Source organism: Suricata suricatta, chromosome 2 (genome assembly GCF_006229205.1).
Source record: "Suricata suricatta isolate VVHF042 chromosome 2, meerkat_22Aug2017_6uvM2_HiC, whole genome shotgun sequence".
NCBI classification, from domain to species: domain Eukaryota; kingdom Metazoa; phylum Chordata; class Mammalia; order Carnivora; family Herpestidae; genus Suricata; species Suricata suricatta.
In genome coordinates, this window is record NC_043701.1 from 140332549 (window position 1) to 140402513 (window position 69965).

Genomic DNA, 69965 nt, shown 5'->3' on the forward strand with positions numbered 1-69965 from the left:
GTTTGTGCCTTATTACACAGAATTCTAGGAAAATATATTTCTTTTTTTTTTAATTTCATGTCACAGAGTAATGTATTTTTTAATTTTTTTCATGTTTTTATTTATTTTTGAGAGAGAGAAAAAGACAGCATGAGCAGGGGAGAGTCAGAGAGACAGGGAGACACAGAATCTGAAGACAGACCCCAGGCTCCGAGCTAGCTGTCAGCACAGAGCCCAACGCAGGGCTCAAACCCACGAACCACGAGATCATGACCTGAGCCAAAGTGGGATGCTTAACCGACTGAGCCACCCAGGCACCCCTAAAATGTATTTCTTGAAACTACTTTAAAAAAAGATATATTTATATATGTTTGTACGTTATAATTTTCTGTTATCTTATTTAGTATATTCCCTATAAAAGACAGCCTCCATTAAAAAATTTTTAATGATTTATTTAGTTTTTGAGACAGAGAGAGAGTGAGAGAAAGAGAGAGAGCAGAAGCAGAGGAGGGGCAGAGAGAGACGGGGACAAAGGATCCATAGCGGGTTCTGCACTGACAGACTTACAGCAACAAGCTCGATGTGGGGCTCGAACTCACAAACCATGAGATCATGACCTGAGCTGAAATCAGACACTCAACTGACTGAGCCACCCAGGTGCTCCAGAGAGAGCTTCCATTTTAAATGGGTGTGGATGAGAACAGACTTACATGCTTAAAACTTCATACAAACAGTGGTTGGAAGAGTTTTCCATAGACTGACTAGTTTCTGGTTTCAAAGATGTCAAATCTTGTTTCTCCTTCACTGCCTGCATATTTTTGAAAACTGGTGTTACAGGACATGTTCATTGTTGAGCCATCTCTGGTTCGACTGGCTAAATCAGAGCCACAGTCCTAGAAACCATTTCTACATGGGAAGATTAGCAATAATGTTAAGTACACAGAGAAGTGATTGCACACAGCATAAACATTTCCTACTAAACTAAGTGTTTAGTAGGAAACTACTTCCTAACTAAGTACTAAGGGCTAAGTGTTTAGTAGGTACACTTTCTAACTAAGTGTACCTCCAGCTCATTTTTTTTAAAGCTAAATCCCAAATATGTCTATAGCCCCTCCAATGTGAGAGGTTTTTGGAGATTTCAGGGTAGAAAGAGCCAGAGGTCTCAACCGTTTGTACTTAAAAGAGCTTACTTTTGCAAACTCTACAAAAACAATGGACCACAGGAAAGTTTTCTAAGCCTCTCCCATGAGGCCCATAGAAGTGAGGGACACTACTGGGGTACTCACCAGAGATACAGAACCCAAGAAGAAAACCAGGTTGAGGGTGAAGATGGTTAGTTCATTTCTTGGCATTATAAACTTGAGCTTTTTGAGGGATATTCTGGTAAGGGTGTCTAGTAAGGAGTTATTTATTCATACTTTTTAGTTCTAGTATCACCTCCTTGTTTAAATGAAGAAAATTCAAACAATCCAAAGAGAAGTAGGAAAAGAAAAAAAAGGAAACAAGGAGAAAGTGTATTTCACACGTTATTCAAAATATTAAGCCATCTGCATGGCCCATTTGCGGACCAATTAGAGAGTTGCAAAGGGTGCTGGGGGCCCCTCTGATAAGCATCACCCCTTTTGTTGCTAGATCAGGGGAATGTCACGGTGGGGAGCACCGCAGGTTTCAAGACGACAGGTATTTACCAAGCAAGATGCAAGAATTTCCTTTTTTTATAATATACAGCATTTTAGTAATGTCTTTTAGGTGAATATCAGCCCTGAGTGTGTGTGACCAAAAAAGGGGCAGAAATAAGTCCAAATCTTTCTGTAATCATTATTAATATAAACTAAACTCATCAATTAAAACCAGGAACTCGGAGGGTGCCTGGTGGCTCAGTGGGTTAAGCAATCCCACTCTTGATTTCAGCTCAGGTCATGGTCTCGCCATTAGTGGGTTGAGCCCTGGGTTAGGCTCTGTGCTGACAGGGTGGGGCCTGTCTCCCTCTCTCCCTCTCTCTCTCACAAATAAATAAATAAACGTAAAAACCAAAAGCAGATACTTAGATGGATTTTTAAAGATTTGTATAAAACTTGTATGCCATTTCCAGGAGACGAACTTAAAGAAGAGTAAAGCCTGAAAACAAGAGAGGAAAAACACACTAGACAAATACTATCTTAGATAGTAATGCTAATATTGGGCATAATAATTTTTTTAAGGAGAAAAGTAATAAAAGAAGATAAGTCACCAAAAGATAAAACAGTTATGAACTTGCATGAACCTAATAGTTTGTTCTTAAAATTAGAAGGCAAAATGAGACCAAATTATAGAGAACAATAAAAGTGGAAAACATTAAATCGACTCTCTTGGAAATCAACGGATTGAACAGAAAAATGTCTGGGGTATAAAGAATCTAATTAACTAGATCAGCAAACTGGATGGAGAAATACATAGAATCTTGTGCATTTACAAAAACTGGGCCATTAAAAAAAAAGTCTGTCTAGCAGGTCACAAGGAAGTCTCGACAAATTCTAAAAAGAGCACATTTTCTCATCTCTTAAGCATTAGAATTAGAAATCTATGACAAAATGGTGTCTTAAAAAGCCGTGACTGTAAAACAAAAATGGAAACACACTACTAAATAATCCATGAATTAAGGATAAAATCCTAATGGAAAGAAAACCACAAAATATTTGTAACTGAGAGATAACAAAAGCATGGCATATTGAAAACTTTTGATATGTAGTTAAAGAAGGATGTACAGGGAAATTTATAGTCTTATTTACATTTGCTACAAAGCAGCCGCAAAAAGACTTGGAAAATAGATGGCCCTAAAGTTCAACTCTAGAAACCAGAGAAAATATCAGGGCAAATCCAAAGAAAGATGGAACAGAACCACAAAGATAAAAGCAGAAATTAAAGCAATAGATACTCAAAATAAATAAATAAATAAACATGATTTTAAAAATTAAAAGTCGATTGTAAAGTCTGGCCAGACTGATCAGAAAAAGTCTTTCTGGATCTCCTCCTCTCCACTGGCCCCTCATCCACCCAGAACGATCCTTTTTACAAACCTGTATTTTGTCAGGTATTTATGATTTGTTTCCCCACATGAGAAGAGCTGGGAGTTTAGAGCAGGGAAGTTTCCTTTTGTGCTCTCTCTCTGTGGCACCCAGCAGAGGGCCAGTCACGTTGGCCACACTCAAACATTGTTTGTCAAATGACTTGATGTAAGAAAGATTATAATGGTCCTGTACTGCTCAGGGCTGTGAGCACCTGACTTCTTACAAGGCACTTACTCTCCCTTACGCCATTTGACGTTTGTATCAGCCCCTTCCAGCTATGAAGCAGCGATTACTTTCCAGATTTTCACAGGTCATTTTGAAGATTTTCTAGGTCAGAAAACTGAGACTCAAAGACCATGTGACTTCCAAGTGACAAAACCTAGGTGTTTGCACACCAAACCTAGAGTCATTTCCCCTACCCTAGTCAGAGCTCCACACACGTTTGTTGAAAATAAGTGGTTGAGGGGCGCCTGGGTGGCCCACTCGGCTGAGCGTCAGATTTTGGCTCAGGTCATGATCCCGCGGTTTGTGAGTTCGAGCCTGGTGTCGGACTTTGCACTGACAGCTCAAAGCGTGGAGCCTGCTTCGGATTCTGTGTGTGTCTCTCTCTGCCCCTTCCCTGTTCATGCTCTGTCTCTCTCTGTCTCTCAAAAATAAATAAATGTTTAAAAAATTAAAATAAATAAAAAGAAAAGAAATGGTTGAGTCATAGTGAGGTGAGCACAGTGGTAACTATTCACGATCCTGGCCTTGAAGAGCTCAGTTCCAATGCGGGCAAGTGTGTGCTACATCCAGAAGAAATTCCACTCTAAGTGCTTTACTATTATTTTTTTAGGGGGTATTTAAGGAGGCAGTTGCTCATCTACGAAAAAAGTGAGCCATTCGAAGAAGCTTGCCTTTGAGGTCGCCTGGACGCGCGGCGCCGGGGTAGGGTGTCCAGACAGAGGCCTGGGTGGGCGCCAGGTGACCTTCCCAGACGAAGCCCTGGCCCAGAGCGCGCCCGGCGGCGATAGAAGTTCCCTCGCAAGGAACGCTGCGAGCTCGGCGGGATCTTCACCCGGACGCCCGCTCCTGTGTCGCCCCCGGTGTCCCACCGCAGTAAAACCCAACCTTGGCAGCTCCAGGTGCCACTGACCCTCGGCTCCTCTTCTGCTGGGGGTGGGGGCGGGGCATTTCCTCCGAATCGCCCTGGAGCCTTGGGCCAGGGTTTCACGCTCCCCCGCCCACTCATCTCTAAAAAATGCAGTCCAGTTCCGAAAAAGGGCCGCGCCTCGCGGAGAGGGGGGTGTTGCACAGGCCGCGGGAAATGACTAGGTCCCCGGGGTTCCGAGTCGGGCAGCAGTAGGCTGCTCAAGGGCGCGGCTTCCGCATGGCACCGGCACCCCTGCCCCCCGCAGAGCCGAGGCCGGAGTCTCGCCTCTGGCCTACTGCGCCCAGTCCTTCCCGCTCCGTGCGCTCTAAAAATGGAAAACAGGACCAGCAGCGCTGTTTTGCAATATCCCCAAACCTGCAGCAACCTCAATGTCTTTCCCTAAGGCGTTAGGATGGAGTGTACCATGCAATCCTTAGGAAGAACCAAGTAGATCAAGGTGCGCTTGCATGGAAAGACCTTCCAAAATGGAATGAGCAAAATAGGTCGCAAAAAAAAAAAAAAAAAGTTACTGCAATACCGTTTAAAACAGTACATCTAGATGAGTATATACACATAGAGTGTTGCAGAGAGAAGGATCTGGAAGGGCACGCCTAAAAGTGGGCTTGGGAAGGTAAAGAATTTCAGTTTCTAAAAAAATGCTTTTAAATTACTATTTGTTCATTTATTACCTGTTTCACTTTTTTTTTTTCAAGAATAAACTTTAAAAAAATTTTTTAAGAATTTTAATTATTCTTTTTAAGAATAGTTTTATATTGGGGCATCTGGGTGGCCTAGTTGCTTAAGTGTCTGAGGTGGGCTCAGGTCTTGATGTCACAGTTGGTGAGTTTGAGGAACCCCCCCCTTCCCCTTGGGTTGTGTTGACAGTTCAGAGCCTGAAGCCTGCTTTAGATTCTGAGTCTCTCTCTTTCTCTCTGCCTGTCTCCTGCTCGTTCTCTTTCTCAAAAATAAACATAAAAAAAGAATAGTTTATATTTACAGGAAAAAATGAGAAGTTAACACTCGGTTTCTTTTTTTAATTTTTATTTTTTTAGAGTTTATTTATTTTTGAGCGAGAGAGAAACGGAGGATGAGCAGGGGAGGGGCAGAGAGAGAGGGAGACACAGAATCTGAGGCAGGCTCCAGGCTCTGAGCTGTCAGCACAAAGCCTGACTTGAGGCTTAAACTCGGGAATGGTAAGATCATGAACCGAGCCAAAGTCGGACGCTTAACCAACAGAGACACCCAGGCGCCCCGACACTCGGTTTCTTCTATTATTAGCATCTTCTATTAGCATGGTGCTTTTGCTACAATGAATGAGCCAATAGTGATGCCTTATTTACTGACGTCCATACATTATCCAGATTTCTAGTTCTTACCTAATGTCCTTTAACCAGGATCCCATCCAACATGCCACACTCCATTAATTTCATATCTCCGTAGGCTTTTCTTGGCTGTAACAACGTGTTTGCAGACTTTCCTTGGTTTTGATGACCTTGACAATTTTGAGGAGTATTGGCCAAGTAGTTTGTAGAATATCCCTCAACCACGGGTTGGCTCGTGTTTTTCTCATAGACTGGGAATATGTATTCTTCAGAGGAAGACCACTATCGGTACATACTATCACTGCTGATTTCTCTCTCTTGATGTTGACTTTGATCACCTGGCTGAGGTAGTTCGTTGGGTTTCTTCACTGTAAAGCTACTCGCCCTACCACCACTATTTCCATACGGTTGCGTGGCTTTTTTAATGTGGAAAGTGTTCTTTGCCTTAAAGAGAGGGGCTAGAGGAGGCTTGGGGAACGCCCTCCCCAAGATCGCGGCGCAGGGCGCGACCCCTCGCAGGACGAGACCGTCGGAGGCTGCGGGCGGAGTGGCGTCTCGCCGCCTACCTCCTAGCGTCCGCAGGATCCCCTGTCTGTTAAAGGGAGCCGGCAGGCCTACGTCTTTCTTCCCCGCCCCTGGAGGCAGCTCTCAGCTCAACAGCCCTCTGGGCTAGGACCTAGGGGCGGGGCCGAGGCGGGGCTCCGCCCCTCACCCGCCCCACCCCCAGCGCGAGCGGTTCCGCCCAGGGGCGAGCTGGGACCCGGCGGAGTTTTCCGCCGGGTGGGCTCCTCCTCCCGCCCCGCCCTGAGTGTTGCGGCGCCCAAGTGCCCGGAGTGCCCGGAGTGCCCAGAAAGCAGGAGTGGGACAGAGCTCCCGGCCGACCAAGGCGCCGCGCCCGGGACGCCAGTGGAGAGAGCCGCCGCTGCCTGCAACCCCCTTATTCCCTTTCGGCCCCCACCCCCGTGATCGGTGGCCAGGTAAGCGAGGGCTGCCCGACCCGCCCGGGACACGCGGCGGGGCGGCGGCTTGAGACGGGGTGGCGGCCGAGCGCGGTGGCCCTGCCGGTGACTGCCCCGCGCCGGCTCTCGCCCCCGCCCTGCGGCTTCCTGGTTGCAAGGCGTGGTGGCGGGGGGGGGGGGGGGGGGGGGGGGGGGGGGGGGGGGGGGGGGGGGGAGGGGGAAGATGATGGTGTCGGGCTGTCGGTTCCGGACGGGCTACGTCGGCCTGGCTGTCAGTAGATGGCTGCCCTCCCAGTGGGGTGGGAGGTGCACAGGCCGGGCCCAGGTCGCCAGGGCCACGTGATTGTGCTGCTCGGCGGGGGTCAGGGTCTCAGCAGATCCTGGGTTGTTGTGGGACGACCGGGGAACTTGCGACCGTGTGAACCTGCGACTAGAAGGCGACGGGCTGGTGTGGGGGAAGGCCGATGGCCCGGGCCCCTCTGACCTAGCTGAGTTCTCAAGACTGTGTGTGCCGTTCCCGGAAAGTCTTGTGCTAAGGAGAGCTAGTAGGGAAGGCTGGATTCAGGAACTTTCCTTCTGAACCTGGGGGGACGCAAATCCTGGGAACTGCTGCTGTTGGCGAGTGTTTGCTAGGCGCTTGGAGAGAATGCGGAACCGTCCTGGGGGCTGTGTTCACCAGTGTGTTTACCTTCTCTGCCTTTCCCCTCCAGCACCGTTTCAGGGAGGCGTTCTTGAACTTTTCTCCCCTGGGCCCTGCCCAGCCCTTTGAAGGCTTACACTGGCAGAAACCAAGTCTCTCGGGCTTAAAGGACAGTTGCGGAGTTCCACTTCTGAGGAGAGGAGTTAAGCTAGCCAATTCTAGCCCAAGCTGGTTACAGTTAGCCCTGGGAACATTTATGTCCCCCTCCCCTCCCCATCAGTGATCTTGCTATGGAGATTGCGTGTTTTAAGACACTCTGGGTATCCTAGGTAGCCAAACACTCTGCTCTTTCCCCTGAACCCCTGCTTTGCTCCTAGCTGCCCTGATCTGGGCATGGAGTGGTGCTGTGAGGGGTGAGCCTCTTCCCTGCTCACACAACAAGGAACAAAAGTTGCAGGGGAGGGCAGGGCTGAGTCCAGGAGCTGGACAGGCAGGGTGTGTTCTCTTGCTCACTCCTAAATGGTTCTTATTATGTTCCTTCATTCCTTCCTTGCTAAAGTCCATTGTTGGAGATTCCAGAAGGATTAACAGTGCTCCTTCCCTCAAAGGCACTCTTTGTGCTTCTAGGTGGTCTCCAACGAGACCAGCCAGGTGAGGTGCCAGGGAAATTTGTGGCCCTGGCATCGGGTGCTCCGTCCCTCGGGGTCCTGCATCCCTCTCTAATCTTATCTCTTACTAGTCTCTGTGCCTTGGTTTCCTCATCTTTTAAATGAAGGTAATAATACCTACCTTACAGGGTGGCTGAGAATTTAATGAGCTAATATGTACAACCCAGGCATTGACCTGAACTGGTGAGTGGTACACCATACCCACGTGCTCCAGGTGGATAGCACCGCCGTAGATAAAGATTACGGCAGGGCCTGGTTTATAAGTCATAACCTGTGAGTGTCATCAATAATAATAATACAATACAAATAGCTGTTGTTTCTTTTGTGCTGAAGATCCAGGCAAATTGAACTGCCCTTCTGCCATGTTGTTTTAGTTCATGTTGTTCTGGCCTCCTGGAATGCCCTCCTTCCCCATTTTTGCCCATTATTCACCACCCTCCCGGGAGCCATCCGGGTGCCTCCTAGCAGAAAGGGATGAGGTATCCCCAGAGCCCACCAAGCCTTCCTTTCCCACTCCTTTGGCACCGCTTCTCAATCCTCACCTCGATTAGTATTTGTATGACCACGTGACCGCTCTCTGCCCTGTCCTTGTCTGTGGAGGGGAGGGGCTGTTTCTTACCCATCTCCTAATCTCAGAATACCCAGTATGGGCCTTGCCTGATGTATGTGCTCAGCAGATGTTAGTGGAGTGAAAGAGGCAGACCAGGGAAGCAAGGTTTTCCTTGATATTAGACCTTGAGGGCTGGGTTTAGAGCAGCAAAAAAAAAAAAAAAAAGAAGAAGAAGAAGAATGAGATGGAAATAAGTCCAGACTGAGAGGTGGGTGTAGGAAATGGCTGAGAGTCCTCTTTGATTCCTTAATGTAGCCAGGGCCAGGGCTACAGATAGGCCCATCCTGGATTGCTGTACCTCGAAGGCCAAGATCGATTAGTGATGCCTTGGTTTTGTGATTCAGGGGAGGATGGGTAGTTCCCGGTGACAGCAGTAAGAATCCAGCCAGAATAGGTTAGTGTGGGCTCTTGGCAATTCACAGAACAGAGAGAGAGAGAGAGAGAGAGAGAGAGAGAGAGAGAGAGAGAAGGAGAAGCCAATGTAGGCAGGAGGTAAATGTAGAAACGAAACAAAATCTGTGCTGAGTGCTGGATGTTCAGAGGACCCAGAGCCTTTCCGGAACCCCGCTCCTTCCTCTTGGATTCACCTCCTTCTCTCTCTCCTTAGCATCTGTCTTTCCCCCTTAAGCCTGAGCAGCTCCTGGCACTTGGTCCCATGAGGAGCACTCAGGGAGGAGTTTGTGTGGGAGTGTGCTACTCAGTCACAGCCAAACAAGCTGACAGACTTCCCCGATTTTTCACTACAGCACCTTCTTGATGCCATTGTCTCCCGGAGCACTGGGAGTTTGAAAGATCCTGGATAGGAAAGCTTCTTAGGCGAAATGAAGAAACTGAAGTTTCTTTGCTGGAACATTGCATTTTTAAAAGGAGTTGTTGAAATTAAGTGGAACTTTCTAATAACTACTGAAACCATAGGCCTCCTGACCCTGACCCCTTTACCCCATGAAATAACGGTCTGATATCATGTGGTGGTTTGTTTTTGGGAGGATCCTAACAGCACAGTGCAAACAGCGACTCAGATACACTGATGGGAGAAAGTAATGGGTGAGGGTCAAAGAGGAGTCTGTGGACAGAGTTCTCTTCCCTTATGGGTCACCTGGGGCAAGCCATGCAGCCACACAGGGTCCCAGTGTTCTGGATGGTAAAAATGCCTACCTCCGATGGCTGTTTGCAGAAACTGGTGAGAAGAGGTTTGCTAAGGGAGGTTAAGATCAGTTAGGATGTGGTGATGACAATGTTGATAGCTTGTGTGTGTCACTGCAAGGAACCTTGGAATGGGATGGAGTGTACAGGTGGCTGATCCCTGGTTCTGTGATCCCTTAGTGTCTTCGAGGGGCTTGTGCTCCTGAAAGTGCCTTAGCAGAAAAGAAGGGAAGAATTTCTCCAGAAATTGAGAGGGAAGTCCTGTGGCCACGGCCTGTGACACCTACAGCTTGGGGAGAGGCTGGCCGGAAGGACAGTGAGATGAGAGGAACCTGAGTGAAGGTGGAGAGGAGAAGCCCAGAGGAGGTTAGCAAGGTGGAGGGAGCATGTGGCAGATGAAGCCTGTGAGTGGCATCTCTGGGGGGACAGGGTGTTTTTGCGGGGTTGGGGGGGGAGCTGGTGATAGCAGATGTGAGTAAGCGGTGTTCACCTAAAAGGTCACAGCTATTTTTAGGAAGCGGGTGACAAGGCATGTTTCTGTTGAACATGAGTGAGTGCCCACTGTTTGCCTAGCCTTGTGCTGTGTGCATCAAAGCAAAGGCCACCTCACCCACCCTCGTTTCCCCCGAGACATAGAACACTGGGTGAGAACCAGGGCTGGAAAGTGGGTGTGATCATGAATTCAGTTTTGGACACAGCATTTGAGGTGCCTCTGAGGTACCAAGTAGGCAGGTGTGGGACTTAGGAGGGGTCTGGGCTAGAGAGCCTTTTTTTTGGTCTGGATTGTATCTGATTTAAGGCATGGTGAGATAGAAGAACTCACCTTGAAAGCTGAGTAAAGGAAGATGAGCCTATAAAGGAGCTGGAGTGGGGGTTGGGGGGGAGTGGGGGACAGTGACAAGGGGAAGTGACAAGGAGGTTATTCAGCGCTTTAGCCGGGGTAGTTTTGGTGGGCTATTGGAGCAGAAGCCAGACTGGAATGAATGGGCCAAGGAGTTGCAGGTCAGGATCTGGGGATACTGAGTGTAGACAGGCTTTGAAAATGTTGGCTCTGAAAGGAAGGAGAGGGATTGGGAGGTGCTGCAGGAGACCTGCACTGAGGGGGTATTTGTTTCTGTTTCTTAATTCATTCTTTTATTCCCATTCCACCCAGGAAGTTAGCCCTGTGGGTGGCCTGCAGCTCAGGGTCCCTCCCTGTGTCCCTCCATGTCATAGACAAAGACACCTGTAAATGTTTGCTTCTTTCACAGAATGGATTCACGCTGCACACCTTACTCTGTAGTTTGTGTTTTTGATTAGTTTGTCACAAGCACTAACCCTGGGTTCGCCATCCTGCCGGTCAGTAGCAGCTGTGGGATGTTCTGTAGTGCAGGTGGACCAGAATGTATGTGACCTTTCCCTTATTGATGGGTACCAAGACTGTTGACTGTGTTTGTAGTTTGAAATAGTGTTGGAATAAACAACCCATAGGGCCCTGATTGGAATGTCATCGAACGTATTTATAAGAAGAGCTGATGTTTTTATGACCTTAGGTTTTCCAAATCAGGGACAGATTACAGGCCTTGTAATACATCTTCACTAGATATTATGAATGGGAATCCAACTGGATATGCGAACTGGATTATAATTTTTGTGTGACCTTTCCACCCTTTTTCTGTTTGTTGGTCATTAATTTCAACCTTTGTCATTATTCATTCCTTCTTTTGGTTATTTTATTTATCTACTTTTAATATCTACATTGGCTCATTTATTTTTAGTCTTTTAACTAATTAATTTTTTAAACTTTTTTTTAATGTTTTATTATTTATCTTTGAGAGGGAGAGACAGAGCGTGAGTGAGGGAAGGGCAGAGAAAGAGAAGGAAACACAGAATCCAAAGTAGGCTGCAGGCTCTAAGCTGTCAGCACAGAGCTCAATGTGGGGCTTGAACCCATGAATTGTGAGATCATGACCTGAGCCTGTCAGACACTCAACTGACTAAGTCACCCAGGTGCCCTTAAAAAGCATGTAAAGCTCAACATTTTTGTGTGTGTACAGCTCTAGCTGGTGAGCCTGTGAAATGCTCACCTTTCCATTGCTTTCTGGTTACCATGTAGTTTATTTATTTATTTTTAGTAGGCTGAAGCAGGCTCTAGATTCTGTCTCCCTCTCTCTCTATCCCTGCCTTCCTAGCATGTGCGCATGCACTCTCAAAAATAAACATTAAAAAAATTTTTTTTAATTATTAATTTTAGGGGCGCCTGGGTGGCTCAGTCAGTTAAGCATCCGGCTTCGGCTCAGGTCATGATCTCAAGGTTCGTGGGTTCGAACCCCGCATCAGGCTCTGTGCTGACAGCTCAGAGCCTCGAGTCTGCTTCAGATTCAGTGTCTCCCTCTCTCCCTGACCCTCCTTTCCTCGCACTCTCTCTCTCTGTCTTTCAAAAATAAATAAAAAACATTAAAAAAAATTTTTAATAAAAAATTATTAATTTTAGATCTATAAGGAAGAAAGGAGGAAGGGATTCTCCCAGATTCTTGGTGATATATTCTCCTAAAACATAGATAACATGGTATTTAAGGCCAAAGTCCAAAAGCATAAAGATAAGCAACAAATGACACAAAGTACAGTCTGCAAAGATATGCATGATAAACCTGTATACACCAAGCACGGATGCCAGATTAATTTGTCTAGAACAAATATAAGTACAGCTTGACTTAAATAAATTTCATAGTGAGAAATTTTTGGAACACGTCTCAGAGTTTGATAGACAGATACTTAAGGAAATGCAGATAAGCTCAAGTTAACAGATGTATCAACAGTATGTGTCCCACAGAGAATACACAGCCTTCCCTGTCCCTGAAACCTTCTGGTAGGAATCCTGTAGTTGCCACAAAGAAAATCTTAATACAGGGACGCCTGGGTGGCCCAGTCGGTTGAGCGTCTGGCTTCGGCTCAGGCCATGATCTCGCCATTAATGGGTTCAAGCCTATCTTGGGATTCTGTATCTCCCTCTCTTTCTGACCCTCCCCTGCTCGCTCGCTTGCTCTCTCTCTTGCTTTCTCTCTTTCTCTCTCAAAAAAAATGTTAAAAATTAAAAAAATAAATCTTAATACAGCCCAATGAGAAGACATTTGTGGATCACATCCACTAATCATAACCCAATAAAAGCCCCAGTCAACATTAAAATATGATCATACTGTCCCACAAAAATACTCAGAAATCCAGGGCGCTGTCTTCTAAAACATCCTTGGATCAAAACTGATCTGCATGGTGGGGTGTCTGGCTGGTTCAGCCAGAAGAGCTTGTGACTCTTGATCTCAGGGTTGTGAGTTTGAGCCCCATGTTGGGTGCAGAGCCACACAGGCACCCCAATAAGTGCATTTTTTAAGACAGTAAGCGACAGGCTCAGAAATGTAGTGGGAGGCATCAGCTGGGGGGTTACTGCGTGGCCTGCTCTGCGGAATAGGTGGTGTTCAGGTCCCCCCGTTTCTCAGCTCCCTGATCATCATGAAATAATCCGGTCCCAGGGATCCCATGATAGCCAGCTTCTTAGGAGGGGTGGGTAAAATAAGATTTGCCTCCGGCCCCAGGGATGGGGTCTCCACATCTGCCCCTTCCTTTATGTCCAACGTCACAGACAGCTCTGACTGGCAGTCACACCGTCGTTCCTCGTTTGTGACAGCACATGACCTTTCTCAATTCCACAAGGGATGTGACAAAAGAGTCAGTACACAAAAAGGTCCCAGGGCCAAATGTCAGATAATAAAGATTTGGGCCCCAAAATCTTACACTTTTTTTTTGTATGTTGGTGTTTTAAGTGACATCAGCGATTTGGGGGGAAATCCTAGTGAGTAGTTTTCCAAGCCCTGTGTTTGCAGGTATAGGCAAAGGGCTGAAAAACAGGCTGGAAAAAAACCCCAGCTTGCTGAGGCAGGATTGTTGAAAAAGTCCTCAACATGTTTTTAATATAAGCATTGCCACTAAAAGTTTTTCTTTGTGTTTACCTAATATATCTTTACTAGCTCTTAATTTTTAACCTTTTCTTTTTCATCTGAAAAATAAAAAAAAAGAAGAAATGAAAAATAATATTTCTTTCATGATCAGCACATGACTGGACTATGTGGTGGAGGGAATGGTAAAGGGCGGTGATAACAATAACAAACTGAATTTGGCAGTTTCTGTCTTTGGTAGAGAATTCAGACTGGTTTTTTTTTTTTTAAGGGCGCCTGGGTGGCTCAGTAGTTAAGTATCTGACTTCGGCTCAGATCATGATCTGACAGTTTATGAGTTTGAGCCCACATTGGGCTCACTGCAAATAAATACTTTTCAGAAGATTTTATTTTGTTTTATTTTTTTAAGTAATTTCCACACCCAATGTGGGGCTAGAACTCACAACCCCAAGATCAAAAGTTACCCGCTCCACCAACTGAGCCAGCCAGCCCCCCGCCAAACATACCTGATATTCTTGATTTTATTCCTTGCATCTTGGTTTCTGTTCGTTATTTATCATACCTGGATGTTATTGCTTTTCCGATTTCTGCTGACTTGCTTCAGTTTCCTACTTCCCTAACCCACCTGCATCAGGCTTCAGTTGTGGTCATGGATTAAGAGAGGAACTTCTCTCTCTCTCCAGAAATAGGAGGCCAGGGTCAATGTCTGCTCCATGGGATTGTGCAGATGCCAGGCTCCTTCTTTAAAATTGCTCCCAGAATTCTCTAGGGCTGTGGTTTTCAAATGTGAGCATATATAAGAATAATTTGGGGGCGCCTGGGTGACTCAGTCGGTTAAGCCTCTGACTTTGGCTCAGGTCATGATCTCATATCGTGGGTTCGAGCCCCGCGTCGGGCTCTGTGCTGACAGCTCTGAGCCTGGAGCCTGCTTCCAATTCTGTGTCTCCTTCTCTCTCTGCCCCGCCCCACTCATGCTCTGAATCTGTCTCAAAAAAAAAATAAATAAATAAAACATTTTAAAAAATTAAAAAAAAAAGAATAATCTGGGGGCGCCTGGGTGGCTCAGTTGGTTAAGCATCCGACTTGGGCTCAAGTCATGATCTCACAGTCTGTGCTGACAGCTCAGAGCCTGGAGCCTGCTTCAGATTCTGTGTTTCTCTCTCTCTTTCTACCCCTCTCCCGCTAGCGCTCTGTCTCTCAAAAATAAAATAAAGTCATTAAAAAAAAAAAAGAATATTCTGGAAAGTTTGTTAAAACACAGAGTTCTGGGCCCCACCCTGGTTGTGAGTTAGGCAGTCTAGGGTGAGGACTGGGAATTTTCATTTGTGATAGCCACTCAGGCTGTGTTGATGCGTCAGTGTGGGGACCACCCTGGGTGGCCCTGCTCGAGGAGCGTCCCTTACCGGCATGGCCCATGACAGCGGGCTTTCAGGGCTCTGCTGAGTTGCCAGGGAGGCCTGGAAACACAGTTTGTGTTTGAAGCCACCACTTGCCGAGCAACAGCTTGTGTTCTGTTACGGAGAGGGCAGATGGCTGAGGGGGACAGCCGGAAGTTCCTGGGACACCACCCACTGCTGTCTATAATTTGAACTCCTGCTGTGCTTATCAGTCCTGCCAGCTAAGCTGGTATCCCTCAGGTTAGGAAGTGGGAATGGTATGTCCCCACGGTGGCAAGCCCGTGCCTGATGCTGGGCCTGGCAGCCTCCGACCCTGCGGGTTGGCGAACAAACAGGCTGCCGTGTTGCTGATGCTCTGAGAATCATCCCTCCTTCTGGGCTGCCCCCAGGAGTCCCCGTCCAGCAGCCGCCCATCCTGTCGCTGGGAGCCCCCTCCTGACCTTACAGGCCCCACAGGGGTGTGGGTGGCCCCTCCGACACCCAGCTTTGGGCTGGAGAGTCTCTTGTTGTGCTTCCTCCTTCTAGCTCACCTTCCTCAACTCCAGGTATTATGTGTTGGTGACCATTTCCAGGAGAGCTTGGGGGAGGAGGCCATTTACATTCCGAACTGGGCTGGGGCTCCTGGTGCCCCAGAGAGGTCAAGACAAGTGACTGCCAAGCCGCACTCCTGCTGTTGTTAATTCCTAGGAAGGGAAGCAATGTCACAGAGGCTTCCCTGGGACAGAGGATGTTTCCTGTGCTGCTGATTGTACGGGAATTTAGTTGGGAGGCCGACAGAGTCACTTCCTCATTGATAGCCCGTACCTTTCCCCAGCCCATTCTCCGGCCCCGGGAGATGGGCTGCCCGGGAAGGTGGGCTGGAGCCCAGAAGTGTGCTGAGGGGAGGGGAGCCCGCGTGGGCCATGAGTGCATCAGCCTGGAAGTCAAGAGACAAGGTTCTAGTCCGTGTCCTGCCCCTTTCAATTCTGAGGCGTCAGGCAGACTTCTTCTGCTCTCTGGGTCTTGGCTTCCCACTCTAGTAAATTAGGCCGGCTGAAGCAAACGATTTCATGAAGGCTACTTCCAATTTCAGTATCCTAGAATTCCTGCATAATCCAGTGCTAGCGCTCTGGGAATTGGCTTTTTATTTCTAAGAGGTGCCTTTCGGAACTGGCTTGCTCCAGTTCAGCCCTGTGGTAAGGCCTGTGCCCTGTCCCAATGCCACTCTCCCGGCCTGCTTTGCCCAGAACATCTCCAGGCTGGTGGGCCCCAGGGACCAGGCCTCAGAGGACCGTTGGAGGCGCTGCCAGGATAATGATTGACAGTCATAGGCTCCAGCCGGTCGTAATTCATGGCCTGTGGGTGGGGAGTTGAGTGTTTAACCGCACCTCATGCAGGCTTTTTGCTCAGTGTCTGGGAAAACACAGGATCTGTGGAGTGCTGCCCTGGGGCTCTCTGGCTTGTTTCTGTGGCTTAATGGCACTGTGCCCACACCTGAGAGGCGAGGCACCTTCTCCATGAGGACAGGGCACTGAGGCTCCACGGTCCCTGCAGAAGGTGATGCCACTTACCCCCTTTCCAGCAGAGTTAGGGATGTTCATACACCCTCCCCAAACACGTGAGGCCCCACTTTGGTGTGGGAGGGAGACAAGGAAATGTCCTTGTGAGTCCTCTCTACCCCCAGAATTCCTGAAGCCTGTGCACCAGAAGCTTCAACCAAAGAGGCAATCGGAACGGGTGCCACCTAGAATGTGGAAGAGATGAATCAGGGTCCACTCGCATCCTGGCACTATGTGAGGACCTCACTGTGCCCAGCCCTGTGCCAGCCAGTGGCAGCAGCAGGAGAGGCCTGTCCTACAGCCTGGGCACTCACTCTGTGATTCTGGCTCTGGCACTAGCTGGGTGTGTGGCCCTTGCTTGTCAATCATCTCTAAGCCTTAGTTCCCTTAAGGTGATAATACTGATCTTGTAGGAACAATTCGAAGATTAATGAGGTGATCTACAATGAGGTCATATGTGTGCCTATCATAGGTACTGAAAGGGGCAGCACTGTTAGAGCACTGGAGAACATAGAAAAGGTTTTAGGCCAAGTGCTGGCAGGTTCCAGGAAGAGGAGTCACTATGGGTGGGGACATTAGGGTGGGCTTCCTGAAGGAGGTGGGACCCTATCTTGGCTAAAGGCAGACTAAGGCTGACATAGGCTTAAGAAAGGAATAAAGGAGACAAGGAGGACAGACCAGGTAGAAGGAACTGTCTGAGTGGAAGTCCTGAGGATGGAAAGTTCCAGGATAATGTGCTGGCTGAGCCACAGACGTGTGTTTCCTGTGATTCTTTCCGTCACATATGTACCTCTAGGAGGGTACCATTTTCCCGCCAGGCACAGTGTAACTCTTGGTCCAGGGCCCTTGGGCAGAGCTTAGGATCCTCCCTGCACAGGTCAATCCATACTTGAACTCTAAAAGAGAATCTCCACAGAACTTTATAGGTCTGTGATCTATAGGCCTGGTGGGGATATCTTTCCACTTCCAGCAGTACAAGGTTGGCTGGGACTTTGTCACCATTAAACCGCTGGTAAACATAATTTGAAGGAGAAGTTTTTTGGGGCTTCTAGGAGTGTGGGCAGGGAGGTGCCTCAGCCATTTGGAGCTGGAATAGATACTGCGTCCTGTCTTCTAGGCTTGAAGGGACTGAGCCTCTCCAAAGCCATTTGAATGGCCACTCCCTGCTGCCTTCAGTCTTGTCCGCTTCCCCCACTTCGCTGTGAGAGAAGATCTGTGATAGGCCTTGGGCCTCGTGTGTGCGGCTCGTTGTATCCTAACCAGCAGGGCCCTGGGTGACATCTGTCCCTCTGACTGTGTGTGCAGGTACCTGCAGGGACAGTGCAAGTGGGGAACAGTGAGCAGCTGAAGCAGGCACACCTGGCCGAAGGGAAGTGTAGGACCCGTGTTACCAGATCTCCCATTTTTCCACTAAAAAAAAAAAAAAAACTAGGAGTGCCTGGGTGGCTCCGTCGGTTAAGCATCTGACTCTTGGTTTTGGCTCAGATCATGATCTCATAGTTCATGAGTTTGAGCCCCCATTGGCCTCCAAAGTGATAGTGTGGAGCCTGCTTGGGATTCTCTCTCTCCCTCTCCGTCTCTGCCTCTCCCCAACTTGTGCTCAAGATAAATAAACATTTAAAAAAATTTTTTTAATGTTATTTATTATTGACAGAGAGAGACAGAGCATGATAATGGAAGGGGCAGAGAGAGGGGGAGACTCAGAATTCAAAGCTCCAGGCTCTGAGCTGTCAGCACAGAGCCTGACGTGGGGCTCGAACCCACAGACCTCAAGATCATGATCTGAACCGAAGTCAGATGCTTAACTGACTGAGCCACCCAGGCGCCTCTAGAAAAGCTTTTTTAAGTCTGACCCAGAGTCTCTTTTATGCTCTTCCCCCTCCCCACCCGGAAGTAAATGTGAGCTACAAAACCCTCATGGAGCCCCAGGTTCTGGGCAGCACAGGTCCACAACCATGGACCCCATCGGCTCACCCACTTAATAGGTGAGGGAGAGAAATGCCCAGCAGAGTCTTAGGTTGACCAAGGCCCTTCAGAGGGGAGCTGGTTCTCTAGACTCTTCTCCCACCTTCCTCTCCCAAAGAATGCATTTTCTGGTTCTCACTGGAATCTCCATTCTTCCTGGGAATGGCTCCTACAGCCCTTGTGGGTAACTTCCTGCAGCTGCTGTATGGTGTGTGTCCACAGCCAGGAGGAAAACCCCAGAAGGAAAGCCTCACACAGGCCAAGACTTCATGTTTTCTTCTTGCCCCAGGTGGTCGAGCCCAGGCCAGGAGCCTCTCAGAGCCCAGGAGTGGTATCACCGAAGTAATGAAAGTTAGGCTTCAGCTTCAAGAGACACCCACCTGCCCCCCACCTCACTTGCCTTGGCCCTTCCAAGAGAGGGGCACTGGTAGTAGACTCACAGAGTCATATTATTTTGTAAAATTTGCAAAAATAGTGACTTTATGTCATTTAAAAAAAATTTTAATGTTTATTTGTGAGACACACACACACACACAAACACACACACACACACACACACACACACACACACACACACACACACACAGAGTGTGAGTGGGGAAGGGGCAGAGAGAGAGGGAGACACCAAATCCCAAGCAGGCTCCAGGCTCTGAGCCATCAGCACAGAGCCCGATGCTGGCCTGGCTTGAACTTATGACCTGGGCTGAAGTCAGATGCTTAACCAACTGAGCCACCCAGGCACCCAACATTGTGTCATTTCTTAAAGAGGGCCCTTCACATTGTATAAGCTCCAGACCCCCCAAACCCAGGACTGACCCCGTAATTGCAGTAGCTGGCTGGCATCCTATCTTTTGGACAGTGAGGTCTTGTTTTGGGGCAGGAGGTGGGGCGGTCCGGGGTCGGCCCTCTTGGGATCTTGGTTATGTCACCTAGGCATGCCACTTCTTCCCCTCTGGTTGTCAGTGTTCCCATTTGTGAATGAGGGCTGAGATGGGGTGGGTAGGAATGAACTGAGTCATCGCTAGGGGTGAGTGAGCTCTGGTGCCCCAGTTGGCATGGTCCTGGCTGGTTGGGGTGTGGTTACCTGTGCCGAACAAGCTTCCCCTCCCCAGAGTATTTGCATTCCTGGCTGGGTGTGTCTGGCCTGGCCACACAGAGCTCACTCGGAGCCTTAGTCTCACCAGGGTGATTCATGCTGACCGAGAATACAGGGGAGCAAAGCTTTATTGAGCTCTTATTCCCAGACATACAGGGGAGGCGAGCACCTGGTCCTCCCTTTCTCGGCTGGAATGGTTTTTTTGTGGATTTGGTGGTTCATTGCTTCCCTTGTCAAAGAAAGCTCGTCAAGCTGCATAGACTTGTTCACAGATCTTTTACAGGAGGAGAACAGGGACTTTTTCAGAGAGAACACCGCAGAAGGATCTGGGAAGGAGATCGCTGTATGCTTTAGTTTTCTATTGTTGCCATAACAAATTACCACAAACCTAGTGGCTTAAAACCATGCAACTTTTTTGGTGGTAAAATATATAAAACATAACATTTACTGGGGTGTCTGGGTGACTCAGTCAGTTAAGTGTTTGGCTTCGGCTAAAGTCATGATCTCACAGTTCATGGGCTTGGGCCTTGCGACCGTCTCTTGCTGACAGCTCAGAGCCTGGAGCCTGCTTCAAATTCTGTATCTTTCTCTCTCTGTGCCTCTCCCCTGCTCGCACTCTGTGTCTCTCTCTCTCTCAAAAATAAATAAACATTTAAAAATATATGTACGTTTTAAAAAAACAACCTTAAAATTTGCCATTTTCAGCACTTTTAAAAGGTGTGTGGCTCCGCAGCATTAAGTACATTCACATTGTTGTGCCACCATCACCACCCCCATCTGTAGAACTTTTTCATCTTCCCAAACTGAAACTCTGTCTGCTAAGCAGACCCTCCCCGGCCCCCACTCCTCCAGCCCCTGGCACCTGCAATTCTGGAATTTGGCCACTCCGAGCGCCTCCTGTATGTGGGATCACACAGCATCGGTCTTTTCGTGATGGGCTTATTTCACTGGGCTTCACGTCCTCCTCAACGCTCATCCCTGTGGTAGCACGCGTCCGAACCTCTGAATCTGCTTCCTTTTTAAGGCCGAATAATATCCTGTCACGTGCCGTACCCGACATTTTGTTCATCCATTCCTTCTCATGGACGTTTGGGGTGTTTCTACCTTTTGGTGCTTGTAAAGTGCTGTGGATGGTGGTGTGCTCATGGTTCGGGTCCCTGCGTTCACGTCTCCTGGCTCTGACCGCAGAGTTGAATTGCTCTACCGTTGGCCACAGCGGCTGCACCATTGACCGCCCGACCTTTCCGTCTTACACTTCTGTCTCACGGGCCTCATGGTGTCTGTTGGGCAGGGTTGTATCTTTTCTGGAGGCTCTAGAGGAGAACACACCCTTGTCTTGTGACGTTCCAGAGGCCGTCTGCATTCCTTGGCTCGTGGCCCCTTCCTCTGCATTTAGAATCCCTCTCCTGCTTCAAATCCGTCCTCCTTGTTCTTCCTTTTCATTCTTAACCCAGCCAGGAAGGGGCCTCTGCTCAGGGAAGGACTCATGGAGCTAGATTGGGCCCACCCGGGTGGTAACCTCGAGCATATCTGCGAATTCCCTTTTGCTGTGTAAGGTAACATGTTCACATGTTCTGGGGGGGCCAGGGTGTGGACTGTCTGGGATATTTTTGAAGGACCTAATCAAGGAACGTGACAGTGCCTTGATTTCAAGCTTTGAAAAGCCCTGCTCCTTACCAGCATTGTCCCGAGACACGCCATGATTGGATAGTTGGTTGGGCATGCGCCCCCATGTGGGCTGGACACCTGGTAGGTGGGTGCAGGCACTGAACAAGGTGGGGTGTATGTCCAGGATCTTTGATGACCCTTCTCCCCCTTTCCAAATGTCAGAGCCTGCCCTCTTGGCCTCTTGGGAGAGACCAGCACTGTGTGAGTTGGTCACAGAGTGAAGAGAGCTGTCCCATACATTACAAGGATTTTTTTTCTTTTATTGATTCATTTAGTACTCATGGCAACTCCAAGGCAGGTGGCTAGGTCCTGTCTTTGCAGACAGCATCGAAGTTCAGAGAGGTAAACTTGCTCAGGCAAGGTCACACAGCAGATAGTGGAGCCAGGACCCAGATCCTAGTTTCCAGGCTAAGGCTTTTTTTAGGGAGAAAGTTAAAATTACCCAAATGCCTACTATATGCCAATAAACTATATGGTGGGTAGCTTCCTATATGGATATCAGTGTATCGAATCCTCACAGCCACATAGTAAGTTAGATGTATCTTCTCCAATTTTCCCAGCGGGGAAAAAAAAGGCTCAAAGGGATCAAGCAATATGCCCAGGGTCACGCAGCCTGCAAGTGGTAGAGCTAGACTTGGAATCATTGTCGCTCAGCTCAAAACCCCACGTATCCCCCTGGATCCCCCGCATCCCCCGCATCCGTGTTAGAAGAGCCGTGTGGGCTGCGGGCAAAACTCCTACAGCAGAGCCGAGCCGTTTCTTGTGACTGTCCTGTGATATTTGTGGCTCTTGATGGGGGAGCGTGGGCCGTGTGAAGATGGGGAACCGCTTAGCGTGCAGGAGAGAGAGCAGTTGGTGGTAGCAGGACCTGCAGAGGATCTGGGGATGGACGCTGGTGATGCTTGGGCTACACAGCGTGGGATGAGCTGCTCGGCTTCCTCTTTCCCCACCCGGGGTTGGGGGGTGCAGGGAAGGAACTCCCCAAGTTGCCTTCCTGCAAGCCATGTGTTGCACAGACAGTAACCGCCTGGGGCGTGGCCGTGGTGCACCCCTGGGGCCCAGGTGATCCTGGGGCATTGGCCTTGGGGTGGCCCTTGCAGGAAAGGGAGGGACTTGAGGGCAAAGGGGGCAGCCAGGAGGGCCTGGCCCCTCCTACTTTGTTTCTCAGGTGCTAGCGGGAGCAGAGCCCCTTTTGCTCCAGTGGTGTGACCGAGCCGCCTCCCCAGGCGGAAGTGGTGAAGCAGAGACACAGACCTGTCTCTCCTCGGCCTGAACTGCACTTGGACATACAGCCAGCCCCCAGTTCCCCTTTTTTGGGGTGGGTTTCCTCAGGTCTTGACCACAACTTGGACTTGTCGCCGCCAACGCGTCTGTCACAAGACCCTCAGCGTTTACAAGGACCTGAGCCCTCCGCACGTTCTGGGCTTGGGTGTGGGCGCCGGATGTTGACACCATATCTGGGTTCACCCTCATTTTCCACTGCTCAGAAATCCCGAATCAAGACTGGCATCTGACTAAGTGCTGGCTCTTCCTGAAGCCCGATCGTGTGGGGTCGGAGGGAACTGTCCCACGCACAGCAGCGAGGCAAGCCAGGTCTGTCTGAGAGCAGTGCTGTGCAGGGGTGGGGGGAGACCCCACACGCACCTCTTTGTGCCTGCTCACAGGTACCTTCACGTGAAAGCCGTCCCTCCTGCCTCACTCCGTCCCCTTCTCATCTCCAAGGACCCAGTCTAGAAGGGCAGCTGAGAGGAGAGAAAATGGCTTCTGGGCCCAGGTGAAGCACTGAGCCCCCTTCCTGCATACCGCAGGGCTGGAGCGTTGTGCAGGGGTGTGGGGGCTGCTCACCTAGCTCCCTCCTCCTGGGCAGGTTTCTTCTCCAAGAGGCCTTTTCAGAGATGCTCCTCTCCCCTCTCCCCCATCAGCTTCTTGCCTCTGCTTCCCTGACCCCTGCCGTGGAAGGGCTTGAACCAACGCCCCACCCCCCCACCCCGCCTGGCACCCAGGCGATCAGAAGGGAAGGAAAGAAAGCTCTGCTCATTTCATGTTGGTGGTTTTTCCTTGGGGAGATGAGAACATCAACACAGCCATTCCCAGGACCTACTGCTCCCAGGGCTGGGCTTGGTGTGGGAGAAGGGACTGGACTGGACTGGATTCCACTCTTCACATCCTCTGCCCCCACCTCCTGTGTTACTCCCCAACTCCACAGCCCATCTCCTCTGCCCGCACATTTCTCATCATAAATATTAATCAAATGGTCCAGGGTCCTCGAGGACCCTCTAATTCTGTTTGCTGTTTTATGCAAAGGAACCAGATATAATGAAAGGTTAAGCGATACAAGGAGAGCATTTCTTATATTAAACTGTTACTATCCCCAATTTACAGATGTGGAAAACTGAGGCTCAGAAAGGTTAGGTAACCTGCCCAAGGTCACACACCTAGTAGAGAGTAGGACTGGGATTTGAACCCATGCAGTCTGGCATCAGAGTTCATTTCTTCCCACCACCCTATGATTACAGTGGAGCTTGATGTCCTGATTCCTAATCGCATCCTATTCCATTAACTGATATATTTTATGTTTTGAGGTACTAGTTTCTGGGGCTGGTGGGCTCTGTGAGGAAGTATAGTAGAGTGGGGGGTGAAAGTCCCGGGCTTTGGAGCCTAACTGCCTGGGTGTGAATCTTGGCTCAGTCATTTACTAGCTGTATGTTGGGCAAGTTTCATAATCTCTCCTTACCTCAGTTTCCTTATCTCAAATAGGGGTTCATTATTTTAGTATCTTATAGAGTTTTAAAGCTGAATTCCACATAAGGCACTTAACAAGGTGTCTAGCACATAATTATTCCATAAATGGTAACTGTTGTTATGATTGCCTAATAAGTGTGGGAAATTTGGGGATGAAGTTAAGCAGGCTCTTTTGTTACAGGACTTCTCAGAGCCTTTATTATGCTATTATGAACTGACACTTTGGGGAGCAGATGTAGGAGGCAGCATTTTCCAAAGTTTTTAGACAACTAATGTCTCTCTCTCTCTCTTTTTAAATTGCATTCCTCTAAATTCTCAACTTGCAGGATGTTAAGCTGGTGTCTGAGAACACAGCTCCGGCAACACTGACCTGTGCATCAATTTGCCTGTTTCTGCTTGCTAAGGCTGAGCTGGGGGTGGGGGTCCAGGTTAGTGCTGAGCCAGCTCTGAATGACTGTGTGTGGCCTAGCCCTGGCCGTGCCTGGCTTCCCTCCTACCCTGTAGGTGTGGGGAGAGGGAAGTGGTGTGAGCCTAGGCACCTGAGGCCATAAGGAATGAATGGCCTTGGCAAACTCTGGTTCAAAGCATATGTACTGCATTTACTTCCACCCTGGAAAGAGGGGCCTGAAAGTAGGTCTCCAGTGGCGGGGGCTGACTGGGACCACGCAGCAAGCCGGCCCAGCTCAGGATGAAGGGGCCACAGGTTTCGCAGCACGGCTGTTAGGAAAGAGCAGGCAGCAAGCAGAGCTCTCCCGTGGACCCTCTCCCTTGTGTGTTAGTGGCTTGAGTAAACAGTGTCCGTGGTGTATTTTAGCTGCAAAACCAAAAGGGTTGGAAATTAGATAATCTTCAAGGTCCCTTCCAGTGTGAACGTTTTGGGAGTCGGTAGACCTAGGGTTGGAGTGAAAACCTAAAGAGCCCCTTTAGGAGTCCTAAAATGCAAAGGAAGGATGGGCCCTTTAAGGTGAAGCCCCACCCCCACCCCAATCCCACTTCCCGCCCCTGGGTTAGTGAGGTCTGGGGAGATCTGCACCTGACTCCCGGCTCCTCTCACATTTCGGATCCTTTTCCATATAAGATTCTTGGGAGTGGATTACTTTAGGCTTGCTGTGGGCCTCATTTGCATTCCGTCTGGGTCACTGTCTCGTGTTGTCCGGCCCCCTGACCCAGGGAGGAATGGCCCACCGCTCCCAGGGCAGTGTGTGGAGGCCAGGAGTTGCTCAGACTGGCTGAGGGCGGGCTAACATCTCCCCAGACAGTGCCAGGTGTGGTGCCAGGTAACAATGTGCACCATTAATTACAAACCTAGCCTTGTACTGGAGCGAGGGGAGTTTGCAGATACGCAAGTAAATCTCTTGCTTTAAAACAATTATATACACATACGAACATACATAAACCACACACACACACACACACACACCCATGCATTTATGTGTATGTTTTGGGGAAGGGGGCTCTTGAATTAATACATTAGAAACTGCTCAGTGGCAACTTTGGATAGAGAAACTTTTTGTTTTCACTTTGTGTCTTTCTGGTTGTGTTTGAATTTCCCTACAGTATGTTCTTATCTTTTTACTCTATTCTTTTATTTTAGTTTTATTTATTTGTGTATTTATTTTTAATGTTTATTTTTGAGAGAGAGACAGAGACAGAGGATGAGCAAGGGAGGGGCAGAAAGAGAGGGAGACACAGAATCTGAAGCAGGCTCCAGGCTCTGAGCTGTCAGCACAGAGCCCGACCTGCGGCTTGAACCCACAAACCGTGAGATCATGACCTGAGCCGAAACCAAGAATTGGATGCTCAACCGACAGAGCCACCCAGGCATCCCTGTTCTTTTTTTATTCTATTTTTTTAATTTTTTTTAATGTAATTTATTTTTTAGAGCAGTTTTAGGGTCACAGCAAACTTGAGTGGAAAGTACATTACTATCAAACCCGTTATCAATACCCCCACTGGAGGGTACGTTTGTTACAATTGATGAACCTACGGTGTGCCCGCCATTTTAGTGTCATACGGAATAGGAATAGTTTCACCGGGCCTGTTCAGCCCTCCCTACTCCCTAAATTCCTGGAAACCACTGATTTTTTTTTTTTAACCACTGATGAGTTTTGGCTTTTCCAGTCTGTCACACAGACTTGTTGGAATCATGCAAGATGTAGCCTTTTCTCATATGCACTGAAGCTGCCTGCTTGTCTTTTCGTGGATTGATAGCTCATTTCTTTCTAACCCTGAATAACATTCCCTCATCTGGGTATTTATCCATTCATCTGCTGAAGGACTTCTTGGTTGCTTTCAAATTTTGACCGTTATGAATAAAGGTGCTGTGAACATCTGTGTGCAGGTTTCTACGTGGACAGGTTCTCGTGTTTTTTTTTTAAATGTTTATTTATTTTTGAGAGAGAGAACAGGGGAGGAGCAGAGAGAGAGGGAGACACAGAATCTGAAATAGGCTCCAGGCTCTGAGCTGTAAGCACAGAGCCCAATGCAGGGCTCGAACCCACGAACTGTGAGATCATGATCTGAGCTGAAGTCAGGCGACCAACCAACTGAGCCACCCAGGCGCCCCTCTACGTGGACAGGTTCTCAACTCACTGGGGTTCCTACCAAGGTTTGCTGGATCATATGCGGTGAGATAAGACACTGCCAGACTCTTTCAAGGGGTCTCTACCATGTTGCAGTCCCACCAGCAGTGAGCAAGGCTTCCTGTTGCTCCACGTCCTTGCCTCCCTTTGGGATTTGGGGCATTCTGATAAGTATGTGATGGTATCTCACCGTTGTGTTGTTTAATTTGCGGCTCCCTAATGTGTGACGGGGAGCATCTTTTCATATGCCTTTTGCCCATATTTAAAAGTCAGGTTGTTTTCTCACTATTGAGTTTTTAGGAGTTCTTTTCTATATTTTGGATACAGCCCTTTATCAGATGTGTCTTGTGTAAACTTTCCCAGTTGGTGGCTTGTCTTCTCTTCTTTTCATTTTTAAAAATATATCAGCTGAGAATCATCTGAGCTGCATGACTTAAAGTCTATATTTAAATTCTTGCATAAAACCAGGTTGAGCATTTAATATTCAAAGACGAACACACAAATGAATACTTCAGCCCCCAGGCTGGGGAAGGCCAGTAGAGAGATCACCCTCCCAAAGCTTCCCGCTCTGGTCCAGGGCTTGCTGCAGGGCCCAGGGGTTGGGGTGGGGGTGGGGTCTCAGGGGCGATGCTCCTCCTCTGCTCTGCGTTAGCCTGCTGCAAGCTCTGTCCCCCACCTGAGTCCCGTGCTGGCCTTCTGTGTTCTTGTGCCAGGCTTGGCACTGCACCACCCACCCCTTCCTTTCCCTTCCTTGTCCCTGCAAGTTAGCATGGACACCAGGAAGTGTGCACCGCCCAGCCTTGCCTGAGGCTCCTGTCTCCCTCTCCCCTTTTAGAGGCAGGGATGGGATGTGGCGTGGGGTGAGGTGGGGGGAGGAGTAATATGAGGCTCTCCTTTAATGGCAGGGCAAGGGGCAAGAAAGTGGGAGTAAGGGGCTTGTTCTGGATGATTTGCCTCTTCTGCCAACACAGCATTTCCAGATTCCTGTGTTTGAGGACTGGCAACTGCCCTTGGGGAACCCTTGAAATTTAACAGTGTGCCTGCATATGTATACACAGCTTCAGGAAGCAGGCCATTTTGCAGTCCTTGAGACTGGAGAGTATCCAGGCCCCCTGTGTGCCTGCTGTATACTTTCAGCATTCGCCTTGATGAAATTATGAAGCAGGGTTTGTGAGCAAATGGCTAAGAAAGAATTCTCGAGATGTTGGTGCCAAAAGGTGGCTTTATTATAGCACCAGGACAGGACCCCTGGGCAGGAAGAGCTGCACTGGGGTCATGAGGAGTGACTGATGATATGCTTTTAAGTTTGTGGGCGGGGTGGGGGATAGAGATAAGTAAGTTGTAAAGGAATTTTGAAGCAAGGCTTTCAGGATTTTGAGGGGCTAGCTGCTGTTGAGATAAGGCTACTTGTGGTTTTTTTTTTTTTAAATGTTTTATTTATTTTTGATACAGAGAGACAGAGCATGAGAGGGGGAGGGGCAGAGAGAGAAGGAGACACAGAACCGGAAGCAGGCTCCAGGCTCTGAGCTAGCTATCAGCACAGAGCCTGACGTGGGGCTCGAACGCACGAATGTGAGATCTGACCTGAGACGAAGTCGGAGACTCAGCCGACGAGCCACCCAGGCGCCCCGCTACTTGTGGTTTTTAATAAAAAGCAGGAAGGCACTAAGGCAGCCATGAGTCCCTTGAGCAAGGTCACACTCTGCATGTTTCAGGTGTCTGTCAGTGGGCTGCAGGCTGTAAGGAGATGTAAGCTGCATTTCTCTTGCTTTAGTTTCCCTCTTTAGCCTGGCACTATGAGGCTTGGTTCTGAGGGGATCCTGGGATGCCCGGGTCGTGGTGCTTGTCCTCGGAACCTACGACTGGGAATAAAGGCTGGGCAGCGTAAGCTACAAGGTGTCCCAGGCCCCGAAAGGAAAGAGTGCCTGGAGTGGGGAGCGCAGAATCAGTTACATCAGGATCACTGGAGATGGGTGGGGATGGGGTGATGGTTTAAATTGCGGATTCCTTGGTCCTTCCCAGGTTGAAGAGCCCAGAATGACCGGGGACAAGGCACAGGCATTTTCGGTGGGCTGTGCAGAGGATTCTCGTGCACGATGAAGTGGTGCTACTCAGAATATGGTCCACAGTCAAGCGGCCTCAGCACCACCAGAAGCTTCTGTGTGTAAAATGCAGAGTTGAAGGCCTATCCCAGACCTACCGATTCAGGGCCTGTGAGAAAGGGACCCAGCAGTCTGGGCTCTAACAAGTCCGACGGGGGATTGTTTTGCATACTGGAGTTGGAGAGGCACCCATTTTGCCGAAGACGGCCACAGCTGGATGAAATGGAGTGTCCAGCAGCAGGCAGATGGTCCCCGTGAGGAAGCCAGGGTCCTATTTGTGCCACACGGGCCCAAAAGGGGCAGGACTGGAGGATGGAAGTTCCCCCCAGAGGCTGATCTCTAAGAACTGGAGCAATCTTGGAAGAGGCCAGCGGCCTGCCTTGTGGCATAAGCTGTCTCCAGTGAGTCCCCGGGTCATGTCCTGACCAGAGCCACCATAGGATGGGGGATCTGCCCCCGCCTGTTAGAACTGCATCAGCAATGTGAAGCATTCCTGCCCAGGCACGTGTTTTCTTTGTTGAAGGACAGAAGTAGGAGAAGGGCCTGGTCAGTGCAGAAGGTGTGATACTTGCAGACGCCAAAGAGAAAGCAGATCTGCTGGGCTGTAATTTGCTGTGTTCTCCTCTGCAGTGGAGAGCGAGGGCTGGACAGGCATGGGGAGAGGAAGGTGAGGGGCCCCTGTCAGTCCCGGGGTGCCGGGAACACCTTCACTGAGTACAGCAGGCCCTGGTGGTGGACTCTTTTTTTTTTTTTTTTTTTTTAATGCTTATTTATTTTTGAGAGAGACAGAGGATCTGAAGCGGGCTCTGCACTGACGGCACAGAGCCCCATGCGGGGCTCGAACTACAAACTGTGAGATCATGACCTGAGCCAAAGCTGGACACTTAATCGACTGAGCCACCCAGGTGCCCCCAGGGGTGGCTCAAAGTTACACAAAGACTGGATGATGAGCAGATTTCTTAGTGTTCACAAAGGGGAAAGCAGGTGGACATAGTGAGTCAGAGAGTTGGATCCCAGCAGCCTCCTGGTTGGGTAGGCACTGGGGGCAGGCGTGGTGCTCCCCAAGGGTGCCCAAAGTTATCCAGCTGCCATTGCCCTTCTCCTGGGAATTAGTAGGCAGATAAACTAGAGGGCTCTAGGCATGGCCAGCGTGTCAGGATCCTTGTGCAGGCCCCCTCGAAGCGGTCATGAACTTGATGGAGACTTGTGTGTGGCTTGTGGTGGAACTACAGCCGGAGAACTGGCGGAGTGGCTGCACCTGTCGTTGTGGGACTGGAGCATGGTCTGCGGTGACCGTTCAGGAGGGCTGTACTCGGCTCTTTTCCTACCATTCATTTGGAAGAAAGCAGAGGTCATGCTTACCAAATCAGCGGCTGTAAAACAAAGCTGAGTTCCAAGAAGTTTGATATCGGAGGTCAGGACACATTAGCAGGCTGAGCAGCAGGCAGAATGCTCTGGCATTTAACAGGAATCTGCCCCAGGTCTCCTGGTCCAGAACTTTCTTTCAGTGTATCCACCCAGGGAGGCGGGGACCCGAGAGGCCGTGGTCCTGCCCTGCCCTGCCCTCTCCGGGACCACAACTGGGGCCTTTGCTTCCGCAGAGGTCTCTCAGGACAGAGAAGGGAGTGAGTTGCAGACCGGAAGTGGTGGGGACAGGAGGCTGCTTGCAGGAGAGGGCGGGGCTGGAGGCGGGGACAGGAGAGGAAGACACGCCCCCCTGGACGAGTGTTTAGACCCAGCTTACTGCCAAGGGAAAGATTTTGACTCTTGCTGGGAAGTCTGCGAAGCCCTCCTGGGAATGAGCGCCATCACCCTGGGGGCAGCCTGAGGCTGCCCTGCCGTCCTGCCCTGGGTGGGGACGCACTGGTGGACCCTCTAGGTCTGGGTCCCTTCCCTGTACATTTCTGTAATAATGCTAACCCCAGGCTCTGAGCCTGGCCGCCTGGGGCTGAATAGATCCTGTGTGAGTTATTTAAATCTCAGAAGAACAGCCTTGGCCTCAAGTGGGCTCAGAAATCTGCACCTGAATTGGGCCTTTTTTTAAAGTTGTTTTTTTAAAAGGCAGTACATGCATGGTGGCAACAAAGTGTAAATATAAACCTTAAGCTTCATTTCTATCCCCAGTTTTCCCTTCTAAAGGCAACCAGGGTTACCAGATTTCTTGTTTATCATTCCAGGGATGGTGTGTGTGTACATATACACCACCGAGTTTGTATGTTTACATTTTTTTAAAAAAGACATTAGCTTAGTATATACACCGTTCACACCTTGGTTAATAATGGTGATCATTGCCTAGCCCCATATATGGGGCTGGCTAATTCTAAAAATAGCTACAGCGTATTTACTGTACGGGTCTGTTCTGATTCACTTAACCTGCTGTTTCAGATGGCTGCTTAGGGGTTTGGTGTAACAGAATACCCCAGGGAGATCCACGTCCGTGCCATTTCACATAGGTGTAAGTGTACATGGGAAAGCGATTTCTAGAAGGTGACTTTCTGGGTCGGAAGGTGGCGTGTTACATTCTGACATCTTTGTGCTTGTAATTGGCGGCGCCCCTCGTGTATTTGCATGTGCGGGCACCTTCAGTTGCTTTTCTAGAATTGCCTTTTCACATCATTTCCGTTCCTCTAGTGGTTATTGGGTGTTTTTTTTTTAAGTCGCAAAACAGTTTTCTTAAATTTTTCATTTCTCTTGTCTGTTGTTTTCCTTATTTGTTTCTTATTGTGCAGAACTTTAATTTTGTGTCTTTGGGGCCCGGGGCCACCTCTTATGTTGAAATCTCCAGCTGAAATTAATTTTGAGGTATGGAAACAGGATAGTATCCAGCTTTTGGTTGTTCGTGGTTTGTTTGGGTCCCCCCCCCCGCCCCTGGCTATGGATGGGGCCTTTTGGCGTCAGTCTTCTGGGAGGAGACAAGAAGGGTGTGGAGGGGTCTTTGATGCCCAATTCGCGTCTGCTTGACGGTGGTCTCCAGAGAGAAGGGCATCTGGAACCCAACTGCAGCTCACACTGACCTCATGCAGGGTGCTTCCTCTTCCTCACATCAGAAGATTCCCGGACCATCCATCATTCAGATCTCCAGGCTCTCCGCATCAGCAGGGCCTGAGGATTCCGGCAGAAGACTCAGGCCCAGGGCAGGACCTGGGAGGACTTTGTGCTGACAGCTCAGGCAGCCGCGGGGGGAGGAGTCGCACCGAGGGCAGCGCCCCTGGGACCCTCAGCCTCACCACGGTGTGCAAGAGGAAGGGTCTTCGGCCCACTCTGCCGGTGGCCAATTCTAGCTCTCTCCAATGTCACTCGGCCCTCATCTGGCCTCCTGCTGCCTTGCCTACAGTCACCTCTGGCACCATGTCCCACATCCATCATTCCCGTGGGCCCAGTGGGTCCTTAAGGAGGCCTGTAAGCCTCCTTGCCAACCACATGCACAGATCTCCAAAGCAGTTATGAAGGGCAACTCGAATCTTGTAGGCCACTGATGGCATCTGGAGCAGTGGTTCTCAGAGTGGGGTTCCCGCACCAGCAGTGTCACCTGGGAGTTAGCTGGAAATGCAGATGTGGTTCTGCTGACTCTCTGGTTCTGCAGGGGAGCCCAGCAACGGGTTTGAAAAGCGCCTCGGGCGTTCTGATGCACACGCTGCAGTTTGAGATCTAGGCTGGGCCCAACTTACAGGGAGATGCCGGAGTCCTGGGGTCCGAAGCTCGGACTGTTGAGGGGGCCTTTGGGTGTCCCACCCCTCTCAGCTGTCATTGGGTGCTGCTGCAAACTGTGGCAGTCGCTGATGAGCAGGAGTGAGTAGGCTGCGTGACAGTCTGAGTGGCTCGGGTCCCAGCAGGTCGGTGTGCCTCCTGGGCAGTGTAAGTGGCATGTGGCCTGGCAGGAGGATTACACAGGGGGACTCTGTGAGAGCAAGTGTCCCCCCAGCACCAACAGGCATGAAGCCTGGGTTCCAGGCCTTTCTCCTTCCCTACTCCTGATCTGCAAGACACTTACCCTTTCTGAGTTCCCAAGTGCCTCACTCGCCCTCCTTCCAGACCCTGAATCAGACGGGGTGTCCTGAGGTCTCTTCTTTCTAGGAAAGATGATTCCGCATCACATGTCTGTGTGCCTGAGGAACCCGAGGTTGGAGAATGAAAAAAGTAGCTTGGGACAGACCCACCTCGGAGGCGCTGTGGGTAGTGTGGGGGTCTGTAGATTGAGCTCAAGGGACAGGGCTCTGGCTGGCTGGTGCCGAGGACACTGGAAAATAAAGACAAATAGACCCAGACCCCTGAGAACACAGCAGTGTGCGCTCACCTCTGAGGTTGGAGAACAGCCCCCCATGTTCAGTGTCCTGTGTCAGAAGGGGTGGGAAGGGGTTTGCCAGGAAACGCGGCCACTGGTGTGCGGCGAAGCCTGTGGTGGTGGGCGTGGGCGTGGGCACTGGCAGAGTCTACCTCTGCTTCCCGGTTCTAGCTGGGGGCCCAGCAAGTAGAAGAAGGTGAGCTGGGCCTGCCCAAGTCACGCCTGAGGCAGCCTCTCCTTCTGCAGGGGCCTGGCTTGTGGCTGTCACTGTTGTCGGGAAGGCTGGCCGCGGCTCCCGGCAGAGCCTGAGCACAGCTTCCTCTTCCCTTTCAGATCCAACCATGAGCTACCCAGGGTATCCCCCGCCCGGAGGCGGCTACCCCCCGGCTGCCCCAGGTAAGAGGGTCGTGGCAGGCGGGGAAGGGAATGCCCTGTCGGCCCAACACAGGAGTGGAGAGGGAGGGAGGAATGGTGCTTTCTAGTTATTTCCTCACTACCCCAGGGGCTCTGCCAGATGTGGAGGGGCTGGAGAAAATCCTGGACCCAGGGCCCACCAAAGGCCTGGATTTGACGCACTTGCGGAAAGCCGGGACTAGGCCAGGACCCAGTTTCTTGCTTTAGTAGCTGATAACAGCAGGCAAACGCCTTCCTTTCTCAGAGACTCCGTTTTCTCCATTTTCTTTTTGGCAAAAGGTTTCAAATATCTCCCCTCCACTGGGCTGTCCCAGAGACTGATGAGGTAGCCAGCTAAAGCCTCTGGCACCGTGTCCTACGAAGCACTGTTAGGTGACCATGGCCCCGTGTCACTTCTGCCCTGTGCTCAAGCACGTGGTTGTGCAGCAGCAGGGTCCCCCCTGCCAAGGGAGGAAGGGGAGGGTGGCACTAAGGGTCAGATGGTCGTGCTGCAGTGGCCAGTTGCTGGGGATGGACAGCGGTGGAGCTGCACCCGTGTCTGGGCCGTCAGAACCCAGCCCCGGCTCCCATGTGTCTTTTCACACCTAGAAGTTGGCCGCTCTGGCCCCGCCCCCTCCTAGGTTCCTGAGATGAGACTGCGCCCCCACAGCTGGGGAGGAAACGAGGTCCCCTGGGACGTGGGCGGAGAGGGGACCATGCCAGGCTGGTCATCCTGAGGTCACCTGAGCTGCACTGCCCCTCACCCCACAAGACCAGCAGGCACATCCTTTTCCCCAGAGCTGAGGTCCTTGAGTCTGAGCACCTGTGGCCCCTGCAGGCCATGTGAGCCCAACAGGTGGAAAAGAGACCTGCAGCAGGGAGGCAGCTTGGCTGCTGTCATGTGGCATATCAAGTCGAGCAGGGGCCATTTCCCTCTGAACAAGGCCGGGGCCAGGTATGCCCACACTGGCCTCGTGGTCCTCACCCCAACAGGGATCCTGCCCTTGTGTCCTATCCCTGCCGCTTCCACCACACTGAGCAGCAGAGAGGTGGCAGAAGGTGATTCCTGGCGGCACCTGTCCTCAGTGTCCCGGAGCCCTGGTCAGGAAGGCACATGACAGGCCAGTGGCCCGCACCGTGATGCTGGCCGCCACGCCCCTTGTCCCGGCGCCTGCTGCAGCATGGGAGCCCCGCACGGGCAGTGGGCCTCAGTCCTGCTCACAGCAGTGAGACAAACGGATTATTTATTAACCCCACTTCTCAGCTGAGGAAGCTGAACTAGAGGGGCTGAGTCCCTTGCCCCAGGGCACACACCCAGTCCCTCTAGGTTCAGAGCTGGGGCTTTTTACTGCTGTTCCCCAACTGCCCCCCTTGTAGGAATGTGTGTCTGTGTTTTCTGTGACCCAGCCCTGTCTCCCTCCACCCTCCCCTACTGCTCTCCCTGCCTTTCACAGATTTGTGATCGCAAACAACCCAGTCGGCAGGACCTCTACCTCTCTCTGCCATGCTATCGCCTCTTTGTAGGTTCTCTGGGCTCACTGCTATCATGGGCTCAGCACAGTGTCTCCAAAGACCTGTTTTTATGACTGTATCCTGTTCCCTGATGGTGAGCCCAGGAGGGTAGGGCTGCCCTTGGCCCTCCTACCTCATTAATATCCCACAGAGGTCCTGGAGTGTTTGCTGAACCCCACCTTCCTCAGAAGGAGGTAGGGGTCCCTCTCTTCCTCTGGTAGTGGGATTGGGTTCAACTTTCTTGCCTTAGTGTTTTCCATAGGGTCTGTTGTGCTGTCCCCAAGGCCCTGCTTTGGCCTCCCCCCTGACCCCTGAGAGCTTGATGCTTTGCCTTTTTCTGTTGGGGTGCCGGCAGGGTGCTAAAGGGCTTAGTGTTGCTTTCAGGTGGCGGTGTCTGGGGAGGGGCTGGCTACCCCGCGCCCAACATGCCCCCCATCGGGCTGGATAACATGGCCAACTACGCAGGGCAGTTCAACCAGGACTACCTCTCGGGAATGGTGAGTCCAGCGCTCCTCTGGGGCTGCCCCTGGGAGCCACACCCACAGGGCCAGAGGGACAAAGACTGCTGGCTTTGGTGGCTGCAGAGGTGTCTGTGTGCGTGCGCCCCCCTGTGGGCAGGCACCGAGTATGGAACTGCATCTGAGAACAAAGGGTTTCTGTGAGGCCTCTTTCCAGTTCAGTGTCCCTGCGCATCTTGATTTACCATCTGCAAAATGGGAAGAGAAGTGCGTGGGGCTGCTGGGCTCTCATGTCCTTTCAGCTCTGAACTGGGTGGGGGTGGTGACTTCATAGAATATGTGTTGAGTACCTTTTAAGTTTATTTATTTATTTTTTGAGTAAGTGGGTGAAGAGCAGAGAGAGAGAATCCTAAGCAGGCTCCACACAGTCAGCCCAGAGCCCCATGTGGGGCTTTAACTCACGAACTGTGAGATCATGACCTGAGCCAAAAGCAAGATCATAACCAACTGAGCCACCCTGGTGCCTGAGCACCTTTTGTGTGAGCTCAGCATAGGGTCAGGAGGGAGGTGAAGGTATGTGTGCATGCCCGCATGTGGGCCTGTGTGTGCAAGTGTACACGTGCACGTGCATATTTGTGTGTGTGCGTGCGTGTGTGTGACTATTCTGATCCATAGTCAGACGCGTTATCCATTGCGCCACTGGCCCCTCCAGAGTGTGACTATTCTGGTTGGGCCTGGGAGCAGGTACCTGATAGCACAGGCCGACATGCTACTTTTTTTTTTAAAGAGTAATTATTATGAGAGAGATAGAGAGCAGGGGAGGGGCTGAGAGAGCGAGAGCAAGAGAGAGCGAGCGAGCGAGAGAGAGAGAGAGAGAGAGAGAGAGAGAATCCCAGTCAGGTTCTGTGCTGGCAGTGCACAGCTGACTTGGGGCCTGATCCCATGACATTGAGATCATGACCTGAGCCAAGATCAAGAGTCTGATGCTTAACCAGCTGAGCCTCTCCCATGCCCCCAGGGCTGCTACTTTTACTGTTACTTGGCTTGTAAAAGAATACATTTTATAACCTAAAAACAACCTCTGGCAGAGTAAACCATGCAGCCAGCACGCAGTCTCACTTGTGCCAGGCTTGTTCTAGACGCTGGGCCTGTGCGAATACAACAGAAATCTCAACCCCGCAGCGCGTACCTACTGGGAAGACAGACAGCTGCCATAAGTAAACTGTGATGTTAGAACAAATAGGGGTGCCCTGGGCACAAGAGCAGGTGAGGGGTTGGGTGCAGGTAGGGCAGATGGGGGACAGTTGGGCGGTCAGGCTGGGCCTTGCTGAGGATCTGCTGGTGCTCAGACTCCGAGCTCCGAGCAGGGAAGGGTAGATGGATGGGTGTGGCTGTGCTTATCTGGGAGGGCTGTTGATCTTAGACTCTATTTGTGGACTTTCAGGCATCCAACATGTCTGGGACATTTGGAGGAGCCAACGTGCCAAACTTGTACCCTGGGGCCCCGGGGGGTGGCTACCCTCCCATGCCCCCTGGGGGTTTTGGGCAGCCCTCTTCTGCCCAGCAGCCTGTTCCTCCGTATGGAATGTATCCGCCCCCTGGAGGAAACCCACCCTCCGGGATGCCTTCATATCCACCATACCCCGGGGCCCCGGTGCCAGGCCAGCCCATGCCGCCCCCTGGGCAGCAGCCCCCAGGGCCCTACCCTGGACAGCCACCGATGACCTACCCTGGGCAGTCGCCAATGCCGCCTCCCGGGCAGCAGCAGCAGCCGGTGCCAAGCTACCCAGGATACCTGGCGTCTGGGAGCGTCACCCCTGCTGTGCCTCCAGCCCAGGTGAGTGCCCGCCCTGCATCACTCTTTGCCCAGGCCTGGGTTCCAGAGGCCCAACACATGACTTAGTGTTCTCCGCCCGCAAGGCCAGGGAGGGTGTGGGGTGGCGGGTTGGGGGGGCAGATAAGGGCTTGGTCCTTCATCCATAACATCTTGTTTGAACAGGGTGTGGCGTTCTCTCAAACTCCCCACCCCTGGTTTGGACTCTGAAAAGACCTGAGGGAGCTGGATCTAAACGTCCCGGGGTTCTCGTCACTCCTCCTTTGTCATTTACTGCCCGGGCTCTGTGTTTTGTGCGCACTGCCCAGGCCACTGGCCTCAAGGCTTTGTGCCCAATAGCGCTTAGTCTTTAGTCCTCCATGGGGTGCCTCTCCGGCTGGGTTTAGAGGATTCTTAAAGCCTCCCTTGGCTCGGGAAGGGTGTTGGCGGTTCCTTTGGGGCTGCTCTGGGCTCATTTTGGAGAGCATTTCATGTTTGCAGTGCCTAGGATTCATTGTCATGGTTACATGGCCAAACCAGCCAAGCATAGTGCTGGACTACTATTTTTAGACTGAGGGTCTCTGTCTCCTGCCCCCACAGTCCCCTACCCCCGCCCTGCTCCCTCCTCCCTGTGCCATCCGCCTCATCCCTTCTCCGATCTTCTCTCCTTAACTCTGTTAAAACCGGCCTTGAGCTGGCCACAGAAGGTGGTCCACCAGGGGACCAGTAAGGCAGGAAAATCTGTGTGCCGGGGAGTGCCGCCATGAGTGTGAGGAAGAAGTCTGGCAGGCAGGCAGGTCACAGAGCCTGGAAACCAGAGCTAGCCCAGGAGGTGGCAGGGCTGGGGGTTCTATTGTGAAGCCTGGGCGCCCGCATTTCTGGAGGGAACACCTTTTTCTCATTTGCACAGGGGTCCTGCATGGACTGCCCAGACCCTGTTCGGAGGAGCCTGATAGATGCTCACATGCACTGTGAAGCATCAAGAAGAGGCCAGTGGCCGCTGCTCCCAGGGCCTCCCACTCATCAGGAACCCAGGCCCAGTCCTGCAGGACCTGGGCGGGGGCGGTGGGGGGCAGATTTTCAGCATCAGGACTCAGCTAGAGCTGGACCCCTAGCCGCGGGGCCAGGCGGAAGCCTTGGTACTAGAACATGAGGACATGTTAGGATCACAGTAGGCCCACTCAGTTATTGATTGCAGGCTCCTTCAGGTAGCCCAACTTCTGGTAGTAAGCTCACCTCCAGAGTCTGGGCTGGGGGAGTCTTGCATTTGGGAGATACGACGTCTTACCTAAGTCTGTTTGTCTGAGCAGTTTGGAAACCGAGGCACCATCACAGATGCTCCTGGCTTTGACCCCTTGCGGGACGCTGAAGTTCTGCGGAAGGCTATGAAAGGCTTTGGTGAGAAATTCCCGGTGGCTCGCATCCTAATGCTGCCCCCCCCCCCCCCGCCCTCCCGGCTTGCCAGGCCCCATGCACGGTTGCTGGGAAGAGGGAACCTGCTCCTTGTGGTGCGGGGAGGGGAGGTGGACGTGGGGGTTCAGTTGGGATGTCCAGGAGACTTGGAGCACCCAGGCCAGGGTGGCCCACGGCCGCAGCCCTGCCCACACCTCCCTCGTCTTCCCCCAGGGACTGACGAGCAGGCCATCATCGACTGCCTGGGGAGTCGCTCCAACAAGCAGCGGCAGCAGATCCTCCTGTCCTTCAAGACCGCTTATGGGAAGGTGAGGGGGACTGTGGGCAGAGGGAGGCTTGCTCCCCGCTGGGCTGAGGCATGTCCTCCAGCACAGCCCTACTCACCCCTGCTTTTCCTTGGTGCCAAGTGAGTCTAGATCTCCTGGATGGGCAGGAAGGCCCATTAGGGCATTTCCTGCTGCCCACCCAGTAGTGGCCTCTTGGCTCATGGCATTTTCTAGAGCGGAAGGATACTCTGAGGGGGAGATCTCAAAGGCCAGGGGCGCACGAAGGTTTGATGAGAGGCGCCCGGAGATCTGGGTTTAGCCCTGGCTCTGCCATGGCTCACAAAGACTATGACAAGGCATTGCCCTTCCACTCCCTCCTGCTTGGCCGTTTTTCCCTCTTGGGGACCCAGGCTGCGAGTCCCTGCCCTCTTCACGCCGCCCCAGGAGGTGTAGCTGACGGCAGAGCTTTGAAGGAAAAGGCTTTCAGTTCTGAACAAATGCAGTGGGACGTGTTTTGAACTTCTGGGCTTTTGAATCTTAGGCAAACACGGGGTGGCTTGAACAGGCTGGTGTCCTAGGCAAACATGGGGTAACTTGAATGTGCCTGAGTCCCCTGGGAAGCTGGCTCAGATGCAGGCCCCAGCTCGGCAGGTCCAGGCTGGCTGAGATTCGGCTTCTCTGATGCAGATGCCGCTGGTCCCCAGACCTGGCATATGGTCGCTATTAGTCACCTCTTGTGGATCCTCAAAATAAGTCTTTTTGTTTGTTTGAATATTTGACCAGGATCTGATCAAAGATCTGAAATCCGAACTCTCGGGAAACTTTGAGAAGACCATCTTGGCTCTAATGAAGACCCCGGTCCTCTTTGATGTCTATGAGATTAAGGATGCCATCAAGGTGTGTACACGTGTGTGTTTGTGTGTGTGTCCCCTCGCACGCCTGGACGCACGGGCCAGGGAAAGGTCTAGCCTGCATGGTGTGGCTTGACCCGTTCGTTAGCTGCTGTTGTGAGCATGGCCGCTGGGCCCTCTCCGGCTGGAGTCTGAGTTCCGGTGATCTCTCCAGGACGCAGCAGAGGGGTCATTCATCATCAGGGAGCATCCGGGTCTCTCTGTCTGAAAAGCATGGCGACAGAGATTCAGCCACAGGAGAGATGAGCTGTCCCTCGGTCCAAATTCCACATAGAGGCAGCTTCTGACTGGCCTAGTTGGGGTTAATACCTGCTCCTGGTCCAGTCACCTGTGACCAGGGGAGGGTCCTATACTTTCCGCACCATCCTGTGGCTCCCGGGAGCCACAGCAAGTATCCTGTGGACAGAGAGAGAGGGGGCTCCCACAGAAGGAGGAAACCCTTGAATTGAACCTGTGAATTGAACAGGTGCTCCAGAAGGAACCCATCGTTTTTCAGAGTGACTTTTCCTGCCCCCAAGGGGAGAGGATTCAGGATGGAGCCTGGAGGGGAGAGAGGACCCAGCTGGAGGCCTCAGACATGCCCTCTTCTGGGGACGGGTCTGAAGACAGTTGGGAATGGCACCCCGAACCTCTGGCCTGCCCGGCCCTGCCTCCCAGCCAGCTGCATGAGGTGGAGGCGGTTGATAAGTATAGGAAACAACACAGGTTGGGGTCATCTGTCCTTGACAAGCTATGTGTCTATGAGCATCTGTGAAATGAGAAGGTGGACGCTTTCTCTTGTGGCGTGTGGTGAGCGCTGAGCAAGGTAGCTAACAGAAGCTCTTTGTAAGCTCTAAGTAATCTAACAGTATGGTAATCGTGAAAATAGCTAACCCTGTGTTGGGCTTCCTATGTGACTGGTGTGTTTTAAGTGCTTTATACCCACATAGCTCATTTAATCCCCATGACTTCCCAAGAGTTAGGTGTTAGCGTTGTTCCCATGTGATGCACAAGGAACCTGAGGCACAGAGAAGTTAAGTAAGGTGCCTATGGTCACACAGCTAAGACCAAGGTTCAAGGCAGCCTAGCAGCCAGGATGCTGACCGGGTCCTCGGCTCTCTCCCTGCCCCCGGCATGGTCGGTCTTCTCTTTCGGCCTCTTCTAGCTGTCTCCAGACGCTCCGCAGTCCGGTCTGGGACTCACATTTGTCCACATGCCTGCACTTGCTTTATACTCGTTTTTCAGTTGTTTCTTATCTCCTTCATGGGCCGAACTTAGAATGACACAGATCTAGGTCCACACCGCAACTCACCATTCACCGTGTGGCCTCGGACAAGTCACTACACCTCTCTGGCACTCAGTTTCCCGGTGGCGCAGTGGGGTGGCCCTTCCTGTGATCCGTGTTCCGTCACCATGTTGCCGTCATCCTGTGGTACTTTTCTGGGCCTCAGGCCTTCGCAGCCGAGTGGGGGCGTGTGGCTGGGGTGGCGGCCGCTGCTGCCGGGATCTGTGCCATGGGGCCTGGGGCCCCGGCTCGTTCCCGGGATGCTGGTGAGGAAGCTGTGATGGGCCTGAGGCTTGTGTTCTCTGCCGCCGCAGGGGGCTGGCACCGACGAGGCCTGTCTGATCGAGATCTTCGCCTCCCGAAGCAACGAGCACATCCGGGAGCTCAGCAGAGCCTACAAAACAGGTTAGGCTGCTGCCCGCCCTCCGCACGCACCTGTGCTTTCTGGCCCCGGCCGCACCCTCTCCCACGGCCTCCTCAGCTTCCCTGGCCTTCTTATCACCCCATCTTCTGCCACCCCCAGCACACAGGGCTCGATCCAAGACCCACCCCTGCCTGCTGTTCACAGAGGCAGGAGACTGGGGTCAGGGAGGGGTGAGGGGGAGAACCTCTCAGGTGTGGTTTGGGCCTGGCCAGGTGGGCCTGGAGGTCACGGCCTCCATGGCCCACCTCTCTCCTCGAGCCCGCACCCTACTGCTACCCACTGCTGGCTGGGGCTGCAGGTGGACTCCCCTGGGTCTCCCTTTCAGAATTCAAGAAAACCCTGGAGGAGGCCATCCGAAGCGACACGTCAGGGCACTTCCAGCGGCTCCTCATTTCTCTGTCTCAGGTACCCATCCCACCACAGAGCTCGGGGCTCAAAGCAGAGCGGGGCGGACCTGTGAGCAGTGAGGAAGAGGCCGGGATGGGGGCCGGGGGAGGCAGACTTGTGAGCAGTGAGGAAGAGGTGGTGGGAGTGGGGGATGGGGGGGTGGAGGAGGCACGCAGCTGCAGGCAGGAGCCTTGACCACACGTCCTGCTTCCTTCCAGGGAAACCGGGATGAAAGCACCAACGTGGACATGTCGCTCGTCCAGAGAGACGCCCAGGTGGGTGTGCTGGCCAGGGGCCCTCCCTAGGCTTCCGCCATCAGGCTGTGCCCCCCACTTTCTTTTTGTTTTTAAGTGTATTTATTTTGAGAGAGAGGGAGCACACAGGAGTGGTAGAGAGAGAGAGGGAGAGGGCCCCAAGCAGGCTCCACACTCAACACGAACCGTGAGATGATGACCTGAGCGGAAACTAAGAGCCAGGTACTTAAGTGACTTAGGCCCCCAGGCACCCCATCCCCCCACTTTCTTGCTGCCCGAGGGAGGAGCTCTGGGATGGGCAGAGTGAGTCTCAGATGGGCTCTGCTGCCTATCAGCCGTGTGACCTTGAGTGTCTCCAGGCTCCCAGCCGCCTGTCTATCTTTATCCCTCCCCTTCTGCCCCTCCTTTCTTATCCCCTCTCCGAGCCAACCCGTGAGATAATAAGTATTGCCAGAGTTGGTAGATTAGTTATGTGAGGAGGATGTCACGTGACCTTGTCCTCTTCCTGCCTTTGGTTGCACGTATCATTGTTTGCAGATGGGCACACTTTGCCCTCGCCTCGTAACGCTTCTGAAGATCTGAGCCCAGGAGCCTGCTGTCACGTTAGTTGGGCAGACTTAGAATTCTGCCCTTGTCCCCAGCCTGGTATGGTTATGGATGAAAGGCGAAGATCTCTCGCTTTTCCTCTTTATCTGGGCATTGGGTGCCTCTCGAGAGGAGTCTGGGTTTCCCACTAATGAGCTCAGACCATTGCAGTTCTGGCTGGAGAGAGAGAGCTGGCTTCACCTCTCTCCCTTTGATCACTCCTGCCACCTCCAGCCCGGCATCCACCCGGACCTGCCGGTGGTCGCCTCACTTCTGCTGTCTGTCAGATTGAAGGGGACCTCGTGGAGGGCCCTGCTCTTCTGCTCTGGTCCATTTCCTTCCAGATGGGGAGCCTTGTGCCCAGAAAAACCTGGAGGCAGAGACCGGATAAGGGCCCAGCCTCCTGTCTTGTTCCCTGTCCCCAGACAGCATCCCAGATGCCCTCCTGCAGGGTCTGCTCTAACATTCCCTTGGCTTGGGACATCTGTTCCCATTTCTGGACTCGGGGCTGGGCACCTGGAAGCTCCCAGGCTCTGGCTCTTGTCCCAGTGGGAATTTTCCTATTCCTGTTTTCCTGTTTCCTAGGTAGTCCATTCCCTCGCGGAGGCAGAAGTTGCCTCCGTTTTTTGGTTTTGTGCCTGTTTCTCTGCCTTCTTAGCTGTGGACCTGCTCCTGCCTCACCTTGAGCCACGGGATCTCCTGGTGGCTGCCCTCCTCCCCTCAGTGCCTTTAGAGCCACTACCTGGGGCCTGGAGGGCACTTTCGGGTCCTGTGGTGCTGGGGTAACAAGTTGGCAAATATTTGGGGCTCCAACTTTTAAGGATTTTACAGGCAAATTGCAGATTCTGCCCGTTTGCAAACATCATAGTAGATACAGTGAAACACAGGGAAGGTGCCTCTCACGTGAAATCCCACATCCACAGTTAGAGACTGTCGGTTGTCATGATATTTACTGTTTCACGTGTTTCCCCTTATAGATAGGGGAACTGCTTAGAAAGAAAGACTGGGAAGCTTTACATCGGAATCTGGATTTCTGGCCACTGTGGGCCTGGCTTCCCCATTGGGGATGCACAGCAGGTGCTGGGAAGCCATCGCCCCTCCCCGTGGTTGGCCTCAGTCCCCACCATCCCCTGGCCTGACAGCTAGCCCGTTTCCTTCATTTAAAGTACCCAGCACACCCCTTTGGGCTTTCAGATTTGTGACTCCGGATCTAATCTGACCTTCACATTTTAAAGATGAGGGAGTGAGGCTCGGAGCAGGCTGGTGGCCTGCCGGAGGGCTGTGGCAAGTTGGTAGCCCAGCCCTCGTTCTGTTTGGCCCCTGTGCGGCTCCTCCCTTGCTTGGGTTAAAGTTGTTCCTTGCCAGCCCTGGCCCCAGTCGCCCTCGGTTCTCTTAGTTCAGGGTGTCGCATCCCTGCCCCCCACCCCGCCCACCACCCTGCCTCAGAGGATCTGTAAATGGTGTCTGGTCCCACGCAGTGACAGGAGCACAGCCAGGGTGCTGCTCCCATTTCTTTCCCCTCTGGGCCTGCAGGGCTGTCCTCGGTGGCCTGGGCCTGCTCTCTGGGCTGAGGCCGGCATTGCATGCCCATCCTTCCGTCTGTCCAGGAGCTGTACGCAGCTGGGGAGAACCGCCTGGGGACAGATGAGTCCAAGTTCAACGCAATTCTGTGCTCCCGGAGCCGGGCCCACCTGGTGGCAGGTAAGGTGGTTCCCAGGCCTCCCTGGGACCAGAGAGATGAGGGCAGACAAGGGGTGATGGGGAGACAGCTTGCAGGAGCACTGGGTGGTCCCACTCTGCATGGGGCTTTATTCCACCTTAATGGAGCCCCCTGGTGGTGATTTAAAACATCTTCTCGGGAGGTTTCCTGAGTTTCTGCATGCATCTGTGCGCATCTGGTTCTGGAGGAAAGCAAAGGAAGAGGTGAGAGGAATGGCAGCGTCCTCTTGACTGGTGTCTTTCCACACCAGAAGGTGGAGATTAGAGTTCAGACAGCCCTTAAGAGCACCTGTTCCAGTGCTTTCCAGTGCACGGCATAAAAACATAAGCATAACAATTAATCGTACATTGTACAAAAGTAACCTTTATTTACTCCTTGACTCAGAATTGATAAGCCAAGCTCCTGCCATGGGCCAGGTCAAGGAGGAGGTACAGGCAAGCAGGAGGGAGCAGCATTATGGGAGCTCTGCTGTCCTCAGGCTCATGTGCCAGCAGTAAACAAAAATTAAATAAAGTTCGTGCCAGATGGCACACCCTTTAGATACAAACAATAAAGTTGGGGGTCAGCAATGGTGCTTGGGGTGGTCCTTGCTGAGGTCGTGACATTTGAGTTAAAAGCATGACAGAGGGCCCCTGGGTGGCTTCGTCAGCTGAGTGACTGACTCTTGATTCGGCTTGGGTCATGATCTCACAGTTCTGTTGGTGAGTTCAAGCCCCGCATCAGGCTCTGTGCTGACAGTGTGGAGCCTACTTGAAATTCTCTCTCTCTGCCTCTTCCCTACTTGTGCTGTCTCTCTCTCTCTCTCTCTCTCTCTCTCTCTCTCAAAATAAATAAATAAAACTTGTTTAAAAAATAAAAATAAATAAAAACATGACAGAGTTGCAAGTGCAAAGGCCCAGAGCAGGGGGTCTCCCAACAAAGGGGGTCATTGAGGCCCAGGGCAGTGAGCATGAGTGAGAGCCGGAGCAGGTGAGGTCAGAGTGGTGGGTGGCCCTGGGGACAATTGCATGGACTTGGGTTTTCATCCTGAGTAAAACCAGAGGGCATTGGAGGGCTGGGGTGGTGGGGGTACGTGGTTTAACTTATATTTTGCATGTTCACTGGCTGTTGTGTTGTCAAGACTAGAGCGTTCAGTGCCAGAGCAGGAAAGAAGCTGGGAGGCTGGTGGCCTGTACTGAGTGGCTGGCGCGGGGAGGGGGAGGGGCAGATTCTGGGCTGCTGGCTGATGCTTGGACGTGGTGGGGTGAGAGGAGCAAGCGATGGAGGATGGCGGGAACATGTCTCCCGGCTGGGCCGGAGGAGGAGTGGAGTGCCTGCCTCCCCACCGAGATCAGGAAGCTGTGGATGGAGCAGACTTTTTGAGGGAAAGAAGTCAGGCGCCTTGGCCTAGAGATTCCAGGTGGACAACTAGGTTTGGATTCTGGAGGTCAGGAGATGAGGTCAGGAGTCTAGGCTAGAACCGGAAGCCTGGGAGCTCTGAGTGGGTCATCATGGGTGCTTGAGGCTTTGGGACTGCAAAAGGTTCCCTTGGGCTGGGGGGAGGTGGCGGTGGTCTGGAGAGAAACCAGTAGAGGATGGAGCCGTGGCCAACACAGAAGACCGAAGGACCACCCACCCAGAGGAAGGGGAGTCCCGGAGGCCAGCTGTGTCCGGAAGGCTAGCGTGCGAGGCGGTGAGGACGGAGAATGACAGCCACACCTGGCAACACGGTGGGAGCCCGAGTGGAAACCCAGGCACCCGTTCTGTGAGGGCACTAAGGCTGTACTGCGTTCAGCAGGTGCTTGTGTTCTCCCTTTGTCACAGACCAGGGAGCAGGAGCGGGACCAGGTGGGGCCGCCGGGAAGTTGGGCTGCCAGCTGGGCACTTGGCGGAGCTCAGGTCTGAACTTGGGCCCTGGCCCCCAAGCACGTCCTCATCCCTCCATTGCACTGTCAGCACGAGCGAGCATATTTCCATCTGGACCATTATTTATTTCCGTGAGCATAGAGTACATAAGTAGTCCATCAAACCCACGGTTTCAAAAATATTATTACTTAGGAGGAAAAGAGGAGCTGATCTGAAGAAAATAGGAGTAATGAAGAGCATGCAGGTGCAGCAGAAATCACGGCCCAGAGATGCAAATGACCGCAGTGTAGGGAGCTGTGGGAGAACGTGAGGCCTGAGCAGGGTGAGCAAGGATTTATATCCAGGCTCAGAGCCAGAGTTAGGACTCAGCTCCCTTCTGTGCCGCCTGCCTCTCTAGGAACCTAGGGTCCTGCTCCCATGGATACCTGGATTGTCCCGGTGCAGGTTGTAGGGGCTGGATACGAGTTAGCGCACAGTCTGACTGCAGACAGGACAGACACATGGATACTGGAGAAGCACTGTGGGTGTGGACGGAAGGGAAGGGATTTGGGAAGAGAGCGAACATTCTGCTGGTGTGTGTGGAGGGGTCCTGGCTGGGGCAGGAGGTATGACTTGGGTGAGCAGTCTGGTGAGGGGATCGCATGAGCAGGCGGGAGTTGGGGGCACACGTCTCATGCTTAACTTGAGAGCTGGGTGGGCACGGCCAAGGTGGGCCATGTGGGGTGCTGCAGGCAGAGGGGAGAGGGTGGGCTCCGGTAAGGCAGGACGGCCTCTTCCCTGTGTGTCCTGTGTCTGTGTGATCTGGATGCCACAACAGAATGCCACAGACTGAGTGATGGCTTAGACAACAGGTAGTTACTTTCCCACTGTTCTGGAGGCTGGAAGTCCAAGATCAAGGTGTCACTGGGGTTGGTTGCCTCTAAGGCCTCTCCTCAGCTTGCAGATGGCCAGCTTCTTGCCATGTTCTAAAATGATACTTCCTCGGCGTGTGCATCCCTGGTGTTTACTCTTGTGTCCAAATCTCCTTACAAGGCCACCAGTCAGATCGGATTAGGACCCACTCTAAGGGCCTCATTAAAAAAAAAAAATGTTTCTTTATTTTTGAGAGAGAAAGAGAGAAATCCCAAGCAGGCTCCCTGCTGACAGCACAGAGCCCCATGTGGGGCTCAAACTCATGTATCAAAAGATCACAACCTGAGCCAAAATCAGGAGTTGGATGCTTAACCGACCTAGCCACCCAGGCGCCCCCAGTAAGGGCCTCATTTAACTTAATCGCCTCTATAAAGTCTGCATTGCCAATAGGGTTACGTTCTGAGGTGTCCTGGGGGGTTAGGACTCCACCATGTGGGTTTGGGGGGGTACAGAATTCAGTCCGTAACTTGTCCCTTCGCTCTTCCCGCTAGTTTTCAACGAGTATCAGCGGATGACGGGTCGAGACATTGAGAAGAGCATCTGCCGGGAGATGTCCGGGGACCTGGAGCAGGGCATGCTGGCTGTGGGTGGGTGTCTTGGGGTCACGGGGGCACACTGGCGGTCTTCAGGGTGCTCACCGCTCTCGGCCTCAGGGGTAGCAGCTAGCGAACCACGTGATCCAAGATTGCTAACTCCTGGGCCCTGGGGGTGGGAACCGCTCCCCGCTCCGGCTCCCTGCTCCCGGCCCAGCTGCCCCTCCCTCGGTCAGGGAGGCGTTGTGTTTGTGTCCCAGGCACAGCTCCGGGGCAGGGAGCCACAGTGCGGGCACTTGTGGGAGAGCCGCCAGCCCCTCTCCCGGAGGAAGATGACTCATATCCTGCCAAGTTCCCTCTAAAAATACATCCCTGCAGGCAGTTGTCAGATGTTTGGGATGGAAACACGTGGAAAGATTTTTACTTGCAACAGCAAAACAGGCCCTTGCTAAGGAAAGCTGGCTTAGCTCCCAGAACAGTGTGGGGGCCATGCCCTCCACGGCAGGACCCGGTGGGCTCACGACTGGCCGCCGTCGGGCTTGTGGGCCCACTGCGTGGCCCTCTCGGCCTCCCCGTGCCCTGCGGGGACGTTGCGGTGTGCCCGTCTTTGGCTGTGCTTTTCTTGGAGCTTTCTGGCGGGATGAGTGCTCCCTTCCCTGCGTGTCCTCCGTGATGCAGGGATTGTGGCCTCAGGTCTCTCAGGAGACCATCATTGCACTCAGCTGCCCTTCCTCCGTGAGAGTCCCGGTCCCGAGGCTGCCCCTCGCAGAACGCGGTTCCCTGTCACCAACTGTGTTTCTTCCCTGCACGGCTCCTTTCACCACATGGATTGCCAAGAAGGAGGCGGGGGTTGGTTTCCAGGCCTTGCTTGATTCTATCCCAAAGAGCCAGAGCCAGGATCACAGATAATTGAGCCTGGAGGAGAAATAGGGAGGGGAAGGTGGATGCGGTGACAGGCCTCACGTCCTGCCTCCTGGAAGGACTCTCACTCTCTCTGGGGCCCCTTGGACCGAGAGTTTTCTGCAGATGTAGTTACGCTGTTTCTCTCTTCTAGTGAAGTGTCTCAAGAATACCCCAGCCTTCTTTGCTGAGAGGCTCAACAAGGCCATGAGGGTACGTGCCTCCCACATGCAGGGATCTGTCCCGCTCATGACCAGGGCCCGTGGAGAGCCACCCCTCAGCTAAGAGGGCCCACGGGGAGGCGCGGGGGACAGTAGGAGGCCCACTGCTCACGCCCTTGGCGGACTCTCTTCCAGGGAGCGGGGACGAAGGACCGGACCCTGATTCGCATCATGGTGTCTCGCAGTGAGATTGACCTCCTGGACATCAGGATGGAGTACAAGCGGCTGTACGGCAAGTCGCTGTACCACGACATTTCGGTATGGGCCCCCTGGGGGACGGACGCCTATGGACCTGCCTGCTCACCCCCGTTGTTCCCTGTACCCCCCGGCTCAGAACCCTGGCCTCTGCCAGGCGTGGGCATCTTGCCTGCGGGCTTCATACTTGCTCTCTTCCGCTTCTGCTTCTTTGTCTGGTTGCCCCTAGACTGTGGTAAGCTCCCGAGGGCCGGCTGGGCCTTGACCTTGCATGGCGCCCCGTCCCTATCTCCCCAGCCTCCAGCACACCTACTGCTCAGTAAATGGAAGGGAGGGGGACTGCAAACACTAGTATCTGAGAAAACACAGGGCCCCCCCACCTTGGTACTTGTCACCTGGTGACTCTGTGACCCGTCGGTGAGGACCGCCATCCTGAGGCTCCTGGGAGCTCAGCCCACTGGCGAGCACCTCCTTTACCCAGCCTCACGGCAGAGGCGGCATAGGAAGGCACTTGAGAGCAGGGCTCTGGGGTCGCCGTCATTCCACTCAGCCGTCCTTTCTCCATGAGGTCACAGTCCCGAGGCTGCTCCTTGCATGGGGGCAGGAACATGGCTCCTTGTCAGACTGGAGTCTAGCCCAGCTCTTCCCCTTGCTAACTGTGACCTCGAGCAGGTTCCTCACCCTCCTTGAACCCCAGTTCCATCATCCCCAAGATGGGGATAATTCTAGATCCCCTTAGGAGTTCGGGGAGCCTTGAATGAGACAGCCCCTGTGGAACATATCATGTGACATGTGACAGGTCTAAGAGTTGCTAGCTACTCTTTTATCTCTGATCCAGGGCCGGTCTGACAAAACCACTCCTGTCGGCCCGGGGTGGGTCTGACCATTAAAATCTGAACTCACGTGAGCCTTGAAACCAAAATCACCACAACCAGGTTCTGATTTCAGACTCCCTCAAATTTGATGTTGGGCCTGTCGCTGAAAATTGATGATCTCCATTTCTTGGCTCTAAAAATGAGGCTGTTGGTAGCAGAGGATTAGTAATTATTCACAGAGTGGCTCATGCGTGCCCGTGGGCTACTGGAAGACGCCATAGGCTTCACCCCTGAGGAAGGCAAGGGTAGAAGGAAATGATCAGAAGTTAGCTAAGTGAGGGGTGCCCGGCTGGCTCAGTCGGTAGAGCATGCGATGCTTGATCTTGGGATCATGAGTTCAAGCCCCATCTTGGGCATAGAACTTACCTAAAAAAGAAATTAATCTAAAATACATTAAATTATTTAAAAGAAATAAAACTTAAAAAAAAAGGACACTAGCTAAGTGTGTTCTGCATTTTTCAAAATTTCTTAACATTTATTTTTGAAAGTGAGAGAGAGTCTGCGCACATGCAAATGAGGGAGGGGTAGATAGAGCGGGGGACAGAGGGTCCAGAGTGGGTTCTGAGCTGACAGCAGAGAACACAGTGTGGGGTTCGAACTCATGAACCGTGAGATCGTAACCTGAGCCAACGTTGTCGGACACTTAACCGACTGAGCCCCCCAGGCGCCCCTGAACTGGGATGCCCAAGTAGTAACAGTACCCAGCTCCGGACACTCCTGTCACAGGAGATCACACTTCCCGAGCACACTTCGTCCTGCATTGGGGACAGCCTCACTCAAGTACAATGACACTGCCCTGGGAAAAGCCCACCACGAGTTAGCTCAGAGCTAGGGGCTTTGGGGGGAGCTTTTTAAAATTTTTGTGCATTTGTTCTTCAAATTATGACTTCGGTCACTGGGGTGACTGCAGCTCCGTTTTTTTAGCGGGGCCTTGGGGAGGCTGGACTGCACCTCACTGGGTTCGGGCCGCCAGTGTGAGCCTCTCCCACCACCATGCAATGGGGAGTTTCCCCCATGGGGCCTGCCTCTTTGTAAAAGCTCTTGGTGCAAAAGATAGTCAGAAGATAGGAGGCCGAAACTGGCCGCAGCTCCCTGAGCTGCTGTTCTCCTTGTTTCCGTGACCAGGGAGACACTTCAGGGGATTACCAGAAGATTCTGCTGAAGATCTGTGGCGGCAACGACTGAGCTGTGACTGGCCGCTCACTTCTGTCCACCTGTGGGCAACAGCGCTGCCCGGAAAAGGTCAAAAGAATGTCCATCTGTTTCTAACATATCCACAGAGCAGCCCCTCGGGTGCCCCAGGGCGGCCCGACTGTCCGTAGAGCCCTGGCCCGTCCTCCGCCGCCTCTCCTGCTCCTGTATCGTTCGTGCTCGCGCTGAAGGACCTGGGTCCCTCCCTCCCTCCGGGTGCCTTTCCCCCCCAGCCTCACAGCCGCCTGCTGCTAAAGTATGTTTTATTTCATGACTCCTGCAGTCATTCCCTTTTGCTTGTGGCTGAGACTCAGCTTCATATTAGTCCTGTGATTTTGTATTTTTATTTGGAGGCATCCTTTTTCATAATAGTCCCTGCCAGACAGATGCATACACGTCTGTGCCGCACACGTTCTGGGTGAGAGAGGTTGGCCGGGGAGCACCGTGTCCTCGGTAGGGAGTAGAAGGGAAGACCTCTAACGATAATCTTTGCATCTGGTGAGAATGTGTCATCAGCTTTGTTATTGCCAAACTCACTCCTTAGAATTTCCTTAGAAAAGAAAAAAAAAAGAAGAAGAAAAAGGCCAGGAAGTCCTCTGTTCCCTCTGTGCAAAGTCATGAGAACGCGACCAGCTCCCTGCCAGTGACAGGGCTTCATGTAAATTACATGGATGTGCCTTAAACTTGGATGCCAATAGCCAAAAACTTTCTAAATTAAAGTCAGCCAGCTCTGGAACACTTTGGAAACATGTCCCCGGCTCCGGCTTATTTTCTTCTGCCCCCTTGATTCTGCCTGTAGCTCTGGGTCTCAGCCTCAGTAGCCAGTGAAAGTATGTGTGACTTTAAGGAGAAGCATGGTCCGGAAATCCTGAGCAGAGGTAATTTCCAGAGACCTGGCTTGTAAGGAAGGAGAAGGGAGGTTCCTGACCTCCGTGCTCAGGGCCCCGCTGCTGAAGTGGTGTGTGCGATTTGGTCCCATGCGGGTGGGTGTCATCCACTGAGTACAAGGTAGAGGAGTGTGGTCCTTCATCCGGGTCCCGAAGAAGCAGCATGGGCAAGAGGGTGTGTGTGTGTGTGAGTCCTGGGGCAGGCCTCACAGCCGGGTGCTGGAGGGGCACAAGACTGCACCTCCCTTTAGGGACCCCTTCGGTCTGAGAGGATGCTTGTGGCCGTGGTCTTGGTGGGCCTTTGGCCCCTTGGTTGGTAGTGTTAGGAGAGGGTGAGTCTAGAAGGGCCACAGATTTTAGACATCCCTGTTCTGTCCAGAAGCCTAGACCTTGCCTTGCCAGGCAGGTTCCCGCTCACTTCCTTTCTGACCTCCGCTGGGATTTAGAAAGAGAATTCAGGGACTGCGGTAGGAGATCAAGGCAGCTGGGGTCTGGCAGGGGCCCAGGGAAGGTCTTGTCCCAATAGATGTCTGCCTGGGAATACCACCTGACCCCTCACACTCCCCTGGACATAGAGGAGAGGAGAGCGTGCCCAAGGGGCTGCCGTGAGCTAGACCCTAGGCTGTTCCACCTAGACCCACCCCCCAACCAGAGAAGTTGGTGTGGGCCCTGGAATCGATGGTGGGCCTCGCTCTTGACTCCAGGCCCCTGTTTTCATGCCTGCGGCCTCTTGAACAAGGCACCACCCACCCCCCAAGGTAGGCCCCTTGCCCTTGGTGCCAGGTGTGCCGTGCCTGGTGGGAGGGACTGATTGGCCTGGCACAACTGTGAACTCAGGCTGAGCTATGCTCAGGGCCGTCAGCCCCCTCTAAGGTGACTGCAAATGTCCTGTGACATTACTTTGCCCTGCTGACTGTACCAAAGGTTGCAGCCTGATGCTCAGCAGGCTGTATCTGACTGTACACGCATCTACTTTGGTCCCTAAAGCGTCTTTTCAAAAATTTTTTTAATGTTTTAAATTTATTTTTGAGAGACAAAGAGAGACAGTGCGAGCAGGGGAAGGTCAGAGAGAGAGGGGGGCACAGAATCTGAAGCAGGCTCCAGGCTCTGAGCTAGCTGTCAGCACAGAGCCTGATGTAGGGCTTGAACCCACAAACCGTGAGATCATGACCTGAGCCGAAGCCAGACACTTAACCAACTGAGCCACCCAGGCGCTCCCCAAAGCATCTTTTCAGACATTTGAATTTATTGCTAACATTTAGGTATCAAGCAGTTTTATATTTTTTAAAAATCTAGAATGCTGGCTTCCCTTGAATAATCCAGTTCTGGAAACTGCAGACCAGGAGCCACATTAGATCTGCGCCCCGCGCCCCCTTCCCCCCCCCCCCACCCGGAGCACACACTCTCTGTTTAGCCACCAGCCCCACCACACCCTACTGCATCTTACCTCTTTGGCCCCTGTAGGCCTCTGAGTTTGAGACCCCAGGTCCACACACTTGGGGACCACCTGCCTTCATCCTGGTCTTGGTTTCTCTCTATCTTCCTGTGTCTCAGGCTGCCCCCTTGGTCACACCCATGGGACTCAACCCATAGTAAGTATGGGCTGGAGGACTGCATGGCCTCCTCAGTGAGCTCGCCTCAGGGGTGAAGGCATTTACTGCCTTCCGAGGTCAACAGGAAGTTATTAACTCTGTTGATTATGCTCAGGACAAAGAAGACCAGGAGAGAGACATTCAACCTTATGGGCCATCTTTCCAGAAGAGAACTACCCTGGGTCTTTTTCTGCCTCCTGGAAACGTTGGTCAAGGCCAATCCTTGCCACACATCTAAGGTTACTTCCAGAAGAGCTGCTAGAGGCTGAGACACCAGGTGAATTCAGCCCTGAGTGACCTCTCAGCAGCTGTGGGACCCTGGAAGGAACACAGTTAGGGGCAGGAGAGCCACTAGGGTGATGCCAGGGAGTCACTTATTTCGGGTACAAAATTGAATAAATCATCCTTGCCGTATATTAGGCTGTAGAAAAAAGGTGCTTATTACTTGGTGGACGTAGAAATGGTCCTGAGGCAGTGTTCTCACACCCTGGTGAGCATCAGCATTATCTGAAGTGCTTGTTAAAATGCAGGTCCCTGGGCCCCAACCTCACAGATGTGAGCAGGCCTGGGGACCAGGAAGCTGCCCACCTCCGGATTGCCTTGGCATTCTGGTGCTGCTGTAAGTGCCCCGAGCTGAGACCGAGCTTCGGAGACCAGAGGTGCCCGGTGTCACACAGGGCAGGTGAGCTGGAGGCAGGCTGTGTTTGGAATCCGTCAGGTGACGGAAGATGGAGCAAGAGAGGTCTGCGAGATGACCCTCTGCAGATGCCCATGGTCAGAGTGACCGCTGGTGACCATGCTATGTCCTTCCTCTTGCTTGGGCAATGGGTCACAGCCCTAGCTTCAGACCTAGCCCCTTATTTTTGCTGCTGGTTCCTTCCTGCCCTGATGGAAGTAGAGTCGGACTTGGAAACAAGAAACCAAGCTAGATCATCACCAATATCTTCGCCAGGCAGGTAACAGCTTAACTTTTCACCCCATCAAACCTGAAAGCGCTCTCTGGCCACGTTATCAGTCTTCTGCCTGGCCCCTTACGGGGACCCTCTCCATAAAAGATTCAATCCATGAAGCCCTCGGCTTGTCAAGGGGCTCTTACCCTCAGTGCTCATTCCATGGAAAGCTATCCTTGGCCCAACACTGGTGTCCATTCTGACCTTGGTTCCTTCCAACAGTAAGAGTTGACGGCCTGAAGCAGAAAACGCACCAATCTGGGAGTCAAGTACCTTGTCCTGATCTCAGATCAGCCACTCACTTGCTTTGTGATCCTGAAAGAGTCATGTCCCCTCTTTGGGCCTTTGTTGTGCCTTTGTCAAATGAAAGACTAGATCAGAGCATCTTAAACTTTGATGTAGCCAGTAAAAAATGGAGGAGTAGGACCTCCAGAAATGTTCCTCCTCCCCAAAAGCAACAAAGAAGGGGACGAGAACTGTCAGAATCAACTTTATTCAAACTAAATGAATAAGACAAACCAAATGCTTAAGAAAAAAACTCTGCTGAAGAGGGTGTTGTTGCATTTTCACTAACCCCAGCCCTGTCCCCCACATCCCCCTAGCTCAGCAAAGCCTCCGAAACCATATCCCACAGTCCTTGTATGGGTTCATAGCACTGGAGGGAACAGAATGGATCTTGTCCTCAAGAACTATGGATATTTTGATCCATCTGCTTGCTCCCTGAAAGCAACTGGCTCCAATGACTTGCTTTTATTTCACCTAATTTGGTAGAAATGGGTGGGAGCAGGGAGGCAATAATCCTGGGGGACATCTGAAGGCAAATGTGTTAGACGCTGATGCCTGGAGGAAGGGTAACAGTTGGGGGAAACAGGAGATGAGCTGAAGAGTTTGGGGAAGAAAGGCTAGGCATGAACTACTTTGGGGGATAATGGTGTTGAAGAGTGCACAAATCCCTGGCATTCTGGAAGGGCACACACATGCCCAGGGCTGAATGCACGATTAGCAAAAACATGGGAAGGCTCTCAGCGGTCACCTCTGTCTGACCTTCAGGCTCTGCACAAGTGGGAAGCAAGGGCTTGGGTAGAGTCGTAGACCACTTGGCTGGGTGTCAACCCCCCCCCCACCCCGAACACATCTGCAAAGACTGGGAGATTTGGGGATGGTGGGTGCGGAGTTGGTTCCAGGAGTTTAAGGAAATGTGTTGAATCATTAGTGACCGCTAAGCTAACCGACTTCAGAGACTTCAATAGCCACACCAAACAAAGGATACAAACATAAAAAAAATTAGTTCAGAAAATTCACTAAAGTACACCTAATACAGCAAACTACAACAATAAATCCCAAGGATTTATTGGGAAACTCCTGTTTCCAGAGTTGTCATATTATAATGTTCAAAGTGCGCAGTTTTCAACAGAAACTATGAGGCATGCTAAACAAGAAAGTATGAGCCATACACAGGACACCAAGAAATCTGTGAGTAGAAACTGTGGAAAACCCAGATATTAGACTTCCCAAACAAAAACTTTAAATCAACTGTCTTTAAAAATGCAAATATCTATTTGGTTCCCTTATGTAATTTCATAATAGAAATAAAATCTACATTAGAATAGAAGAGAGATAAAATTTCTGTTATTATAAAAAAAAGAACCAAATAGAAATTTTAGAGTTGAAAAGTACAGTAAAAGTGAAAACCTCACTGGAGGGGTTTAAGAAGAAAATTGAGATGGCAGAAAGCATCCACAGACTTCAAGATAAGCCAGTTGAGCTTTCCCAGTCTTAAGAGCAAAATGAAAAGAGAATGAAGAAAAATGAACAGAATCTAAGAGACCTGTGAGACACGATCAAGTGTACCAACATGCATGTGATGGGAGTCAGCAAGAGAGAAGGCAGAAATACCTGAAGGAACAATGGCTAAAAACGTACCAAATTGGATGGAACAAGCTAATCTACACATCCACGAAGCTCAATGTACTATAAGTAAGATAAACAAAATGACCCATGAGACACATTATGACTGAACACAAGAGACAAGGAATCCCAAAAGCAATAGAGAACTCACTTGTCACATACAAGAGATCTTCAATAAGACTGACATCTGACTTCTTGTTAGAAGCTATGTAGGACAGAAGGTACTGGGATACCATATTCGGTGTGTGAAAGGAATGTCAACCAAGAATCCTATATCTGGCAAAATATTCTTTAAAGATAAGGGAGACGTTAAGACATTGCTGGATGAACAAAAACTGAGACAGTTTGCTGCTAGCAGACCTGTCCTAGAAGAAACACCAAAAGTCATTCAAGCTGAAATGAAAGACAGCTTTCATTTCATCTGAGTTACTCAAATCCACATGAAGAAAGAAAAGACATTGGTAAAGGGGACTACATAGGTAAGCATAAACATCAACATTAATATGTTTCTTTGGTTTGTAGCTCTTTTTTTTCTGTATATGATTTAAAGACAACACCAATCAATAAGTATAACTCTGTTGAGGGGCACAAAATGTATAAAGATGTAATTTGTGATAATAACAACAGAAAGGAGGGTGGTGGAGCTATGTAGGAGCAGTTTTTATATACTGTTGAAACTTGGTGTTAATTCAAAATGATTGTTACTAATTAAGATATTAATTTAATCCCTGAAAATAACTCAAACATAGTAAAAGAACTGAGAAGGGAATAAACTGGTACACCTGAAACCATCTATTTCACACAAAATATGGCAATAATAGAGGAATTAAGGAGCCAAAAAATACATAATGTAGAAAACAAATAGCAAAATGGAACAAGCCTTTTCTTAGTAGTAATTGCTTTAAATATAAATGGCACAAACTCTCAAAAAAGCAGAGGTCCTCAGACCAATGACATTATATCCTGATAAATAGGTTAAACCCAGTAAGGTGTAACAATTATAAACATATATGCACCTAACAGTACAGTCCCAGAAAACTTGAAAACAAAACCAAACAGAATTGAAAGGAGAAATTGTTAATAATAGTTGGAAACTTCAACACCCCACTTTCCTATCGGATAGAACAATTAGACAAAGGATAACAAGGAAACAGAACTCTTGAACAACACTGTAAACCAGCAGACACATCCAAAACAGTAGACCCAACAACAGAATACACATTCTTCTCAAGTGCACATGGAAAACTCCACGTAGACCATAAAACAATCTAGGGGCGCCTGGGTGGCTCAGTTGGTTAACTTCTGACTTTGGCACAGGTCAGATCTCACGTTCGTGGGTTCGAGCCCCACGTCAGGCTCTGTGCTGACAGCTCAGAGTCTGGAGCCTGCTTCCGATTCTGTGTCTCCTTCTCTCTCTGCCCCTCCCCCTCTCATGCTCTGTCTCTCTCTGTATCAAAAATAAATAAAACATTAAAAAATTAAAAAAAAATCTAAACAAATTAAAATTTTTTTTGAGAGAGACAGAGCATGAGCAGGAAAGGGTAGAAAGAGGGAGACGCAGAATCCATAGCAGGCTCCACCAGGCTCCAGCTGTCAGCACAGAGCCCGACGTGGGGCTTGAACCCACAAGCCATAAGATCATGACCTGAGCTGAAGTCAGATGCTCACCAGACTGAGCCATCCAGCTGCCCCTAAGCAAATTTTAGAAGATTGAAACTATACAGAATATCTTCTATGACTATAGTGGAATGAAATTAGAAATAAGTAACAGGAAGGAATCTGGAAATTTTACAAATAGGCAAAAATTAGACAACATTCTTTAAAAAAAATAAACAGTGCTCAGAGGAAATACATAGTTGTAAATGCCAACGTTTAAAAAGAAAAAAGACATCTCCAGTCAATAACCTAAACTTCCACTTTCAGAGATTAGAAGAACAAGCTAAACCCAAAGCAACAAGAAAGAAGGAAATGATAAAGATTAGAGCACAGATAAACGGAATAGAGAAACAATAGGATAAATTAAACATTAATCTTTTGGAAAGGTGAACAAAACTGACAAACTTGTAGATTGATTGGCAGGAGACTCAGTTACTGAAGTCAAATGAAAGTGAGACATTACTGATAACCTTATAGAATAAAATTTTATTTATTTTTAATGTATTTCCTTATTATAAAGTTATAAGAAAATACTGTTCATAATTGCATGTGAACATATTAGATAACTTACATCAAACAGGAAAATTCCTAAAAGTACACAAATTTCCAAATGCGACTCAAGAAGAAATAGAAAATCTGAAAAGGCCTATAACAAGAGATTAAATCGGGAATGAAAACCCCTCGACAAAGAAAAAGCCAGGACCAGGAGGCTTCACTGATGAATTCATTCAAGCATTTAAAGAAGTAACACCGATCCTCAAACCTCTCAAAACAGAGGAGGGAACAAACACTTCCTGACTCCTATGAGACCAATGTTACCCTGATGCCAAAGCCAGACAAAGGGATCAGAAAGGGAGTGCAAAACTCAATGAAATAGCAGCAAACTGAATCCAACAGTGTGTTTAAAGGATTAGCCACCACGGCCAAGTGAGATTTATCAAAGGAATACAAGAATCATTCAACTTACAAAAATCAATCCATGTAATACACATGGTTAATCAGATAAAGGGAGATAAAAACCACACAATCATCCCAACTGAGGCAGAAAAATCATTTGAAAAAAAATGCTTTTGGGTGATTTAAAACAAAAATGTAAGAAAAGGACTATTTATCCACCTGATATAAAGAGTATCTGTGAAAAGCCACAGCTGACATACTTAATGGTGAAAGAAAAAAAAAATCTTTCCTCTAAGATCAGAAACGAGACAAAGATGTTTGCTCTTCCCACCACTAGTCAACATCGTATTGGGAGTTCTGGTCAGGGCAGTTAGGCAAGAAAAAGCATCCAAACTGGAAATAAGAAGTTAAACTTTCTAGTCACAGATGACATGATCTTATATAGAAAATTATAAATCCTATCCACACAAAAACTTTCAGAGCTAATAAATGAATTCAGCAGAGTTGCGGGATATAGGATACCTGATGGCAATACAAGGCTCAGCTGTGTTTCTACAGACTGGCAGCGAACCATCTGAAAGGAAGCTTCCATTTATAGTGAGATCAAAAAACAAAATACTTAAGGATAAATTTGTTGGTGTAAGACTTATACACTGAAAACACACACAAAAACACCAAACACCCTGTGCTCATAGACTGGAAGACTTCGTATTGACAAGGCAAATACTCTGCAAACTGATCTACAGATTCAATCTGATCCCTATAAAAATGCCAGCTGCCTTTTTGCAGACATGGACGAGCTGACCCTCAAATGTATAGGGAATTGCAAAGGACTGGGACCCAAATAACCAAAGCAGTCTTGAAAAGAACAACCAAGTCAGGGATCTCACACTTCTCAATTTCAAAACTTCCTTCAAAGCTGCAGTAATTCGGACGGTGTGGTACCAGCATAAAGATAGGCATATTGATGGGACAGAATTGAGAAACCTAAACATCCGTGTTTAATTGATTTTTGATAAGGGTGGCAGAACCATATGGTAGGGAAGGAATATTCTCTGTAACAAACAGTGCGGGGGTAACTGAATATCCACAAGCAAAAGAATGAAGTTGAATCCCTACCTCATAGCATATTCGAAAAGCAATTCAAAACAGATCAAAGAACTAAATGTAACAGCAAAATAAAAATCTTAGAAGCAAACGGGAATAAATATCCATGACCTTGGATTTGGCAGTGGGTTCTTGCTGACACGAAAACAACAACAAAAAAATAGATGAATTGAGCTTCATCAGCATTAAAACTTTTGTATTTCAAGGGACACCCAAGAAGGTAAAAGCCCACAGAATGGGAGAAAATATTTGTAAGTCATATGTCTGAAAAAGCCTAGTATCCACAATACACAAAGAACTCTTACCACTCAATAACAGAAAGACAAAAATTTTTAAATGAGCAAAGGACTTGAATAGATATTTCTCCAAAAAGACAAATGGCCAAGAAACATCCAAAAAAAGATGGTCATCGTCATTAGGCAAATGCAACCTAAAGACACAATGAGTTACCACTGCATACCTAATTCGATGGCTATACTTAAAAAGATACACAGTGAAAATGTGGAAAAATTGAAACCCTTCTATACGAATTGTTGGGGAGAATGTAAAATGGTATAGCCACTGTGCAAAACCAGTGTGGTGGTCCTTGAGAAACTTCAACATAGAGTCACTCTTTGACTCAGCAATTCCGAGAGAAATGGAAACATGTTTATACCAAAACTTACACATAAATATTCTTAGTAATATTCATAATAGCTAAAAAGTACAAAGAACCCAAATGTCCATCAAATGATGCATGAGTTAAATGTGGCACGTCTATACGACAGATCATTATTCAGGTATGTGGGAATCAAGTACTGATACATGCTACAGTACGGATGAAACCTGAAAGCATTATGCTCTGTGGTAAAAAAAAAAGTTTGACACAAAGGCCACATATAATGATTCCATTTATATAAAACGTCCATAGAGATAGAAATATTAGTGGTTTCTGAGGGACAGTAGGAGGGGGAATAGAAAGTGACTGCTTGGAGGTGCCTGGGTGGCTCAGTGGCTTAAGTGTCCAACTTCAGTCTAAGTCATGATCTCACGGTTTGTGGGTTTGAGCCCCGCGTCAGGCTCTATGCTGACAACTCAGAGCCTGGAACCTGCTTCGGATTCTGTGTCTCCTCTTTCTCTCTGCCCCTCCCCCACTCACACTCTGTCGTGCTCACGCACTCTCTCTCAAAAAAAAAATTTTAAAAGATGTGACTGCTTGTAGGTGCGGGGTTTCTTTTGGGGGTGATGAAAATGTTCTGCAATTAGTGTACAACAGTGTGAAGTCACTGAATTTGTACAGTTTAAAATGGTTAAAATTTTGAAACTTATGTTTTACCTCAATAGAAAATATTTAAAATGGCACACAAATTTGCACACCTGTCCCCTGGGGACCTCACTGGAGTGCAGATTCTGATTCAGGAGTCTGGGCTGGGCCCCAAATTCTGCCTTTGTGACAGGCTCCCCCTGCTGCTTATCTACGGCCACATTCTGAGTAGTGAGGCTCCCCAAAGGGCCCTTCTGCCGTGTCCCCTTACCTGTCTGGGCCTCAGGTGCCTCGCCTCTGACCCAACTCCTGTCCCATTGGCCCCTATAAGTAAGGAGGGCAGACGCAGCCCCACGAAGCCTCCCAGGTCTGAGCCTGCAGGAGGATGTGGGCCTCATGGCGAGGGAGCGGATGGAGAAGGGGCTGTGGCTACAGGGGTCACTGTCAGCAGACACAGAGAGGACCAAGGGAGTAGCTTTTATTTTGCACAAGGCCGAGGAAGGAAGCTCAGTCGGTCCCGGGGTGTCACTTCCAGCTGCCCGGCAGCTCGGGCTCCGGTGCTCCAAAGCCATCTGAAAGAGAGGGGACAGCTCGGGAGTGCTGAAGGCCCCCCACAGCCCTCTCCCCGCCCCAAACTCCTGTGACAGGGAACTCGGGGCTCAGGGAGGGGCTCAGAGGGTTGTGGTGGTGCAGGAGTGGTTCCCTGCAAGGGACCTGAAAGGAGACCAGGAGCCTTGAGGCAGGAAGATGGCCGGCAGGAAGGTGGCAGCTCTGTGACCTGGGGGGGCACTAGGTGGGACCCAGGTGAACTGCACAAGGTCTTGCAGAAGCCCTGACCTGGTGCCAGGCTGCAGCGCCTCCAGGTGAGGGCGAGGGCCGAGAACATTCGGGGTGAGCCTGGGAGGGAGTGAACGGGGGAGGGGGATGCCTCCCCACTCCCACCGGAGGCCTCTCCCGGCCTGTCCAGGCCACACCTGTGCCTGGGCAGCCATCTCTGCCCCCTCCCCCGCCCGAGGTTGTCCTCTCTGCTCTCGAGCTGCTCACCATCTCCGAGGAGGTCGGGGATCGTCGGGCTGACGGACCCCGGGGGTAGGTTCCAGGCCAGCTCCTCCAGCTGACCCAGCAAGCCTTTCACTTCTGCCTCCAGGTGCTCCACCGTCTTCTCCACCGTCTAGAGAGAGAGAGAGCGGGATGAGCGCCGGGCGGGGGAGTAGGGTACTGGAGTGGAGCCAAGTCTTGCTCCATCAGCCACCTCCCAAAGGACACAGGGGCGGCCCAGTGGGGTGCAGCAGGGAGAGAACTGAGCACCTGTGGACCTGGGCCCTCCTTGTTCAGGCTCTGCCGCTGCCGGCCTCGCCATTCCCCAAGGGACAGAATCCTAGGGCTTCATTCTCTAAGGCCGCTGCTGGCTCTGGCACTAGGTGATTCACCGAGTCACAACAGGTTTGACCAGGAGCAACCCTTTTTCCCTTTTTTCCTCTCCGGACTTCACCTCGAGGAGCTCCACATTCCTGTGGTCGTCCCGCCCCCTGGTGGCAACTCTGCCGAATGACAGGTTTGGGGTTTTGAAATGTTCTTTATCCAGGGTTCCCAACCGTTTAGTGAATGAATCCCATTAGCAGTCCGGTGAACTATGGACCCCTTCTTAGAAAAATACTTTAATTGAAAAAAATAAAGCATAGAGGATTTCCAAGGATGCCAACTACATTAAAATATTATTCATGTACTAAAAAGTAAATCTTTGATGTAAAATGTATTTATTAACTTAGGAAATAACACGATCTAACATCAGGTCTAACAACTTCTGTAATTATGACATGCTGATAAGGATGAATGATGTGAGGGGCGCCTGGGTGGCTGAGTCAGTTAAGCATCTGACTTTGGCTCAGGTCATGATCTCACTGTTTGTCAGTTCAAGCCCTGCGTGGGGCTCTATGCCGACAGCTCAGAGCCTGGAGCCTGTCTTTGGATTCTGTATCTCCCTCTCTCTCTGACCCTCTCCTGCTGGAGCTGCCTCTCTCTGTCTCTCAAAAATAAATAAAAAAATTTTAAAAAAGAATGAATGATATGTCGATATATTCACAACAACTATCATGGAGTGAAATTATCTGTGATTTCTATTGAGAACAAAGTCACAGTCCTGTTAGTACTACTATGGCTTGTTGCCTATATTTATAGTGAATTGGGATGCTAAATTTCAGTTAAAGTTTTGTGAGGGGAAAATGTGTAATGTTTTCCCACACAAGTTTATAGACCCCTGGTTACAAACTATGGTGTATAACAAAACAGTGCCTGAATTTCCACCATCTCATTGTGTAATTATGTGACAATCTCTAGCTGGGTGTAAGCAAGCACCCCGCCTCCAGGGGGGCAGGGTCTGTTGAGGGCTGGTCAGAGCCCAGATGGGGCAGAGAGATGTTTAGCACAGTGGCAGGGGCGCAGGATTGGCGTGGGTTTTCCAAATTTTCCGAAGCAAGATTGTCCTGAGCCCAATAAATCTACCAGCCTCGGGGCGCCTGGGTGGCTCAGTTGGTTAAGCATCTGACTTCGGCTCAGGTCATGATCTCTCAGTTCGTGAGTTGGAGCCCCACATTGAGCCCTGTGCTGACAGCTCAGAGCCTGGAGCCTGCTTCGGACTCTGTGTCTCCCTCTCTCTCTGCCCCTCCCCTGCTCACACTTTGTCTCTCTCCTTCTTAAAAATAAATAAACATTAAAAAATTTTTAAAAAGAAGGAAAGCTACCAGGCTTCCAGGTGGTCCTGAGGCTGTATGTCCTCCCAAGTCACCCTGATTACCTCCTCTAGGACATCTAAACGGCCGTGGACAGCCATGTGCCTGTCACACCCTGTGTTCCAAGCTGGGTCTCCACGGGAGGGCACGAAGGGCTCGGCAGCTGTAGAAAAACAAACCGTGTCACCATTCGCTGTAACACTAGAGACTCAAAAGCACTGGGCTCCTTGAGGTGGGTCCTGAAAACAGCCACAGAGAAGCAAAGGAAGGCGCAGTGCGGGGCGGTGGGGGAGGGGAGGGACTACGCCAATCACTTGCTTGTCTCTATGGCCATGGTCACCGCCATACCCAGGTGGGCTTCTTCAAGAAGGCGCTGCCTGAACTGAGTAAGGTAAGGAAGGGAGGCAAGGTTCCAGACAAAGAGAATGGCGTGTGCAAAGAGAGAGGCATCCAACAGCATGGTCCCGTGTGCAAACCCTCAGGGAGCTGGGGTGGCTGGAAAGTACGGGATGGATGGGAGGACACTGGGTAATGGAAAAGAAGCCGGAGGCCCTAATAAGCCAAGCACAGTGCTTATCTGGGGGTTTATTTCAACACAAGGGTCACATGGTCCTATGTGAATGTTTTAAGTACAGAGAATGGATCGGAGGAATTTGTCTTTGAAGGCAGGAAGTTACTGCAGGAATCTACCCGTGTGAGGACAGATGAGGGGAGGCAGCAGGAATAGAGAGGATGAGGGGGAGACATTTTAGTCATCACACTGACATCGGTGAGCAGGTATTAATCCCGGACATTTGATGAGCACTTACTCTGCACCCCATAGTCTGCTAAACATGCATGTGAACTCATTCAATCCTTACAACAACCTATTTATTATCCCCAGTTGAAGCAGAAGGGTGAAATGCCATGTCGTGTGTCACACAGCTAGTTAAGTGGAAGACCTGAGGTCCAATCCGTCTGACTCTTGGTTCGTCATTTTTCTCCCCAATGTTGGTTCTTCCTTGGTTCCTTCCAGCACCACCAGCCATCACACCAGAAGGTTCCAAGCTCAGGTTTTGTGTCAGTGATCCTGAGACACCTGCACGGCATCAGAGTTGGCTGGAACCTTGGAGACCGTGGGCACTCAGGAAGAAGGCCACTGTCCCAGCAACAAAGAGAAGGAAGGAGCTTCCTCGAGGATGAAGTGGTCAGCATGGCCTGAAGCAGCAGGGAAGTCTAGCAAGAAAAGGACTGAAAAACAGAGCGACAGGAAAGTCACTGCTAAATTCCACCCCAGCCGTGTTTGCGGAGTCGTGGAGGCAAAGCCAAGCCTGGATGCCATGGGATGAGAAGGGAAAGAAAGGTCGGGAGGTGGAATCTTGGATCCTGGGAAATGTTTTTCATGAAGCCTGGCTGTGAGGGAAGAGAGATTAGATCACATGATCCACAGAGTGTTTCTTGTCATTTCTATTCTTTTAAATTGAAGAAACAACCACACTTACAGCCTGAAGGAAAGAACTGAACAAAGGACCAGGAACGCAAACTGGTGCAGCCACTCTAGAAAACAGTATGGAGGTTCCTCAAAAAATTAATAATAGAACTACCCTCTGACCCAGCAATGGCACTACTCGGTATTTATCCAAGGGATACAGGTGTGCTGTTTCGAAGGGGCGCATGCACCCCAATGTTCATAGCAGCGCTATCGACAATAGCCAAGGTATGGAAAGAGCCCAAATGTCCATTGATGGATGAATGGATACAGAAGATGTGGTATACACACACACACACACACACACACACACACACACACACAATGGAGGACTACTCAGCAATCAAAAAGAATGAAATCCTGCCATTTACAACTACATGGATGGAACTAGAGGTTATTAAGCTAAGTGAAATTAGTCAGAGAAAGACAAATATATGACTTCACTCATATGAGGACTTTAAGATACAAAACAGATGACCATAAGGGAAGGGAAGCAAAAATAATATAAAAACAAGGAGGGGGTCAAAACATAAGAGACTCTTAAGTATAGAGAACAGAGGGTTGCTGGAGGGGTTGTGGGAGGGGGGTTGGGCTACGTGGGTCAGAGGCATTAAGGAATCTACTCCTGAAAACATTGTTGCACCGTGTGCTAATTAACTTGGATGTAAATTTATAAAATAAAATAAATTGTTAAAAAAAGAAAAAGGAAAAACAAACAAGAACTGAGCAGAGGACAGGGGACACAGCAGAAATGGTAAAGTTAGGCCTCTACTCAACAGGCCAAAAAGTTGAGTCAGTTCTCGCCTGCGGGCCCGTTCGCTCTGTAAAGTTAGAGGGGAATCATCTGCTGGTAACACTTGTTACATGGGAAACAGGAAGCTAGCTGTCACGTTTTCAGGGGTGCTGTAAGGGCGGCTTGGTAAACACAGCCACTAAAATGGAAGGCACAGTGAGAGCATTTACATCATGGACACCAGCCAGTGTCCTGTTTCTGGTTTTGCCTGTTTTTTTGAGCTGATTTATCAGCAGATCTCTGGGGAGGGAGCTCACATAGAGAGGACTTTGAATGGCGATGAGGAGAATGAGGGCCATGCAGAGGGACCTACTCCGGCAGGGACTCTGGGAACCCCAGGCTCCCGGCATGCCCCCTACAGGCTGGGAGTGCCCAGGACTGGTGGCTGGATGGAGCGGAAGCTGGGAGTCTGCAGAGAGAGTATGGGGGCGAGCGAGGGAGCAAAGGATTGAGGATTTGATGAGCTCTGGGGTTGAGCTGGAATAAGAAAGGACTGAGGCCAGTAAGAGGGCCAATAAATTGGGAGAAATGAAGGGGCTGACGGGACTAGAGGTCTTCATAAGATATGGCAGTAACAGAGGGAATTGGTGGTAAAAGACATTGCAATGTCAGCTTTGAGAGGCGAAGCAGCCTCCTAGTGACATCAGGATTGTGGCCATAGATGTGGGTGGTGTCTGAGGCATGGTGGCAGCAAAGAGTTATTGGACTTGATCTATATAGGTGCAAACTGTTGTGACTATAAAACCCAGGTGTTGGCTGGATTGCCGAAGGGGACATACAGAATCACCCAGAAGGTTGGCAGTTCTTGAGGTGAGGACAGAGGTGGTGAGCCATTTTCCTGGTGATGAATGTATAGCTCTGAGAGGTTGAGTAACCTGCCCAAGGTCACATGGTTAGCCAATGACTGGACCCCTCACACCCTTCTCCTGATCCCACCGCAGCAAGCTGGCCTTCTGGATCTCAGCCACAGGCTTCCTGTTCTGAGATTTTCCTGTTCCAACTCTCCATGGATCCCAACTCTTCCACTTAGGGGTGAGAACTAACAGCAGAGACAAAACTTCCTCCACTCTAAGCATCTTTTACAGAGAACAATTTGTTTCTGTATTTTCCTTTTCATTATTTCCCTCTACTGAACTTAGAAAAGCCTCTTCAAAAGACAATAGTCTTGGAGCGCCTGGGTAGCTCGGTCAGTTCAGTGTCTGACTTCGGCTCAGGTCATGATGTCACATTTCGTGGGTTCAAGCCCCACGTTGGGCTCTGTGCTGACAGCTCAGAGCCTGGAGCCTGTTTCAGAATCTGTATCTCCCTCTCTCTCTGCTCCTCCCCCACGTATGCTCTGTCTCTCTGTCTTTCAAAAATAAATAAACATTAAAAAAATTAAAAACAGACAACGGTCTTGTTGACTTTCGGGAGGGGAATAGACATTACAATGGTACTTTGGTTATTTTTTTTTTTAGTATATGTGTGGCTGAAATGAGGACTCATTATGTTTTTAAAAGGGAGTCTTGGGGTGCCGGGGTGGCTCAGTTGGTTAAGCAGCTGACTTCGGCTCAGGTCATGATCCTGCGGTTTGTGAGTACCAGCCCCACGTCGGGCTCTGTGCTGACAGCTCAGAGCCTGGAGCCTGCTTCAGATTCTGTGTCTCCCTCTCTCTCTACGCCTCCTCTGCTCTCTCTCTGTCTCTCTGTCTCTCAAAAATAAATAAATATTAAACAAAACTAAAAGAAAAAAAGAAGTTGAAAAAAATAGATAAAAAATAAAAGGGAGTCTTTTTGAGATCCATACTGAAATATTTAGAGAAGAAATGCAATGCTCTCTTGGATTCACTTCAAAGTAATCCGGGCCTCGGAGTGGGCGGGGGGACATGGGTGGCTAAACAAGACTGGCCGAAATTGATCATTGTTGAAATTGCGTGATGGGGACATTGGAGTTCACCCCACCCCTCTCTACACTCTTGTATATATGGTTTGAAATTTTCCATAATAAAAGCCAGTTGTCTGCTAGGGTTTTTAGCTAAAAACAGAAGTGATCACAGGCTGCATGCACGGATGGAAAGGTTCGGGACAAGGGAGGGGGGTCTCCGCTCAGGGTCTGAGGGACCCCACCTGGACGGTTGTGCTCCTTTCTGGGCCTTTGATAGGGAGAAGCAGGTCTAGAGGTGGCCACGCTGAAGGGACTCAAAAGTTTGATTCATTTGTCTCAGCTGAAAGTCCTGGGGAGCTCACTCTAGAGAGGAAGGGCTTCCTGGGAGCCAAGAAGAGCTGCTCTCACCCACGGGGAGGGCTGTCCGTGACAAGGGATCCGTCCAGGGTGGGTCTGTGTCCACACACACATCCTCCCGAGCGCCCATGGGCCTCTGGCCAAGTCTCTCCCGGGAACTTCGCCGGTCCTCTCCCGGACCCAGCGTGGGCCTGGAGGAAGCAGTCGGACCCGGCTGGCCAAGGGTGAGGGTGTGCCAGCCCTGTAAGTCGTGCACGACACGAACCTACTCCCCTCCACTGGCCTAAAACATCCTGTTTTGCACGGGTCTGCAATGAGGTCTAACTTGGCTTCAAAAGGCCTCCGGGGAAAAGCACTGGCTGAGGTTACTTTCCACATCGCACAGCACTAATGCCTCACATCTGGACAGGGCTGCATCCTGGGCTCTGCCGCCGGCTGTCTGTGAGCTCATCCAGGCCTCCCTCTGAGCCCATCTGAGAGAGGAAGCTGCCTGGGGGCCTGCGCCGCTGCCCCCTCCCCACTGTGGGGGCCCTTAACTCGGCACTGACCTCACTGCACACACGGGAGACCCCAGTTCTCATGCCCCTCAGCCACGAACTGGGACTTTACCTCTCCTCCCTGAGCCTCCACTGCACCCCTGCAGCCCCCATGTGGCTCCTTGGGGATGCTGAGAGACAAATCTCAGCCTGCTCAGAGGCCACCAGAATGAGCTACCAGGACAAACCCGGCGTGAGTCCAGGACAGTTTGCTTCTTGGATCAGAAGCTCCAGCAAGACAAGAGCTGGGTGTCTTCTGTGTCTTTGAGCTTCCCTGGCAGTCGAAAGGGGCTCAGGATGAAGCCTGCCTCGTGGGGTCGTTGGGACACTCGAGAGTGGGGCAGGCTGAGGGTTAGCATGAGTGTGCTACAGGAGCCAAGGCTGTGGGGCTCCACGTTCCCTTCCTTCCTCTGCTCCCGCCCTCCCTGCCTCCAGCCAGTTGGGAAATGGACCTTCTTGGACACAGGGCTGTTTTCCCTGGCCTGGCTCCCACTCAGGGCCTATGTGCACCCTGGATGGCGGCCACGGGCGGAACCCGGCGAGCTGGTGAGGGCAGGCCGAGGTGGAGGCCAGAGGCCCAGCGGAGGTGCCGGCTAAGTCTCCAGTTAAAGAGACGTGGCCACCGGGTCCCCATCCTCTGAGGCAGGAAGTATGGCCCCTCCTACTTACAGGCATAGGGCGCCTTTTGTATCTGGGACTCAAACCCCAAGAAAGCATACACAACTCAAATGATTTCTGGGATGACACGTAATTTTTCAGAGGAGACCCCGAAGATTGCTGCGCTTTCTGAATCATCAAAGACACACTCTGCTTTGACCAGCAGTCCATCAGTTAGGGGTTAATCATATTTCACCACATGCCCTATAACAGAATAATAAAACTGACCACATTTAATATTCGTATTAAAATTTGTGATTCACTTAAAACCACCAGTGGCTTAAAAAAAAATTCCTTTAGGCAGGAGAATACTCTTTTCAAACAATTAGATGAAGAATTCCAGTATGTGGAACTGCTCTGGCTGAACAGGAGAGAGACCCTTGAGCCCCGCCAAGAAAGAGCTCAGATTCTGAGGCACACGCTTGGGAGAGACACGCCCTCTTATCTCC

At 50.8% G+C, this 69965-nt stretch overlaps 2 protein-coding genes across 3 annotated transcripts in view; one reads left to right on the forward strand and one right to left on the reverse strand.

The window, feature by feature from the left end:
• Window positions 1-6198: 6198 nt before the first annotated feature.
• Window positions 6199-51624, forward strand: ANXA11 (annexin A11). 2 transcript variants are annotated; one of them, XM_029932029.1, is made up of 16 exons: window positions 6199-6457; window positions 33135-33197; window positions 35091-35203; window positions 36609-37001; window positions 38288-38375; window positions 38604-38698; window positions 39440-39553; window positions 40064-40237; window positions 41146-41236; window positions 41581-41660; window positions 41861-41917; window positions 44089-44182; window positions 47450-47545; window positions 48546-48604; window positions 48748-48870; window positions 50808-51624. In XM_029932029.1, the coding sequence occupies exons 2-16, from the start codon at window positions 33143-33145 to the stop codon at window positions 50865-50867; spliced, it is 1692 nt and encodes a 563-aa protein (XP_029787889.1). In that variant the 5' UTR covers window positions 6199-6457; window positions 33135-33142; the 3' UTR covers window positions 50868-51624. The 2 variants fall into 2 exon arrangements, with proteins under 2 accessions (XP_029787889.1, XP_029787890.1); XM_029932030.1 differs by lacking the exon at window positions 40064-40237 and having other exon boundaries at window positions 6200-6457.
• Window positions 51625-61574: 9950 nt separating this feature from the next.
• Window positions 61575-69965, reverse strand: part of PLAC9 (placenta associated 9) — a gene marked incomplete at its 5' end in the record, with an annotated part of 13441 nt that continues 5050 nt past the window's right edge. Inside the window, 3 exons of the mRNA XM_029919880.1 lie at window positions 61575-61685; window positions 62158-62284; window positions 63908-64005. Of these exons, the coding sequence (XP_029775740.1) occupies window positions 61639-61685; window positions 62158-62284; window positions 63908-64005 (272 nt within the window). The remainder of the gene's footprint in view (window positions 61686-62157; window positions 62285-63907; window positions 64006-69965) is intronic.

Excerpts from the sequence above, each read along its gene's own strand:
- ANXA11 (XM_029932029.1), top strand. The coding sequence starts at position 33,143 with ATGAGCTACCCAGGGTATCCCCCGCCCGGAGGCGGCTACCCCCCGGCT. Across the intron at positions 35,204-36,608 it reads AGGACTACCTCTCGGGAATG|GCATCCAACATGTCTGGGAC; the intron begins GTGAGTCCAGCG and ends GTGGACTTTCAG. Across the intron at positions 38,699-39,439 it reads TCAAGACCGCTTATGGGAAG|GATCTGATCAAAGATCTGAA; the intron begins GTGAGGGGGACT and ends ATATTTGACCAG.